A 62,904-nucleotide genomic window follows, 5' to 3' on the forward strand; every position below is an offset into this window, starting at 1 on the left:
CTTAGTCGCTCCTGGATGAATAGAGAACATGCTAGCATGAGTCTCTCTCAGAATCTCCTGCCTCAACTCCTCATCCTTGGGCACACAGATCCGCCCATGCACCAGAATAGTACCATTAACCGAAACCTGATACTCTGAGTCAACATCCTTTGAGGCCTTCACCAGCCCCAAATCCGACTCCTGAGCCAACCGCACTCTGCTCAACAAATCTGCTCTATCAGCTGCAACCAAACCCAACGGCTCCTGAGAAACCGCACACAAGCTCAACGCACTGATCTCTCCTACCAGAGAATCTATATCCTGCTCCTGAGCCGAACCCGCCCGCTTCCGACTCAAAGCATCTGCAACCAAGTTAGCCTTACCAGGATGATAGGCTCTCTCCAAATCATAATCCACCACCAGCTCCATCCACCGCCTCTGCCTCAAGCTCAGCTCGGGCTGAGTGAATATGCACTTCAGGCTCTTATGATCTGTAAACACCTGTACCTTTGCACCATAAAGATAAGATCTCCAAATCTTCAGGAAAAAAACCACAGCACCCATCTCCAAGTCATGAGTAGGATAGTTGTCCTCATACTTCCACAACTGCCGCGAAGCATAGGCAATCACTTTCCCATGCTGCATCAGCACACATCCCAAACCCACTGTGGATGCATCTGTATAAACCACATAGGGTTCTCCCTGCTCAGGCAAAGCCAACACCGGAGCAGTAGTCAATATCTCCACGTACTCCTGTGACCAGACAAAAGGGACATCCTTCCCCATCAACTTAGTCATAGGACGTGCTTTGCTCGCAAACCCCTGCACAAATCTCCTGTAATACCCTGCCAACCCGAGAAAACTCCTGATCTCTGTGGCATTCTGCGGTCTAGGCTTGATAGCCTGAATCTTCTCCGGATCTACATAAACCCCATCTGTAGACACAATGTGACCCAGAAAACCCATCTCACGCTGCCAGAAACTACACTTGCTCAGCTTAGCAAACAACTTCTGCTCCCGCAGCTTCTCCAGGACTGCCCTCAATTGTACTGCATGCTCTTCAGGACTCTTAGAATAAACCAGGATGTCGTCGATGAAAATGATGACATACACGTCCAGAAACCCTTGAAACACGCTGTTCATCAATCTCATAAACGTAGCTGGTGCGTTAGTCAACCCAAACGGCATCACCACAAACTCGTAATGACCATACCTCGTCTTGAAAGCAGTGTTCCTCACATCTGCCTCATCTATCGGGATCTGAAGATAACCCGACGCCAGATCTATCTAGAAGAACCAAGTAGCACCTATCAACTGATCCAACAACTCATCGATCCTTGGCAGAGGGTACTTTTTCTTCACAGTGACCCGGTTGAGACCCCTGTAATCGATACATAAGCGGAAACTCCCATCCTTCTTCTTAACGAATAACACCGGCGCTCCCCACGGTGATACACTAGGACGGAGGAAACCCTTGCTCAACAAATCCTCTAGCTGCTTCTTCAGCTATGCCATCTCTGCTAGAGCCATCCTGTAAGGAGCCTTGGATAACAGTGTCGTCCCTGGTTCAAGTTCAATCGTAAAAGGATCAGACCGAGAAGGTGGTAATCCCTTCAATGACTGGAACACATCCTCAAACTCCTCCACAACCGGAATATCGCTAACCGTAGACTTCTCCACTGACTCTGGCATAGATATAGTAACCAAATAAGCTCATGGCCCTTCTCGATCATCTTCCCAGCCTGAATGGCCGAGATCACGAGACTACCCGAAGTTGGTCTAATCCCCTGATAAACCAACTTCCCTCCTGAGAGCTCAAACTCCACTCTACCCCGATGACAATCTAGATGAACCATATGCCGATGCAACCAGTCCATCCCCAAGATGACGTCATACAGCTCCACTGGGCTGATAAGCAAATCCGCAGGCCAAGACTCTCCCGCGATCTGAATATCGATACCCCTCACTCTATCAATGAACCTCAGAAACTTGCCTCCAGCAACTCTGACAACTCCTGTACGCTCTCCGAAATCTCCCACAATACCCGCACTCTCTGCACACTCCGGGGTAATGAAGCTATGAGTAGCTCCAGAATCAAACATAACATGGGACTTAAACCCTCCCACCAACAAGGTCCCTACACAAATCTCATGTGTTGAGAACCTAACACTTTATCACAGGACAACATAAAATCTGAACTTACTAAGAATTCACAAAGACAAAGTACCAGAAATTATACCTGTGATCGCCCTGGCACTGGTTCCACCAGTCTCGACGGTCGTGTAAACCCGTGGCGCCTTCTCAATCTGTGCCACCTGCTGCACTCCCGGCTGCACCTGTTGCAACGCTTCCACTGCTACCGGTTGCAACTTGGGACAATAGGGCCTGATGTGCCTTGGCTCCCTGCAATGATAGCACACACGATCTGCTGCCCAAGGAGCACTCCTATTGGGACAGCTAGCAACCTTGTGATCCTTGCCTCCACACCCGAAGCAACTTGGACCAACCGGCCTCTACGTAGCCTCCCATCTCCTCTTGGTTCCCTGCGCAGGCTTGCCGCCCTTGCTAGAACCCCCTGATGCTGAGCCCTACTAGGCTGGACTGTTGGGCAAGCCGCTACCGACTGTGTCCGGATATCCTCCTCAATCCCTGCTGCAGTCTCAACCAGCTCTGCATGCGTAGCATAACTCTGCACTCTACTATGAACCCTCAAATCGTCACGTTGAGCCCTCAAAAATCTACTGATCTGAGCCTCCTCAGACTCCATATCCCGACCCCCATACCTCAGAAGTCGACTGAACTCCAAGTCAAGCTCATGCACTGACCGAGTCCCCTAAGGAACTGCACCTCCAACCTATCCAGTGCCTCTCTAGGGAAATACTTGCGGTTGAACTCCAAGACGAAGTCAGCCCAAGTCATCACCCTCTGCACTCTCCTGGCTGCCACAGAACTCCACCACAACTGAGCATCACCAGTCAAATGGTGGACCCCAATGTCCACCCAAAACTCCTCTGGACATCTTAGAGTGTGGAAGTTACGTTCTACACTCGTCCTCCACGCCTCCACAGCGGTAGGATCAGTACCTCCCGAAAACCGCTTAGTACGAATACGACCCATCTTTGACAGCATGCTGATATAACGAGAATGGAAACCCACATCCGCAGCCACTAGCTGTCGCTCCTCCGCCACCACTGGTGGCATTACCTGAACCTGAGCCGGTGCCATTGGCGGCAACCGCTCAATCAACTATGCCAGCAAACCCACAAGGTCGACACCCGGGACTCCACCCACTAGAACTCCCGCACCTAGAGCCCTAACATCACCGACCACTGGAGCATCAACACCTCCCCCTCCGGCCACACTCACAGAATCCCCCTGGACACCCAGCGACTCGCCGACACCCTCTGCTGTCACACTATGGTCCTCGGTCTCACTAACCACTGGGGCTCTCCCCCTACCACGACCACGTCCGCGTCCGCGTCCACGACCACGACCAGCAACAGCATCCTCTCTAACCATCTGCACTACCATGAACAGAAGGCTAAGCACACAATTAACGGAACACAAAAACATGAACTCACCGTGGAATCACACTGTAGGCTCGAAGAGGATATTCTAGGACTCCATGCCACACACAATTGACTAACTCACATAATCAATCAAGACATGCAATCCCAACATCAACAACAGAAGCCTTGTAAACCCAAACCTAGAACCGTAAGGGCTCTGATACCAAACTGAAACGACCTGACCCGTTTTTTTTTTTTAATAAATAATAATTAGATAAACTACAACTAGTGGTCCCATACCCACTAGCCACCTAGCCACAAGCACAACCAACAGCGGATATAACAGATACCAATAACCAAATAATACTCCAATAAATAAATCATAACCATTCCAATAACCAACATTTAACCAAATCATAAACTAATGTTCCAAACAGCATAAACCAGGGAACCAGCAATCCTAAACAACATTCTAGGAATCAACTCTAGCAACCTAACAGAAATTAGACAACCAAGCGAACCACTAGAACATCCTCCTCTTCATTGCCTTGATTCCACAATTACACTTTGCCTTTACCTGCATCACAAACACAAATTGCAATGCATGAGTATTTTATAAACACTCAGTAAGGCAATCCTCCCATCTACTGGGCTATACACACAAGCAATAGAGATACTCTAACCATCAAACAATAATCAACAAACAAACCAGGCTTGGCATCGAACGACACAAAGATTGCATCGACCGACACCATCACGGACAAAACATCGACCGACACAGGGTATGCATCGATCGACACATGCTCGACCTCACGCGGAAACCTAATCGCATCGACCGACGCCTCCACATGGCATCGACCGACGCCTCCACATGGCATCGACCGATGCTCCTAGGACAACCGCGCCGTCCTCGCACTAGCATCGACCGACGCCCATAGAGCATCGATCGATGCTCATGCCGAGCATCGTTTTTCCCCGAACCTTCTCGCCGGATCTCCGTTCCTGCAACCACAAGAATCGATCCCAAGCCACAGGAAAGCTTCCCAACGCCTCAAACGGCATACTAACAAGCCTAACAACACAGAAACAAGCAGATCAGAGTAATCTCCAGCTAAGATAAGCCATGGTCATGCACTTACCTTTGCCAAGAAGAATCTGAACCTCAAACAAGCAAAACAACGCTCCTAGGAAGCTCCTACAATGATCCCAACTACAGATCTATACCGGAACAGCCTCAAATCTCCAGAAATCACCAAGAACACTTAGGGAACTTTTCTCTCTTTTGTTTTCTCTCAAAAACGGCCAAAGTCGTCTAATGAGACAAAAGTAACGACTTAAGGGTTTTCTTTTCCCTTTTTCCTCAAAACGCAGCGTTTTAACTTAAGTCAAAACGCAAGAAATTAAGTCAGCATCAACCGATGCTCCTCCAGCATCGATCGATGCTCATCCTAAACCAGAATTCCGGTTCGCGGATGTTACAGTCTCAATGACAAAAACCGATCAAGCAACCTTTGCAAATGACCCATCTTTCCAAAAATCCTTTGGGTGTCATCTCCCTTAAAGGCGTAACAAGCGTTTGTTGTTGAAACAGAAACGTAGAGAAGAAATCTTATAAGATGAAAATTTGTAAACATGGCATCATATATATAGTCTTCTCGATTATCCAAACATGAATAACATTAAAACAAACACAAGTAATCTAACAAGCAATCCAGTTTCCTATTATAATCTAAGTCATTCAAATCCCCAAATCAAGAGAACAAGCCACATAGATACACACATACCCAAGAAAAAATCAAAACCCAAAGATAAAAAATTGTCAATTTATTTCTAAAACCCAAAAATCTAAAAGAGAAACAGACAGAGAGAGGGAGAGAGAGAAGAAACAAACCTGAACTTGATTATATCCTTTGTAGCTGCCTGGTTAATCATCTACTAGGGGTAACCCATGAACTCGAAGATGAGAGGAGAGAACCAGCTGTCTGGTTCACGCCGACGAAGATCCAACCCTCAAATCACGATGAAGGTGTGTTTTGAGAAACAATCAAAGCATTTATCGGTTTATTCATTTTGATTGGTTTACAGATTTTTGGTTATTTTAACCGGTTTAACCATTTGACTCAATAAAAATAGAATTGATGGATTAAATGGTTAACTATTACCCATTACAACTCAACTTGTTTGATCCACTAAACCAATTAACTCATTAACCCATTTTATTCATGAACTCACTAGGATAAATTTTTTTAACTTATTAGAGTTTATGTGTTGGATTGAGTTGAGTTGATCCATAAAACTTGACCCATTTTGACACCTCTACATGCCATTAATGTACAAGTTTCTTAGCTTTTGGCTTCGAGAATGATTTCATTAATGTACAAGTTTTTTGTGATCTCTATCACTCTATTTGCTTAGCTATTATGTTATTTCTGGTTATCATGTCCTAATTGTGTGATTTGGGAGTTGAGAGCAAATTATTTTATACATTTGTTTTCTTTTATTTTGTTTTAGGAATCTTCTAGATAGATGATACCGGAAATAACTGCCGTCTTAATCCCTAACTTAAGTAAACCTTGTAAGAAAAATTGGATATAAAACTGAAACTAATCTGGTCACATATAGGGTTGTTGTTGACTTGTTGTGACTCACATGAGTTTTTTGAGGGCTGTGGCAAAAGAATTGTAATAAAAGTAAGTGTTACAATCTCTATTATTTAAGAATCGTTCTCTGTTGTTTAAAGAATGCTACAATATCTCTGCATTCAACCGGAGCGAAGAATGATCAAAAGCTTCAACTCAGTGTCCGCATATAAATTGTTATTTGAATCTGAATTTGCATTAGAATAACTAGACTTTTTCCCCTGTTGGTAAATCGTATTATTAGCGTTTAGATTGTATTTAATTCTGAAACAGATACCGATACGTTTCTTTTATTTAATTAAACAAAATGAAATCCGAAGAGTTACAATACAGTATGTATGTAAGATATAAATGCTGAACGTGTCTGCCATGATAATCAAAGTGTCATATCTTTTAGGGTTTATTGAGAGACACAAAACAGAAGAGTTTTGCATTTCCCATGTGATTTGGATCCCTCTCAATTCTGGTAAGGGGAATACATTATATGAAAATTAACAAAAAGGGGTGAAGGAGTAGTTTGCTAATGGGGAGGTGATTACAAGGTTAAAAAAAAAATCAGAAAGACCTTCTTTCTCAACTAGTGTCTTCCATTAGGTTTAGAATAGAACTTCAGACTGGAAAACACTTTCCCTTTAGTCGATTTCATCTGTTTAGTACCTCTTTGTGTGACTTTTAGCTCAAATCGCAGAAAGTTTTTAGGGTTTGTTCTAAGTGATTTTACTTTTCTAATCATAAATCTTTAAGGTTTCGGATCTCTTGTCTGTCGGATCTTCGGATCTCATACTTCTTCTTGGAATCATGTCTTCAACGATGGATAAAGCTCTTATGGCGATGTTGCTTGAAGAAGAAGAAGAAGAAGAGGGTACCCCTTTTCAGATGCATGATCTTCCTGATTATACGTCTATGGAAAGAAATGCTATCAGTCTTGTCAGACGCACACTCAATCCAGCTTGCCAGCCTATGAAGAACTTAATCAGAGACATGCCCCGTAAATGGCAGAAATCAGGAAGGATGAGAGGCGTAGCTTTGTCTAGCGAGAAGTTTCAGTTTATCTTTGACTCAGAACACGATCTTCTCGAAGTTTTAGCTAAGGGAACTCATACTTACAGTGATTGGTCCATTGTTGTTGATCGGTGGTATGAGGATCCACCTGCGAACTATCTTTAGTTCTTCCCGGTTTGGGTACAAATTTGGAACCTTCCAATAAATTTCTACACTATTAAAGCTATTACAACGTTGGGAGAGTTGATAGGAGAGGTTAAGGAAGTAGCTTTTGATCCATCAAAGTACAAGTCCAAGAATTCGTCAGAGTCAAAGTAATGTTTGATGTAGCCAGACCCCTCCGTCGATCTAAGGTTGTCAATCTCCCAAAAGGGGGTTCTACTACTGTGCGTTTCCAGTATGAGAAAGTGCAGAAAAGGTGTTATGAATGTCAGCGTTTGACCCATGAAAATACAGCTTGCCCTTTTCTGGCCAAGAGGAAGGAGAGTGAATTAGAAGCAAAACGATCTGGGAATCCTATCCCAAAATCGTTTAAAGTACCATTCCTCAAGGACGATGACCCCCATTTCGGTCTGTTGAGAGAGGATCAAGTGGGAGTGGATCCAGTTACTGGAAGACAAAAGATCGCCCATGATGTTCTTGATGGAATGCGTCAGTACTTGCAAGTGGACAACAATGAGGATTGGTATGTCAAAACTGAAAGAATAAAGAGAACGGTCAGTGAAGTCGAGAAAGATCCAATCGCCAGTAAGTCGATACTCAGGTTAGAACAAGTCCCAATTGTACATGGAAATGTCAACAAGGATAAGGGGCTGGTCTTTGATTTTTCTAACAAATCAGATTTTGTCGATACTGGTGAGAAAGTTCCCAAGTTAATGGCTGCTGCAATCAAGGCTAGTCAACCAAGGGATAGTCTAATGCTTGATGAGCTCTCTTATCCTTTTAAAGAGGCTGGTTCTTTCCTTGCTTTGTCTCAGCCCTTCCAAGATAGTGCAACGGTTTATAGGGCTGGTTTCTGTGAAGCTGGTCCTTCCGGCACTCTTCCAAAAAAGGCAAAATAGAGGACAAGACCCACAAAAAAATCTCAGAAAGCTGAAGCCAAAAGAACCTTCTTTGGGTTATGGGGAGAAAGTTATGCAGTTGGGAATTGAAGTTGGAGTGAAAGAGAAAAGAAAAGCAGTCTATCAGGGTAACAATGCTGCAAAATCCACAAAGCTGAACCCTAAAGAGGTGGTCCCAAAGGAGGGAACGCCCAATGGTTAATGAGCATACTCAGTTGGAATTTCCAAGGCTTGGGATGGTCTCAAGACTTGGCAATTCAGCATCTCAAGGAATTGCATAAAAAGCATTTTCCTGAGATAGTGTTCTTGATGGAAAAAATGCAAAGTCGTGATAGTTTAGTGGATGTGCAGTTTTTATTAGGTTACTATAGATTGTTCACGGTGGAACCGGTTGGTAAGTGCGGAGCATTAGCTATCCTTTGGAAGAACAATGTACAGTTGGATTTTCTGTTCTTCGATAAGAATCTGATTGATGTTCAAGTTCAGTTTGGAGCATCAAACTTCTTCCTGTCTTGTGTCTACGGTGATCCGGATTACAGTAAAAGGGGTAGTGTTTGGGAAAGAATCAGTCGGATTGGAGTCAGTCGCAGTGATCGTTGGTGCATGTTAGGAGATTTTAATGCTATCATTCATAATGGTGAAAATTAAAGGTTTGAGGTCCCATGAGATCTGATAACCACTTTAAACCTTTCTCTGATATGCTGGATAGTTGTGCTATGGTGGAACTTACTAGCTCCGGTAATGGTTTCACATGGGCTAGTAGAAGAGGGGATCACTGGATTCAGAATAAACTTGATAGAGTTTTTAGAAATAAAGCCTGGTTAGATCAGTTTACGGCGTCAAACCAAACATTTTTTGATATAAGAGGTTCTGACCATAGACCAGTCCTTCTAAGTTTTGTCTCTTCTCAAGTTGCTTACAAAGGACATTTCCATTTCGATAGGAGATTCTTTCAGAAACCTGAGGTGAACAAAGCTAGTGCAAAAGCTTGGAATCCTAGAAATAGGAATATTGGTTTCAGAGTCTCGCAAAGAATAAGAGATTGCAGAAGAGCTCCCAGTGCCTGAAAAAAAAAGAATAGCACGAACTCTTTTGATAAGATTCATCATTTGGAGTAAGTTCTAGAGAAAGTACAATCGGACAGATGGCCAAAATTGCACCAGGTACACATTCTGAAGGGTGAATTAGCAAGAGCCTATAGGGCTGAGGAGGACTTTTGGCGTCAAAGAACTAGGCAGAAGTGGCTTAGATCAGGAAATCGCAATTCCAGATTTTTCCATGATTCTGTGAAAGGGAACAGATCAAGGGTCAGGATTGAAATGCTGCTGGATAGTAACAGTTTTGCTCAACGCTCTGAAGGTGCTAAAGGGGAGGTTGCTTCTGCTTATTTTATTAATTTTTTCAAGTCATCGAACCCTTCCTCCTTTCATAAGTGTTTCTATGATTTTCAACCCAAGGTTACCCAAAGTATGAACGAGGATTTGATAGAAAAAGTCACTGCAGAAGAAATCAAAAGTGTGGTTTTTTCCATTAAAGCTTCTAGTGCTACTAGGCCCGATGGTACGTCTGCAAGTTTCTTCCATCAGTATTGGGACACGGTAGGAGCTCAAGTGATCAAAGAGGTGCAACTGTTCTTCGAAACTGGTTTGATCCCTATTGACTGGAACTACACTCACCTCTTTCTCCTTCCAAAAACTCTTTATCCGGTTGTGATGTCAGATTTAAGACCAATAAGTCTTTGCACTGTTCTTTATAAGGTCATTTCAAATGTCTTAGTGAAAATACTGAAGCCCTTACTCCAGCAAACTGTTTCGATAAATCAATCGACTTTCGTCCCTGAAAGATTGATATCGGATAATATAACGGTAGCACACAAAGCAGTACATAGTCTCAGTGGCAAGCAAGCTCTGTCTGACAACTTAATGGCAGTGAAAACCGACATGTCGAAGGCCTATGATAGAGCTGAGTGGAGCTACCTTAGATCTCTGCTAACTGCTTTAGGTTTTCACCAAGTCTGGATTGATTGGGTAATGAAATGTGTATGCTGGGTCACATACTCTGTACTAATTAATGATCAACCCTTCGGACTCATCACTCCACAAAGAGGTTTAAGACAAGGTGACCCTCTATCCCCCTTTCTCTTTGACCTTTGCATTGAAGGCTTGACTCACCTACTCAACAAAGCTCAACTCGAAGGACGATTAGAAGGGATTAAGTTCGATGATCAAGGTCCAGAGATTTATCACTTACTCTTTGTGGATGACAATTTGTTTATTTGCAAAGCGACTATGGATCAAAGTCATGTTCTTCATAGTATCTTGGAAAGGTATGGAAAAATAACTGGTCAAGCCATCAATTTATCCAAATCTTCCATCACCTTTCGGGTCCATGTGAGCATGAATTTTAAAAGAGGCATCTAAAATAAGTTGGGGATCCATAAAGAAGGTGGTGCAATTACATACTTAGGAATGCCTTAGTGTTTCTCTGGTTCAAAAGTGAAGCTCCTCGGTTACATCAAAGATAGAGTAAAGTTCAAAATATATGGATGACATGTTAAAAGTCTGTCCCAAGGAGGTAAATAGGTCTTATTAAAATCGATCGCTCTAGCGATGCCCGTTTTCGTCATGACCTGTTTCAAACTCCCCAAAACAACTTGTTCAAACCTGGAGAGTGTGATGGCAGATTTCTGGTGGAATAATGTTGAGCATGCAAATAAAATCCATTGGCAAAGTTGGGAGAAGCTGTGTTTACAAAAATATCTTGGATGAATGGGCTTTAGAGACATTAAAACTTTCAACCAAGCTCTACTAGCTAAAAAAGCCTAGAGAATTCTTCAATTCCCTGACTGTCTTTTTCCTTAGGTGATGAAAAGTAATTACTTCCCTAACTCAGACTTTCTAAAAGCTAACCTGGGAAGAAGACCATATTTTGCTTGGAGAAGCATTTTACATGGGAGGGATCTTCTAATCAAGGGTCGAACCAAAAACATAGGTAATGGTAAAACTATAAGGGTCTGGATGGATAATTGGATTGAGGATGGTGATTTGTGTCCACCTTGGAGGAAAAATAGTTTTTTCAACCCTAATCTGAGAGTTTCTGAGCTGATTGATAGAAGTAGACGATCCTGGGATCCCCAAAAGTTGGAAGAGCATTTTTTTTGCCGGTTGATATTCAGCGAATCATCAAAATCAAACCGGTGCTAGATCAGGAGGACTTCTTTTCTTGGTGATTCAATAAGAGTGGTGACTTTACAGTCAAATCTGCTTACTGGTTAGCCTCTCAATCAAGTAACTCAGCTATCAAAATCCAAGCCAACCAACTTCCCTCCATAAATGTCCTGAAATCCCAAGTATGGAAGGTACCCACTGATCCTAAATTACATGTCTTTTTATGGAAGATTTTTATTGGAGCTTTACTTGTGGCTTTGCCTCTAAATGCTCGGGGCTTACATACTGATGAGAGATGTCAAATATGTGGCTTTGAAGGGGAATCAATAAATCTTGTTCTTTTCGTATGCCCGTATCGAGACAAACCTGGGCGGTTTGCAGGAGTTCTCTCGCTAGGGTTTGGTTTCCATAACGGTTATGTATTCTCCAACATACATTACCTTCTTATAAACCAGAAAAATAAGTTTTGGCCGGAGGAGATAAGGAAAAATTTTCCTTGGGTTTTGCGGAGATTATGAAGGAATAGGAATCAGATGGCTTTTGAAGGGATATGTTTCTCACCTGTTGATTCGGCACAAAAAGCGAAAGATGATTGGATTGAGTGGACCGAGGCTCAAAAAATTGATGAAGAGGTAGATCCTCCATTGGGTAACAAGCAGGTGAATGGAGGTATCAACCTCAGTGGAGGTTTCAGTCAGAATGGAAAGTTATGGGTGCCTGATGTGATCATGGATGGAGCTAGGGAGGAGGAGCTTTTAGCTGAGCTTGAACCCGAGGAACTTGTAGCTGAGATTGAACCCGAGGAGCTTGTAGCGGAGGAATCATTGCTTGTACCTGAAGGACCAATGACTAGAGCAAAAGCTAAGAGGCTAAGAAATGCACTAAATGGGCTTATTCAAGAGCTTATGGCCAAAGAGAGCATGGGAAGAACTATTGGGGATGATACCTATCAAATCCAGCCCACTTTGAGCCTAATTCAAGTCCAAGAAAGCCCAAAATAATCATTTTGTTTTGTGGTCAAAGAGGAGTGACGAAAATTGAGTTCAACTCACCTTGGGAAGGACACCTTGGGAAGACAAAGTTCAAGAGTTGAATCTTCATTAAACTATCTATCTTTATTGTGTTTTAGTTTCAAGAATAATACTTGGCTTTGTGACCAAGTTTTCTATCTCTATATAAACTCATGTAATCTCATTTGAGAATCATCAACCAATTTTCCTTTTCATTTTAGAGTCTATCTCTTTGTTCTTTGTCTAGAACATTTCTTTGTTTCTTGGTGTGTAATATCCAAGCAACAGCCTCCTTTTGCTGGACTAGTGTGTCATATCTAGCAGTGATTGGAGTTGGGAATATCAGCAGCCTTCCGCAACTGCTGTGCGACCCCTCAATCTATCAAATCTCCCTTGTTGCACCTTGCACCTTGGCGAGTTTCTATCCTTTTTAGTCCGGCTGAGTGATCCTCGAATTTTGGGCGTATCAAGTGGTATTAGAGCCACTCAACCGGTATTTGTCTGTTCATCTTCTCATCTTCCATTTCTAAATACTTCTTCTTCTTTCTATCTTAAATCTGGGCCACCTCCTTACCTAGGCCATTTCCATTTCCAAAAAAAAAAAAAAAAAATCCAAAAAAAAAAGCAAAAAAAAAAAAGAAAAAATCTAAAAAAAAAAAGATTTGCATTTGGCTAGGTGGTGGAAGAGCAATCCTGCTGGCTGAGGATAAATCCAGCCTTGGAGTGGTTAAAACATATTTCACAAAAATCCTCTTGTCTTTCTATCTTCCTTCTTCCCTTGTTGCTTGGGAATTCCATTGGGTTGCTTGGATATGTTCTCTTAGAACTTAGGGAGAAAGCTCTTGAGTGACTTACCAAAAAAAGTGAGAGAAACACTTTTGTGTGAGGATTTTTTATCTGCTAACTTTTGGTGTTTAAGTTTTCAGGAAACCATGGAAAGTGATGGAGAACGAGATCGGCCAGGGAATTCTGTCGCCGGGCTATCTAACTTGCAAATGAGAGCATTGAATGACACTATTAATAACCTTATGAATACATGTCTAGAAGAACTACACCAGAGGCTCGACGAGATTCAGAACAGCCAACAAACCCGTTCTAGACCAGCAGCCAGGAGAGAACGTTCAAGGAGGACTTACCAGCCCGAAGAGGAAATTGAAGAAGAGGAGTTCCATAAAGAAGATGATTGATCAATCAACCGACCTAGACGAAGTCATAGAAACTGTGATCAAGGTGATGTTAATCCTTTTGGTACAAGAAATGATAATTTAGGTAGTTTAAAACTTAAAATTCCAATCTTTAAAGGTAAAAATGATCCGGATGTTTATCTAGAATGGGAAAGGAAAATAGAGTTAGTGTTCCAATGTCAAAATTTCTCTGAACTCAAGAAGGTTAGGTTAGCAGCAACTGAGTTTATAGGCTATATTAACTGGTATGATCAAGTTTTGACTCACAGGAGAAGGACAGGTGGAAGACCAATAGCTTAATGGGATGAGCTCACTACCTTGATGAGGAAACGGTTTATGCCGGCTCATTACCACAGAGATATCCACCAAAAACTCAGACGCTTGCTTCAAGGAACCAAATCTGTGGAGGACTATTTCCAGGAAATGGAAAGCTTAATGATCAAGGCGGACGTACATGAAACCTTAGAAGCTACCATGGCCAGATTCCTTGCAGGCCTCAATCGGGACATTCAGGACAGAATGGAGCTTCAAGAATATGAAAGCTTGGAGGGAATGTTGCACAAGGCGATTCTAATCGAACAACAAACCAAGAGGAAGGGTTTCGCTAAACCTTCTTTTGCTCCAAAACCAAGTTATCAAGATAAAGGTAAGTCTTCAACTTCATCAAATTCAGTTTTTAAGACTAATGCTCCTACTCGTCTTGATAAAGGAAAGGTAGTCGAGACCAACAATCGGGAAAGGGATATTCGGTGTTTCAAATGTCAAGGACTTGGTCATTATGCCAACAAATGTCCGAATCAAAAGGTAATGATCCTCCTAGACAACGGTGAAGTGGAGTCCGAGGACGATAAAGAAAAAGAGGAAGATCTCGGACCAATCTTTGACGAAGAGGAAGAGCAGTTTGAATATCCAACTCAAGGGACACTTCTGGTCACTAGGAGATCATTAAGCGTTCAACCTAAGTCCAATGACCGAGAACAAAGGGAGAATCTCTTTCACTCTAGATGTTTAGTTAAAGATAAAGTTTGTTCTTTGATCATTGACGGTGGAAGCTGTACGAACGTTGCTAGTGAAACTCTTGTTAGGAAGCTTGGACTTGAGACAAGACCTCATCCGCGACCTTTTAAACTGGAATGGTTGAATGAAACGGGCGAACAGTACGTCAGGGAGCAAGTCACGGTTCCTCTAACCATCGGCCGATATGAAGATGAGATCATGTGCAATATCCTTCCCATGGATGCAAGCCATATTCTTCTAGGACGACCTTGGCAGTTTGACATGAGGGCTATACATGATGGCTACACCAACCGGCATTCCTTTGAGCATAAAAGAAAGAAGATCACTCTGGTTCCTTTAACTCCGTTGGAGGTCCATCAAGACCAGGTCCAGTTGAAAAAAAGCCGAGACAAAGAAATTAAACCAGCAAAACCTGAGGTATCTCCTAAGAACTTTAACTTCTTTGTCAAAGAGAGTCAAGTAAGGAAATCTTTGTACTCTCAACAGCCATTGCTTTTGCTTGTGTATAAAGAAACACTAATAGCATTTTATGACCTTGCACCGGAGCTCCCGAGTGATTTGATAGATGTTTTGCAGGAATTCTCAGATATCTTTCCAGAAGAAAACCCTAACGGTTTGCCGCCAATAAGAGGTATAGAACACCAAATTGATTTCTTCCCAGGTGCGTCACTTCCAAACCGGTCGGCTTATCGAACCAATCCGTTGGAAAAAAGGAAATTCAAAGGCAGATTGGAGAACTTCTTGAAAAAGGTTACATCAGGGAGAGCCTAAGCCCATGTGTTGTACCTGTTCTCCTTGTGCCTAAGGAGGATGGCTCTTGGCGCATGTGTGTAGATTGTCGTACCATCAACAATATTACGGTAAAGTATAGGCATCCAATCCCTAAGCTTGATGACATGCTAGATGAATTGCATGGTTCTTCTGTTTTCTCAGAAATAGATTTGAAAAGTGGATATCACCAAATTCGCATGAAAGAAGGTGATGAATGGAAGACTGCATTCAAAACTAAGCTAGGATTGTATGAGTGGCTTGTCATGCCTTTTGGCCTTACTAATGCACCTAGTACATTCATGCGTTTGATGAATCATATCTTGCGATCTTTTATTGGTCATTTTGTTGTTGTCTACTTTGATGACATTCTTATCTATAGCAAGAACCGTGAGGAACATAAGCTGCATTTGAAATCTGTCCTAGACGTCCTTAGGAAAGAAAGGTTATTTGCAAATCTTAAGAAGTGCTCTTTTGGAACAGATCACGTGGTTTTCGTAGGTTTTATTGTAGGTGCTGATGGAGTCAGGGTGGATGAAGAAAAGATCAAGGCCATCCGTGATTGGCCTAGCCCCAAAACTGTTGGAGAGGTAAGGAGCTTTCATGGGCTAGCTGGGTTTTACTGGAGGTTTGTTCAGAACTTCAGCACAATAGCAGCTCCACTCACAGAGGTAATCAAGAAGAATGTTGGTTTCAAGTTGGAACAAGCTCAGGAGGAGGCGTTTCAGATACTTAAAGGGAAGTTAATTCAAGCGCCTTTACTTACACTTCCTGATTTATCCAAAACTTTTGAGATAGAATGTGATGCCTCAGGAGTGGGTATTGGTTCTGTGTTGATGCAGGAAAAGAAACCCATTGCCTACTTCAGTGAGAAATTGGGAGGAGCTACACTCGATTACCCCACTTATGACCAAGAGCTATACGCTTTGGTTAGGGCACTCCAAACATGGCAACATTATCTTTGGCCAAAGGAGTTTGTAATTCATACAGATCACCAATCCTTGAAGCACCTCAAAGGCCAGCAAAAGTTGAACAAAAGGCACGCTCGTTGGGTTGAATTCATTGAGACATTTCCCTACGTCATAAAATACAAACAAGGTAAGGAAAATGTGGTGGTTGATGCCTTGTCTAGAAGGTATGTTCTTCTTTCAGCTCTTGAGACTAAGTTGCTTGGTATTGAGTTCATGAAGCAATTGTATACAACTGACTAGGATTTTAAAGAGATTTATAGAAAATGCTCTAAAGTCGCTTATGGAAAATATTATCAAATGTCTGGTTTCCTATTCTTTGATAACCGTCTTTGTGTGCCCCAATGTTTTTTGAGGGAGTTATTTGTCAGGGAATCAAATGGAGGTGGATTGATGGGACATTTTGGAGTAAAGAAGACCCACAAAGTGGTTCAGGAGAATTTCTACTGGCTGAGCTTAATGAGAGATGTAGAAAGAATATGTGGGAGGTGTGTCACTTGTAAGCAAGCTAAGTCTAAACTTCAACCCCACGGTTTGTATACTCCTTTACCCATTCCTACTGAACCTTGGACTGATCTGTCAATGGACTTTGTGTTAGGATTACCTAGAACCAAGAAAGGTAGAGATTCTGTCTTTGTGGTTGTTGATAGGTTTTCTAAGATGGCACACTTCATCCCGTGTCACAAAAATGATGATGCTACAAACGTTGCTGAATGTTTCTTTAGAGAAATTGTGTGATTGCATGACATGCCTAGAACTATTGTTTCTGATAGAGATACTAAGTTCTTAAGCTATTTCTGGAAAACTTTGTGGTCTAAGTTAGGAACTAAGCTGTTGTTTTCAACTACTTGTCATTCTCAAACTGACGGACAAACCGAGGTAGTGAATAGAACTTTGTTTACTCTTTTGCGTGTTATCATTAAAAAGAACATCAAATCTTGGGAAGAATGTTTGCCTCATGTTGAGTTTGCATATAATCATTCAGTTCATTCTGCTACTAAGTATTCTCCTTTCAAATTGTCTATGGTTTCAATCCTCTAACGCCTTTGGATCTAATCCCTTTGCCTTTGAGTGAAAGAGTTAGTATGGATGGGAAAAAGAAATCTGAACTTGTTAAGCAGATTCATGAGAAATTCCGACTCAATATTGAAGCAAAGACAAAGCAATATGAGAAGCAAGCAAACAAAGGAAGACGTCAATTGGTGTTTAAAGAGGGAGATCGAGTGTGGATACACTTGAGAAAGGAACGTTTCCCAACAGAAAGAGAGTCTAAGTTAATGCCACGGGTCGATGGTCCATTCAAAGTCTTGACAAAAATCAGTGACAATGCTTACAAACTCGACTTGCAAGGTAAGTACAAAGTGAGTTCAATTTTTAATGTTGCTGATTTGGCTCCATTTGTGGCAGATGATCCAGATTTGCGGTCAAATCCTTTTCAAGAGGAGGGGGATGATGTGATCATGGATGGAGCTAGGGAGGAGGAGCTTTTAGCTGATCTTGAACTCGAGGAACTTGTAGCTGAGCTTGAACCCAAGGAGCTTGTAGCGGAGGAATCATTGCTTGTACCTGAAAGACCAATGACTAGAGCAAAAGCTAAGAGGCTAAGAAATGCACTAAATGGGCTTATTCAAGAGCTTATGGCCAAAGAGAGCATGGGAAGAACTATTGGGGATGATACCTATCAAGTCCAGCCCACTTTGAGCCTAATTCAAGTCCAAGAAAGCCCAAAATAATCATTTTGTTTTGTGGTCAAAGAGGAGTGACGAAAATTGAGTTCAACTCACCTTGGGAAGGACACCTTGGGAAGACAAAGTTCAAGAGTTGAATCTTCATTAAACTATCTATCTTTATTGTGTTTTAGTTTCAAGAATAATACTTGGCTTTGTGACCAAGTTTTCTATCTCTATATAAACTCATGTAATCTCATTTGAGAATCATCAACCAATTTTCCTTTTCATTTTAGAGTCTATCTCTTTATTCTTTGTCTAGAACATTTCTTTGTTTCTTGGTGTGTAATATCCAAGCAACAGCCTCCTTTTGCTGGACTAGTGTGTCATATATAGCAGTGATTGGAGTTGGGAATATCAGCAGTCTTCCGCAACTTCTGTGCGACCCCTCAATCCATCAAATCTCCCTTGTTGCACCTTGCACCTTGGCGAGTTTCTATCCTTTTTAGTCCGGCTGAGTGATCCTCGAATTTTGGGCATATCAGTGCCTCTGCCTAAGGACTGGTTAAAGTGTAATATAGGAACTTCGTGGTCCTAAAGAAATGAACTGGCTGGTGGTGCTTGGGTATTGCGAGATCACAATGGTGTTGTCTTACTCCATAGTAGAAGGGCTTTCTCCAAAGTAATCGACCAAAAAGAAGCTCAGTTTATATCTCTTATGTGGGCTGTAGAGAGCTTGAAAAATCACAAAGTTGAGAAAGTGATTTATGCTCTTCAGGAAAAGTTTCTGGTTGATGCTATTAATAGACCGCAAGCCTGGCCATCTCTCAGATATCAAGCGATGGAGGCCAAGTTTTTGTTGAAAGCGTTCTCAAGTCTTGGAGAATTATTTTGGAAAGTTCAATTTCAAACAGAGGAGCCTTTTTAATAGCCCAGAGTGTTACAAGTGAGTGCAGGTTGCAGTCGTATGTTGCCTCAAACCATCCTACCTAGCTTCGTCAAGTGTTTATGGAGGAAAGACAAATACTCTCTGTTTGATTTTGAGCTTTTTTGTAATTTTTTTTGTATGGGTCCACCTGAATGGGGACTTAGGAGTAGAGGTAAGTAGGTCTATCTCATCAAAGTCACGGTGGGAGGTTTGAAATCTTTGTAATTACTATCGATATCCAATATATAATTCCAGCTGATCAAAAAAAAAAAGGGGAGGTGATTACAAGGGGTAAAGTAATTTGTTTTTATGAAACGTTGAGGTAAACAAATGGTTTGTCTTATATTTTTATCTATCTCCGATGTAAACACATACATATATTGCTGAAATATCATGACCTTAAAATTACGCATAATGATTAAAGATATGGAAAAATGTGTTAGAAATTCCAAGGAACAAGGTTTAAGGTCTCAAGATATGTTTCTCGTAAAAGTTAGGAACGAGGTTTAAGGTGTTAAGAAGTTGAATAAATAGAATCATTTGTTGTTGCTCCAGAGATTTGAGTGTATAAGCCTTTTATTATTATTATTATTATGAACTGTTTGATGATAACATTTTCTATTGGGAGGTTGCACCTCTCGAACCTGTGAACACCCATATAAAGGAGAGGTGTTTACAATAACTATTTTTTGTTTAACAAACATGTGCTTTAGCCTCTTGGTTTGGCAGCAACACAATAAATTGTTGATTATCTCTGATTTCTTTACTGTTTTTGATTATAATAATTATTCAACCAATTTTACAACGACTTTCACAACAGAATTTGATCTTGTAGCTTTACGAATGAAATGTACCCAATGTGTCACAAAAAAAATCATTCTACACACATTTCACCTATGCAAACGTTTTATTTCTTTATCTGCTACAACTATTACATGTGAAGAAATTTATCAAATTTATCTTCTTTGGCGATAGTAAAATTGAAGAGATGACGAAACAGTATTATTAGTTTATGTAAATAAACACAATAAAATGCAACCGAAATTTCTTTATGTGGTCTAGCGAGCCACGGGGTTCACTTCAGTATCAAAGATCATGGTCACATCTCTAGAACTCTCAGAACCCATGTTATGACTTTTCCCTCCCATTGAGTATTCTAATTTTATACAGTCGGTTAATTCGGTAACAACTTGAGACATGGTCGGTCTTGCCATTGAAGATGCATTCACACAAGTCATTGCTAGCTCCACAAATTTCCAAACTGAATCAGAGTGGTAATCCTTCTTGAGACTTGGATCAACAATTTTTCTAATATCTCCTATGATAATCATTAAATTCACCCATTCCGCTATGTGTGGCTTTTCGCGACTCTGCTCAATCACGGGTCGATTTGTTATGATCTCCAATAAAACGACCCCGAAACTGTACACATCACTCATCTCTGTCAGCCTATTTGTTCTATAATATCTGCAAGACATTTTTTAAAAAGATTGTAAAGAGTTTAAATCATTTGAAGTAAGAATATAAAAAGATGGTTTAGTTAATACTCTGGATCAAGGTAACCAATAGTTCCTGCTACAACCGTGGAGACATGACTTTCTCCTTCGTTTAGAAGTGATCTTGAAAGTCCAAAGTCAGCAAGTTTGGCTCGGAAGTGTTCATCCAACAATATATTTGCGGTTTTGACATCTCTATGAATAATTGGTGGTTTGCATCCTTTATGCAAGTACTCCAAACCTAGTGTAAAACAAATCATTTGTACCAAATTTTTTCATTTGAAAACTAGAGTTTTTAAGAGGAAATCAATAGGTTCATTAAGCTTTATTAACCTTGTGCGGCCTCCAGTGCTATTTGTAACCTAGTTTCCCACCTTAAAATAGCATCACCACGCTTCCCTGTGTGTTTTAAGAAGGACGTTAGCTTGTGAATTTGTTACAAGTTTTGTTGGATCGACAATGGATTACGATTTGGTGTTTGAGTTTAATACATATTTAAATTTTACCCGAAAAAAACTCTTTTAAGTCTCCATTAGCCATGTATTCATAGACGAGCGCCAGTTCCTTTCCTTTTTCGCAGTATCCAACTAGATTTACCAAATTCTTGTGATGAACTCTTAAAAGAAGTTCAACCTTAACAAACCACAAAAACACACATAGAATTAAGATATATGGTCCATATTTATCAAAAAAAATTATAAAAGACACTTGCATAAAGGAATATCGTTGTGTTAATACCTCTGCCTTGAATTGTTTATGACCATGGTTTGAAGCATGTGAGAGTACTTTAACAGCAACCGGCTCTGTACCATTTACATATCCATGATAAACCATAGCACACCCTCCTTTCCCAAGAACACTTTCAAAGTTATTTGTCATTTCAATAACTTCTGCATAAGTAAATCTTTTCTTTCTCGTTATCCTTGGTGGCTCGGATGATCTTGAAGTTCTATTATTTGCTGCAAAACCAAACTTTAATATGATTTTCTAGTCTTTAATTACTATAGTGGTATACGTAGTACTTCTTATCAAAGCTTTTGATTCTGCTACAATTACCTTTACTCCGTGATGAATTTTTATTTTTAAGAACAAAAAACAAAATCAATGCAGCTACAAGAACAGCTATTAAAGCAACCGACGAAACAACTGGTACAATTATACTCCTTTTGGGATGTCCACCTTCTCCAGGTTTATTTACACATGGTCCTTCTGTGCAAATAAGCCTATGGTTGCCTTCAACACTATGAATTAAAAATGCTATTCAATATATTTTTTTGTCAAAGCTATGATAATTATCAAATGGAAATATATAATTAGATACTTACTTTAACTTTAATCCTTTCTTTTGTAGAAGCTTTTGAGGAAGTAGACCACTAAAATTGTTTCCTCTTAAGTTTCTTTTAAGGTATAAAAAGAAATATATAACACAAGGTTAATTAGAATCTATGAGAATAGTTGGAAGACATTTTTATGTTTCATACTTTCTTATAAGAAACTAACGTACATGATCAAGAGCGATTTTATGTCAGCTAGAAACTCAGGCACACCCCCAACCAAGTCGTTATTTGACAAATCCCTGGCATTTGAATTTTTATTTAAATATAAAAAACTCCAGCACATAAGACAAGTTAAAAATTTATACTTTTGTTAATGTATGTGTGATACTTACAACTCTTGTAGATGGGTCAAATTCTGGATGGAAGATGCGATCATCCCAGTTAATCCACTTGAAGACAAGTTTCTAGTGATTTATTCATGAATATATATAATGATTTCAAATTTGTTAACCTTAGAATAGAGAATTTTTATTTTAATGGTACTGTATATGATTGAAAAATCTTACAGGAAAGTGACTGTTGGTGGATTAGAGCTATCAGTGTTGTTGCATTTTAAACCAGCCCACAAAAACTGTTCCGGGACACATGGATCTCCTTGCCAATTAATTCTACTCAACCCATAAGCAATTTGGATCTTCTTGATAGCACTCACTGGAATTGCATAGTTAATAATATATAAGAATCAAACACATGCAAAGCTATAATTCATATGTATTAAAAGGTCAATTTCTGCACCTTCATCTTGGTTTGTTTCTGACTGAGGAAACTCAACAACTGTAAAAAGTTCAATAGCGTTGATGAGAGGAGGAAGAGTTGACTTTGTTGTTTTCACTAGCTGCAACAGGCAACTCCCTCCTTTGCATGTCAGTGTCGATTCGGGTTGTGTGCTCATAGTTCCTATACTTAAACTGGTAGGACTATATGGTCCATAAAAAACTTTTCCATTCAGCAAAACATTGAATTCCCTGGTCTCATTGGCTAACAAAGTTTCAAGCTCTGCGAAGTGAAGGTAAATGTGAAACCGTGTTGTAGAATCCTTTAAGCTCCATGGGAATTCCCATGTCCCATTATCATTCTCACGGGTTGCAGCCGATGCCATTGCACCTTGTGGTAGATCAAAACCATTTGTAGTGTTTACATTGAGAGTGGTAGTTACAAGTGTCCACTCCTTATTAGTGAATGGGAACCATCTACGGTCATAGACATCATCAGGGTACCTACCAAAGTCTTGTATTAGATTTAGATATAGACATAGAAAAGGAACTCTATAGTTTTGATCTTTCATCATATTCTATCTGTTATTGTTCTATAATCTTTTTACCATATATAAAAATGTACAAAAATCCAAGACGTTACGTACCTGAATCGTTAAGATTCTTTTCACAAGTCAAAGTTTACTTACCGTAAAACGGGAACTGAATCGTCAAGATAACCTCTGAAAAAGAGTTGCAAGGAGCTCCCATTGGCACTAATGTAAGTATCACTTCTCAGTGGTCGTAGCTCCAAGGTTGATATCATCGGCGTAGTTGTTCCAGTCTTGACAAGACAAATATGCAAAGAGCTTGACCTAGACATGTGAATCATCTCCTCAAACAGACCACCTCCGCTTCCATTAAAATTCACTGTTGTCCACTTATTAGGGCCAATAAATAGATCAAAATTTGGGATAGTATGAAGACCATCATAATTTCCATATAAGAAAGATGCTCTAATCAAGTAATTTGTTCCTTGCGTGACCTTCAGGCTATAACAGTTTCTTTCTCCATCTGGAAAATATCGCAGAGTTATAAAAGCCTTTTCGAAGTTTCGCTCAGAATCCTTACTGACTCGACCGTTCTTTCCACTCTCGATGAAACTAGAATCTGAAGTGAATGTCAATCCAGTAGATGGATTGGTATATGGAGACCCATCAGGTAACAGACCACAATCCAGAGTGATAAATCCTAATAAGACGAGGGAATTAAGAAAAAATGAAAACAAAAAAAAATCAATATGAGTTTTCCTTAATTTTGAGAGTTTAAAAGTTAATACCATTTTGATCCTGAGCCCCAACATGTGTAAAAGCAAATGTGATGATGAACACACATAAAACTCCATGAAAATACTTCTCCATCTTTTCCTAGTTTTGGAAGATTACGACCTTGACATCTTTTTAAGTAATGAAATATTAATCGTTGTGACGTTTTCAAGTGGACATTAATAGAGTAAAGAAACTAATCCCAGAAATTGTCAACCACCTAAGTCACAAAAATATAGAAAATAGAAAATATGTTTAAAAAATCCTTGGATAGCTAACTATTGGTAATAATATTCGCATCGGTTTAACCTGAAAATCATAAACCTATGAGTTAATCTATGGTTTAACCCGAAAATAGTACAAAGTTTGCCGTTCTCTGTGAAATTTTCACTAAAAATAGATGCCTCTACCAGGTTGGACATTAAGTTAATTAGTCAACTCCATCTCTTCATTTCTAGCTGACCCTCGTAATTTTCTTATTTTGAAGAACATAACACGGATAAGGTAAGTTGATAAAGAATGCAGGGTTATTAAATTAGTTTTAAAGCATACGAAGAACATGTCAACGAAAGATAATTTCCTTTTTTTGAGACGTGGATCCAACTTGCATAACACAAACCTCCAATCATTCTGATTTTTTATTCTTCTTAAAACGATTAAGGTTTAAAAAACCTACGCAATAATTGAAAAAAAAAACGAAAGCTTTTCGGTAAACTTTCCTCTAATACTAAAATGTGTAAAACATTTCTAAAAGCTACTCCGTTATCCCTAGAACTCTTACAGTATGGCAAACAAAATATTAACCAAAGACTCATGGTTCCATCAGGGGAGCAATTGCTACCTCGTTTTCTATAAAATCACCCCCAATGTTTTACCCTTTTTTCTTTTATCGGCAGAATAATTGCTACATGTCGAGGTTTCGTCTGTGAGGGACAAAGTAAGATATATTAGAAATGGTTAGTGACATTCAAACTAGCGCCGTGTTATCCTTTAAGGATAATGAGAGCTATGGAGGCCGCACTCAGTGCCGTACCAATGTCTCCAGACGCCTATGGCTAAATTTTAATATTTTATAATGTGATTTTTTGATTTCTTTTTTTGTTTTTTTTTAAAACTTAAATACAGTATGTCATCTAAAATTTGGGTTAAAATAAAATTTGATAGAGTTTTTGAATCAAATTTGAAGGAGTATAAAAGATGACAACCAAAAGATAAATGATAATTAAAGATCAAATTTCTAGTTAAAAACACTTAACATTAACTTTTAACCTCTCTTTAATCTACATAAACTTTTCTCTTCTCTTATTCTACTTTTAAGTTCTTTTCCCCTAAAAATCCATTTGCAACCTTCCAAGAATTCTTTTCTCGAAGGGTTACTTTACCAACCGAAGAGTACATCGCTCTTCTACAAGCTACGATCTGATTCAGATCTCGGATGTGATCCCCCTCGTAAACCCGACAATGGAAGCTTCACAACATGCCAGCTGCTCCTCATCTCATACATCTGAGCAAAACTGCATCGCTTCACCAATTGGCTCTAGATCTAGACTAGCACCGGCACCACCATTGTTTCCTTCCCACTCGGTTTCGTTGATGGCAGAAGCTTCTCTTAGACCATCAAGTGTGCCTTTTCTAGTGGGAATGCCGACAGAACACAGTGAGCTCAAAAATCTGATGGATGGTTTCCCCAGGTGCTTGACCGCCACACGCACTCCGATCCTGCAGAACGGCAACGACTTCTTCTCCCATCACCCAACAGCATCAACCCTAGGTTTTTTTAGGATGGGCTCACTTATCTTTGTAGCCCATTAACCCCATTGTGGCCCATATCCAGGTCTGATTTCTCAATTGCTCTGCTTAGCCTTACTCAACATCATGTTTGCTTGATAATGGAGAGACTGATCTCCAATTCGGTCATAGGAACACTGTTCTTAGAGAAGATTAGCTTATTCAATCTTGAAACCGTATGGATATTGCACTTTACTTGTCACTGGATGCAAACTTAATATTGAAGTTTTGTGGAGTTGTATCTTTCTCGAACATTATGTGTTGTAATGTGTTTCAAGCCACTGTCCTACTCCCTGACCTTGAACCGAGTATGAACCCTCCCTGATCCGCTATTGATAGTTTTATATCAAGCTCAGCCTCTTTAGCACCCATTACCTCTGCTTGGTCTAGTCGAGGATTCCTCGGTAGCAGAACATTGGCGTCTTTAGAATGGCTTGTTAAACATGTGTGTCGAGGCAGTATATTAGCGTTGGTCAGATGTTTCCAATGTGTAGCTATAAGTATGAACCTGACCCGACTGTGTCCTTGAACCCGATGTTTATACCCATTGCTCCCATTTCCCACCTAGCGCCTCTAGTTTGTAAGTTTGGGTCTGTTGATAACTCTTTAGGCCAAACCGACTACACGCTTTGTATGGAATTCTTTAACCTCCATGGGTTTGTGCTTCATGTGAGGGAGGATCCACCTGTTTTGTTACGGTTTGATACCCTTTCTATGCGAACCCCGATTATAGCTACAGCTAGATTCATGACGCCTGTTGCTAAAAGATTGAAAGACTTTGCTCCCATGCTTTTGAACCCTCTCTTGTTGGCAAGAAACCCTCCAACTGTTCCCTCGTGAACACTCTTTTACAAGCTCAAATGCGTTATCCGCTAGAGCCGCTTATGACCACCCGTTGGTCGAGGATCTCGTGACGGTTGGCTTCAAGGACAAATCCGCATTGGTTCCAATAGACTTCTCAAATATTGTAAAAAATTTTCAAGTTGAAAATCCCTTTTTAAGCTCATGGAGCTCTTATTCTTTTGTTGCGTTAGTTATGTTAACTCTTGTTGTAAGAACTAACCTCTTAATGAGGAGTCACACTCTTGGTGAAAAACCCCTTTAACCTTTGTTTAACCTCTCTTTAATCTACATAAACTTTTCTCTGCTCTCTTATTCTACTTATAAAACGACCGATCCGTTTTTTTCCTTTTTGATGTAATATTATTTAACTAGTGGTCTCATAGCCACTAGCCACCTAACCACAATCAAACCAAACAGGAGAAAAACAGAAGCCAGACAACAACAACGAGCCAATAACCAATAAACCAAATAACAAGCAACCTAGCGACATTCGAATGACTCAAATCTATCAACCTAACAGAAGCCAGACAACAACAACCAGCCACTAGAACATCCTCCTCTTCATCACCTTGATTCTACGATCACACTTTGCCTTTACCTGCACCACAAACACAAATGGAGATGCATGAGTATTGTCATAAACACTCAGTGAGGCAATCCTCTCATCTAATGGGTTATACAGACAAGCAATTGAGATACTTTAACCATCAAACAATAATCAGCAACAAACCAAGAAAACTGCATCGACCGACACCAACCACTGCATCGACCGACACTGACTGGGGTTGCATCGATCGACACCAACACTACATCGACCGACAACAACACTACATCGACCGACACCAACACTGCATCGACCGATGCATGCTCAATATTTCACAAAATCTCTAACTGCATCGACTAACACCTTCACATGGCATGGACCGATGCTCCTAGGTCTTATCGCGTCATCCTCGCACTGCATCGATCGACGCACATGCCAAGCATCGTGTTTCCCAAAGCTCCTCACCAGCTATGTTCGTAAACGCATCAATCTTGATCCAATGCCACAAAGAAGCCTCACAAAGCCCCATGTGACTCAAAAACGTTCTAACAAGCCAAGGAATTAACCACATAACACATAAACACGAAAATCAGAGAAATCTCAAGCTTAGATAAGCCATGGTTCTGCACTCACCTTTGCCAAAGAAGAGTTTGACCCTACACCAAAAAATCTACGCTCCTAGCAAGCTCCTACAACGATCCCAGCTACAGATCTCCACGAAAACAGCCACAAATCTCCAAAACTCACAAGAACCGATCTCTGTTTCTTTTCTCTCTGGGAAAACGACAAAAAGAGGCTAAAGAAGTCGAAGTATCCTTTTTATACTCGAGCCTGAGGGTTTTTCTAACCCAAAATCGCAAAAAAACGAGTGTTTATCTTAACTCGTCTCGCGACGTTAAGCACCCCTCTTCCTTCTTCTACTTGCGAAATACTCGGATGCACGTTTGGTGAATCTACAGGGAGCTCATCTACAGGCGCCTGTCATAAAACCAAATATTGTTAATACTTGTTATACTCTAGTATTACCAAGTATTACTATAGTATCTTACCCTTGATTTCTCTTGCTCCTGCACATATACTTCCCACGGTTTGATCCGTTTTTCAAGCCGATTAATCCTTGCCAAAATGTTATTGAACTGGATTTTCATATCCTGCTTATGTAGAAGATCAACCAATTCAATATTATCTACTCTTGGTTGTTCAATGGCGTCTATTTCCTCGACCACCACATTCACATTATTTTGTCCAAACCGAGAAGCCGCATCTATTGTGTACATCTCCTTAAAAGATACAGACAATCCTCAATGAAGACGCCTCATCCAACTAACAACAACGACATCATGGGTATCACCTTTCTCAGCTTCTTCCATGATTCTTTTAAAAAGTGGAATTTCTTCATCAATAGATGCAATCACACTAGAAATTTCTTGTAAACAATCTACTTTAGATACATGACAACCCAAATTATTCAAAGGATAAGTAACTTCAGTTGTTAGGATAACTAACTGTTGTTAGGATAACTAACCGTTGTTGTACCAAGTTTATCATTGATTTTCTTAAGTTGAAACCATTTCTGCTCGGTTTTCTTAAACCTTCTCCTTCACATCCTAGGACAGTTTTCATCCACTTCAGGAATTTCTTTAATGAATTCGTTCCCCAATTTATGAAATGCCTCAAATACTAAAAACTATACAACACACATATAACTAAAGTCAGCTTCAATTATAAGAAATATCAAAAATGAATAAGACTTAAAATTTTAAGACTCACTCACCTCAAAAGAAATACAGAAACCTGGAACAGGCCATCACACACTCTTTCTCCATGACCCCTCCAAAATGGCTCATTGTATGGAAATCGATTTTAGCATGTGATCAAATGATCCCAAGGAAAAGTTTTACAAATATCTAGATCATTCACTGCTCTTAGACAAAAATCATCGACACCCATAACATTTCCCCCAGAGTCTTTTGTCTGGTCTACAATGATGCTTCCTAGAATGAAGAGGACTGCCATCTTCAACCAATCACGAGAACGACCTAGTTCCATTTCCTCTAGCTTTTCTCTCACATATTGAAATCTAACCATTTTTATTTTTAAAAATGCTTCGTTTTATAGTACTCACTGCTCGATGTCTTATAATTAAGTGGATAGCTCCGACAGACTAATCCAGACATCAACGGGTGCTCCCTTAGACTATAATGGATTGGTACACTATTTACAACGAACCATGCTTCCTTCTTTTTTCTATGCGCGTCGTTCAAAGAATGAGCATCCACATTCCCATAACCTTGTGGTTTGGGTCTCTTGGTATGTGGAAAATGTGCTTGAACTGTGGATCCTTCTCAAACCAAATCCCTCGCATAACTGTGTAGTAGATGCTTCAAGCCTTCTATCATTGTCAAAGTTTCATAACTATGACACCTTGTCGATACCTTGATTTTTTTGTTGTACTCACTAGGAAGGAAGTATATTCCTAAAGGTTGCATCGCTTCCGTTTCTTCCTCCAATTCTTGCAACAATAATACTTTTACCTAGTTATACTAGTTTTCCACACAATGAAATACAGAAGTTTGGAGACGAGTTGGACAAGCCAAGTGGGTTAGATACAACAGAGATGGTATCAAACGTTAAAAGCACTTCATGTACTAGTTCCAAAAATAGTACAGGAAGTAGTACAAGAAGCTGAGTTGAAGAGTTTGAGTACAGAAGCTTGGGACCGACTTGGACAAGCCAAGTGACGGCTGCTGAGCTAGATGAACATCTTGAATGGAAGATTCAAGATAGGATCATGGAGAGAAACTTTCCTATTTTTAGTATGATAAGAAATTCTTATTTCTTGTACAATAGGAAAATTGTCAACCCTAGGGGTAGTGCAATTGTTAATTTCCCAATTCCTATTTATTGTATATTAGGAACTTTTCTATTTGTTGTATAATAAGAATGTTGCCAACCCTAGAGGTTGTGCAATTGTTATAAATACCAAATACCAAGAGGGCGATTTCATGAAGACTTGCGTGTTTCAAGGTATTTTCAAGAGATGCACACAAGATGTGTGGTGATTTACTGATGATTTACCAATCAACAAGATAGAGAGATCTACTGATGATTTATTCATCTAAAAAAGAATAATAGGCATAGTTATGTTTGTTTCATATCCAGTTGTAATTGCTATCTTGTTCTTGTGAATTTGTTCTAGACTAGGTCACGAGGATGAAGGAAGAAAAAAACCTCGTTAACAAAGCTTGTGTGTTATTTAGTTTATGATTGTACATAGTCGAAGAAACTAATCTTATATAGAAATATGCGTTTTCAGAAAAGGGTCATTCACGTTACTTAAAACAGTCGCCTATAAGAAAGTATTACCACCAACAACAGAGAAAGAGTGAATAGGTTGATGAAAGGTTTTGTTAGAAAGTATAGCTAGACTGATAAAAGGAGAAAAGTAAAAAGAACATAGCCTTATTCTAACAAAAAAAATCTTCTTCCTCGTTCTTGCATTATTCATCAAATACAACGTGTTTTTTAATCAAATTATTTGTTACGTTTTATCTTTCTTGTGTTAAAATATCTGTACATAGACAACATTCCAAATTGATAACATCATTATTTTAATCATATTAGCTATAGTTTCCATATGAATTTAGGAAGAGTTTGATAAGATTTCAGGTAGAAATTAAAAGATCTATTATCAAGTATTTCATTTTTGAAGAAGGTTTTACAAGTTGTAAGAAATATGTTTTACACGATATATGAAGAGAAAAAAAAAAGGTGGAGTCACACACTCGTTCCGTCTCCCTACATTTCTCGCCTAGGTCGTATGCACCAACATCTCTCGTCTTTATCTGATACTGATACATGAACGTCAATGTCTATGCTTAAGACTATTTCTTTAGTCTTCGATCTCTCATTGATAAATTCTTCATTAATCTACGTTTCATGTCTTCGATCAATATAGCAAAATAGAATGGAGAAAAAGAATACTGCACTAATCGGATAACCCTAAGATTAAATGAAGAAACCTTGATAGCTAGCATATTTTTATTTTCTTGGTTCAAACCCCTGATAGCTAGCATAATCTCTTTTTTATCGTTCAAGCTCGACGATAACAGCTAAGAGGTCTAACTTCAACAATCTGAAACATGGCTCTTTTAAAACGTTTTGAGTTTGTCATTGTCTTGGACCGAGAAATCTAGCATCAGGAAAAATGTTTTTTTGTGAGGTTAGTTTATTTCCTCTCCAGAGAGGACCCTTTGATCGTTCATCATGGAACAAATCGAGAAACAAACACTTTTGAAGGGTTTCAGCAGAATCGCATCTCAAAATATTATTTAGCAGATTGTGGAACATCAACGTGTGGCGGACCCACGTTATGGTTGGCAAAGTGGTTTGAGTTTACCCCAAAAATGTCCGGTAGGGTTCAACTCGACCTAACAACCATCTGCACCAACTAATATTTATTACTAGGTCCGCGCAAGTGTTTTTTAAAATAAAGAAACAAAAAATCACGTTGCTTGGATCGCTATCTCCTCTGTAATTGTCTAATCTGTTTAATCACATCGTAATCGTACACGTCTTCGTTCACTATATCAAGCCATACACACAAATTAGGATTTTTTTCCGACCCGTATCACGTTGCTTTGATTGCTATCTCATCTGTGATTGTCTTATCTGTTCCATCAAATCGTAATCGTACACGTCTTCGTTCACTATATCAAGCCTTACACAAAAATTAGGATTTTTTTCCGACCCGTAACTGCTTTTAGTCCATTACTTATCATAGCCCTCAAGGAAATCAATATTGCAATTTTCCTTTTTCTTTCAATTAATTGGGCAATTGACAAAAATAACACAATTTTAAGTTTTTCTTCCACATTTAGCACATGTTTTCAAATGTTCCAAAACTAGCACAAATTTATATATCCTCAATTTTGAAAAAAACCTAAATTATTAATAAAATTAAAGTTTATTTAGTTTCTTTTGAGCCTCCACAAACCCAGATCTCAATCTGAACACTATCTCAATCTGAAACTCATGATCCACTCTCTCTCTCTTGATCATTCTCTCTCTCTCTCTCTCCCTCTCTCTTTCTCTCTCTCTCTCTCTCTATCATTGTCCCTCTCTCTCTCGATCATTGTTCCTCTCTCTCTCTCTATCATTGTCCCATGTTCCCTTGAATTTCTTCCTCCTCCTTTGAATCTTGTTCCTTTTTGTCCGTTACTTCACCATCTTTACTTGATTCACCTACTGTTTTATTCTATTAACACGTTGAACACACTTAGGTTTTTTCTGATTTCTATTATCTAGGTTCTCTAATTTCAGGAATGATTATATGAAATCCAGGAAAGGTTGTATGAAATTCAGGAAGGATTCTATGAAATTCAGGAAGGATTGTATGAAATGTGAAAAGAATTCTATGAAATTCAGGAAGGATTTTCTTGAACTTCATGATGACTTTTATAAAAAAAGTTTAGATTTCCAAACATGAGAATGATGTTTAACATTCATGATGGCTTTCATAAAAAAATAAAAAGGTGAACTTCTTGAACTTCATGATGGCTTTCATAAAAAAAAATAAAAAAGTGAACTCTTTAACATTTTCCAAGATTCAAATCTGATGCCTCTCTTTACGAGCGGTCTAAGAGAGTGTACCATTAAGCCAAGCTATTCATTCGTAGAAAATATAATAACAAACACTAATTTAGGTTAAACACTAAGCTCGATGCAAAAAAATTATTTATGAAGGATTAAATAATGTTTAGAAAGGATACTTTAAAATTTATGATGACTTTCATAAAAAATAACACAATAGCTATAACACCAACCGTATACATATCATTTTACCCAAAACCATCAGAGAGGACATATTTTATGTACTGTAATGAGCTTAATTTAAGACACACTAGTCCAACTATGTCCCCCAATGAATCGCTGGAAAGGTATAATTTCAAATTAAATTTTGTTATTTAAATTACATAATAAATTTAATGTATACAAATGCCACTTGTGGAAAAATTGAGAATGTGTGCCTAGATTTGGAAGAAAAACTTAGATTAGTGCTAATGAAGGGAATTTCTCTAATTTATTTAGGTTCAAACTATCCAATCAAGTGTAGAACAAGCAGTCCCTGCTCAAAACTATTTAGAGCCCTAGGGTAAAAAAAAAATTTGAACCTTTTAAGGTACATATACACTGAATTTTTGAAATTGTTGATGGTCCCATGGACCACTAAAAGAGTTCAAACAAGTTTTTAAATGTTAAAAATGCTATTCAATAAGACCCTATTATACATTTAAATGTTAAGAATTTGGACTATTTCAAAAAAAAAAAATTGGACCCTTAAACACTATAAATTTTTGAAATTGTTGATGGTCCCATGGACCACTGCCCCTTTGCCCTCCCCACTTGAGCCGGGGCTGAGAACAAGTAGTATTTAAGCGAGTCTTGTTTCATCACCATTTCATCAATACAAGTTTATAAATTTTAAGTGTTTTCTCTAAGTACGTAGAATTTGGAATAAAACAAAGAATCAGTCAAAAGATGGAAGGCAAAACTGTGATTTTAAGTGTGCTCATAATGAGTCTTGTCATGGCCCAGATTCAAGTCGAAGCAAAGAGTTGTTGCCCGAGCACGCCGTCTAGAAACTGCTATAGTGTATGCCGTTTTGGTGCAGTAACTCCTAGGCAAACTTGTGCACAAACCTGTTCATGCAAAATTGTTCAAGGGACGTGCCCTTCGGGATATACACATGACAGCCTTGAAAACTCTGGTAATTCAATTTTTTTTTCATGTTCGTTAAATTATATCATTTACAAGTTGGATCATGATCTTGATGCGAGTTTCATGGATTTTTATTTTTTATTCAAGGTGATAATGTCAATGAATACTGTAAGATTGGGTGTGCATCTTCTGTTTGCGGTATCTTAACTACTCTTCAAAACTCTGGTAAAGTAAAGCTAATTATGATTAGTTTATTTGAACAAGCCAATGATATTCCGTTAATTCTAGTAATATTGTTTTCGTGAATTAGATGCAAGTGAAAGTGCGAATGGAGCGGTCGCACAATGCACCAAAGCATGTTCTAATTTCTGCACTAAGAGCTCATCTAATGCAGTTGAAACTGCCTAATTAACAAGCATAAACGCAATCTATGTGTGATTGTTTTTCTTTTTTTCAATAAAATGTCGCGTCTGTGACAAAATAAATGCAACTCTTGTACTAGCTCTAGCTGCTAGCCTGCTACTGTTTCAAGGTTTTCTATGCGACGTAAAAGGTTATTAATCCCTAGATTGTTTATCCTTTCAAGTTGCTACTACCTAAATAAAGAATAATATTGATTGTGTCCTTGTCTACTATAATATAATCAAAACCAAAATCTTGCTTTAACGTATAGTTTTCTCAGCTCATATCGTGACAACAAACAAATGCCACTTAGCATCACTACTTTATACCTACAAAATTCAAATAATTGCTAAAAGAAATTCTACACTTATAATCTTGTATGAACCGTTCAGAAGGCCGTCAATAGATTTAAGTAATGGAAAACTTGTAGTCCCGGATTTTCTTGTGACTGTTCGGGTAAGCCTAATATAGACTTCAACCGCAAGATTATAGTGCATTGTTAGATAGTGTGTCGAATCCACAAAAAAATTCGTTATACTAAGTACTTCTAACAGTAGCTAAAGATGGATTTTTTTTTTCTTTTCAGACTGTAACAAAAAAAAAATTAAAAAAAAAACATTAAGTCTTAGGGTATTCCCAAGGATTGGGAAATAAAAGAAATCAAATAATCAAAGTATATAAATTTAGAACCGTCCCTATGCTATACATGAAACACACAATTAGACTAGCTCTCTTTCAAGCTATTATTTTCTAAACTAAATATAGTGAATTACTAAACTTTCATTTCCAAACACAACAGCAAGCAAACATTAACTTCAAGTCCAATGGGTCCCTACATTAGTTACTCATTTACTTTTTATTTACTCGTTTAAGTTTAAGAATTAGATGTTGGGTTTGACCGAACCGCCGGTTCAACCACCCAGTTATCGGATTTTAGCTGGGTTTTCCTAGTTCTATCTGAGTATTTTAGTATCCGAGTTTTACGTATGATTCAGACCTTGACACCTTCCGGCTTGCGGTTCAACCAGTTTGACCGGCCGGTCCGGTCTGAATATCAGAACATTTGTATTTTACTTACAAATATCTCTATATAACCTTCATACTTTTTTATCCCTACTTATTTTTGTCCTATTTTTAAATAATTACATTTTTTTGAAAACTAATTTTAGTGCGAATTCAAATGACTCATTTTTTAATAACTATTTTTATCCTATATTTTCAAGAATGTTTTATAACATACATCATTTTAGTTTGGAAAAAAATCTTCTATAACCTTTATTAAACTTTTTTTTTTGAAGTTCGTCGGAAAAATCATCACTATATCATAATTTTTTTCTAGTTACCAATTATATGAAATATTAATATACAATAGTTTCATCCACAATATTATGAATTCTAAAAAAATATCATTTCTAAGCAAAAATATGATAAAGACAATAGTTTTATTATTAATTTTCTCATCTTATTACTCTCGTTTAATTCTCTTTCAATTACACAATGGCATCAAATTCTATGGAAACATAAATAGATCAAAAGACAAAGACTCGCCCAACATGAACACAGACGGTTCTCACCAAAACCATCGATTCTTATGATCTCTTTGAGGAGACACATCTATGGTAATTATTGGTTTGTTCTTTTTGTTCAAATGAAACTGCTTTGAAGGATTCATTTTTTTGTTAGTTACACCGAGGGCTATATTGAGATACATGGGTTTTTGGGTGTATGTTTTTTTGGCCTTCTTCTGTTGGATATATTATCAAGTATGTTTTTGGTGGTATTGGAGACATGTATTAGTGACACAAGAGGTGAGAAGACTAAAGAGACTTCCAAAGAAACATGGAGAATTTTTAATGGAAGCATCGAGTACATTGGTTTCGACGATGCGACAAGATTCAGAATCTTCTTCAACAGCATTGAATTTTCATCTTATAGTTAAAGTTATGCTAAAGAAATTATGGAGTTTCAGCAGCAAGCTGGTATCCAATATCATATTTGTGAAAGGGGGACATAGCAGATTTCATTTGTTAGCCTATAAGTCTAAAAATAGCATGGTTACACTCCACTCTTTCTTCGAAATTGTATCAGTTTCCTGCATTGCGTAAATGGTTGTATTGACAAGTTTCTGTATGTTGTAAACATTTATTAATCAATATATTTGATTTGCCGAAGAAAAATCATTATTTGTATTGGACTATTGGTTCAATGTTATTGTTGGGTCCATCTTCATGTTCTCTAGTTTGATTTTAAAAAATATATCTTCAGATGATTACCATTAGTGGTTAACATAAATCAAAAAACACACACAAACCTTTCTTTTACCTAAATCAATTATTAACACTGAATTTTTGTTTTATTTCAAATCTAGCAACCAATTACTTTGAAAGAGATGAAGAAAATAAAGGTGAATCTGTTGAGTGAGTTTTATAAACTGTCTGAAATATGTCATGGGATTGCTACTAAACCAAAATGTGATATATGAGACAACAAGATAGAATCATCACAGATGTCTCATTGATGGTGTGAAGACAATCAGCAGAACTAACAAATATGTTGATGCATTACTTGACACAGTTGTGGTAAGAACATATGTGAAAAGTTCTGAAGTAGTACAGAAAGCCGAATTGTGTGACTACTATGAGTTGAAATAATGAAGTTTGGATACTATCACACTTCTCCAATGTTTGAAATATGTTTTAATTCTCACACCCACCGGCCACCACAAAAGAAGAGTCATAATACTTTTTAAATAAAATTGTTGTCGGTAAAATAAAATAATATATACCTAATTCATGCATATAATTAAAAAGCACAAAATTTTCCTTATCATTGGAGCATATGATATTTTAAACTATCTACAATATCTTAATAATAATACTTTAAACTTTTTTAAAAATGAAAATTTATTATATCTGATATAACTGAATTAGACCCATACATAATTTTAAATTTGGATGTTAGAAAACTAAGTTTTTTCTCATTCTGATTTGAGTTCAAATTATCTTATTGATAATAAATGTATTTAACTTTATGTACTATATGATGATTTGATCTATAAAAAAATCAAACAAAAATGATGGAGAAATCATAATTTTTTACCATTAATGAGTTCCCTAATTTACTCTTTAGATCAATGTCATTCCTTGTCATATCTTACAAATTAAAACTTTTTTTTTAACCTAGGGATTAATCCGGGCTACGCCCGGGTATATATTTAACATTTGACATTCATTTATAGTAAACTTTGACCAATGAAATGCATAGATAATAGATTTTGTAGGTATTTCTATGATCATAACTTTGAATTGGTCCATTTAACTGCTTATAATATGACCTGTTATGTATTGTAAAAATGTTTTCTTCTTTATGGTTTTTTTCTCCTTCTCTTGTGTGTTTGAATTTGTGTTTACTTCAATTGTTACCAGCATTTGCATGAGCATACCAAGTCCTTAAGTACTTAATTCAACGAAGAAGATATATATATACTGTTAAACACACTCTACACAACATTTCTTTAGACCATGCCATGCTATATCTAAAACTAATCTTTTCTATACACATAATGCCTATTAAAGTTTTAAGTTTCTGACGGAGTGACCCTCTTTATGGTAAGTTTTGCCAAATATACAGTGATTGAAGCTTGATGTATGAAACTTCACAAAAAAATAACTGGTATGTATGTTCAATAGAATAAGAAAACAATTCATGGTTTTGGATGCCAATTATCTATATGCCACTAACATTTGATCTCAGTTTGTATAATGGATTAACCATTTTGAGAAGGTAAGTGACACCAGTACGTAGTTGAGAACTTGAGATTGCATCTCCCATGAGTAATCCTTGTTGTAACTACGCTCATGGCTAAAAAAAAAACAAATTGTTTTAAGTAGAAACTCTAGCCTTAAAAAGATTGTTGATTCAAATTTTGGTAAGACTTCAAAATATGAGACTTCTTTTCATATCTCACTGGCTACAACATCTGATTTTCTAAGCACATAAAAAGGATATGACCAGTTTTACTAAGTTCTCTTATCCGTTAAGGAAAAACCATCTTTAGCATATTTGTTTTGGCTCTTCTTTCTTGTCTTTTGTATGCCATTAAATCTTCATGGATTTGTTTGGAATCATTGAGATAGCTGAAGAATTAAAACAGTGAAAAAATGTTACATAATCAATTAAATCACCTAATCATCATTGCTTAAGTAGGTTTTTTATTTTAGCATTGCTTAAGTAGGAGAAGAAAAAATCAAAATAATGATATATCCTCCTTACCTTTGAGGTTTTGGTTGCGTTATCGAGATGGCTTCATGTGGGCCCTGTGGCACAAATTGTAGTTTAGGTAATATCCATGCTTCTTATTCATTCCTAAACTAACATGAATAACAAAGCAGCATAGAGAAGGCGTCTTAAAAATCCCATTGCCTAACAGTTCAAGGGGATGGGTTCTCTGAAGATTAAATGTTGACACCAAATCATTAAATGAAAACAGAGGAGAGGATACACCAAAACTTCAATTGTCACATAAGATATAACGATTGGCAGATTGGGTACTTACTTGCACCATTTGTAGCACAGCCTCAGTCGTTTTTATCTCTAACGACACACATGTGGCCTCAACGTACGCATGATGTGCTGATGACACCAATAACGACAAAAGGTAAAAAGAGTGTATGATTGAAACGATAAGACAGGAATCAAACGGTTAGTTTAAAGATTTGTATAATTAAACAAATGAAAGAGATTTTGCAGGAAACAAAGAGATTGATCTAAGATATACCTTCGTTTTAATGGTCGAAAGAAGGGTCCTCCACTCAAGCGATTGTGAAATTGAAACAACAACGTTCTCCTTTGCAAAGAAGGAGAGTTGCAACAAAAAATTTCAGATCAAAGTAAAACGGTGATAATATTAGAACAACTATAAAGAAGGAGTTTTCGAAAACAACTATAAGAACAAAGGAAGGGACGCGTCAGAAAGTAAAGGAGAAGGAGTAAATGAAAAGGAGTCGAAAATTTGAAGAGATAAAATAGGTTTGAGGTATGAAAGTGAATGTTTGACCTAACTACTAAGCTTTATAGCTGATTGATGGTCTCTCCGTATTCTTGCAGTTAGGAAGACGTGGAAGAGGAAAAGTTTAATAGGAAGAAAGGTTAAACTTGTAGATGATGTGTCATATGATTTTTTTACATGAGTGATAATGTGGCAGCCTAAGGTAGAAGCTTTAGAATGGTGATGTGACTTGTCTTAAGAGCCTCAAATTGTCCCTTTTATTAGTAGTAATGTAATTCAAAAAATAATAATATAGATAAATTAGTTTCACAACTTTCAATTTTATAATTAAGTAAGAAATATATTTTACACGATATATGAAGAAAAAAAAAAGGTGGAGTCACACACTCGTTCCGTCTACCTACATTTCTCGCCTAGCCTCCTAGGTCGTATGCACCAACACATCTCGTCTTTATCTTATACATGAACGTCAAGGTCTATGCTTACGACTATTTCTTTAGTCTTCGATCTCTCATTGATAAATTCTAGATGGCACATTTAGAGCCTAGTAATGTTATTTTTTTAAAGATGTAATTAAGTTTATGGTTTTTCTTTTTGTAATATAAAATTAATTTTTGTTTTCAAAAAATTAATTCTGAAAGGCAAAAAATGTACATACAAATTTAAAATAAATGCACAAAATGTATTAGTTTTCTATTGTTTTTATTTTATTGTGGATAACCTAATTTTCCTTTACGCTTGGCTCCAATTGCTTTCCCCTCAAATCTCTCTCCCCTCTCTTCTTCTCCCTTTGCGACAACGAACCCGAACTCCTAACCACATAAAAGGTATTGTCCATCACCTTGAACCAAGTTCTGCTATTGTACAGTATATTAGTTCCTTCATGAAGTTAACTTAATAGACAATAAAACAATAGTTATCTTCTGTTTTTTGGTACTTCCTTATATCATACTTTTTTGTTATTTACATTGTTAAAACTCCTTTTCCGCGTCCAAGAAAAAAAATAGATAGATGACTATAATAATTACAATTGCATTGGTAATTAGGAAACAAAAAGTATTTATTATTTTGTTTCTTATTGCAGAGAGATCATGGATACTAATCTTATTGTCCTTATAGCCTGTGGTGCTTTCATCTGGGTGATGTTTGTAGTGAAGAGTTGTTGGAAGATGTGTTGTTTCGATGGGGCAAAGAAGACAGTCACTGGTGGCGCTGAAGATGATGAAGGTGGAGCCGTGGAGCTGGTGGTGGCGACAGCAATGGTGGAGGATGATGTGTCGGAGCATGTTGTGGTCGTTGGGGCACAGTGATAATGGTGGCGGCTGAGGATTCGACGTATATTTTTTTTCCACATCGTAAATGAACAAAGATTATGCTGCTATAGTTTAGGTAGATTACTGAATTTTATTTTTCAAATTTCCAATTTGATTTGAATTATAATTTTCTCATTTGATTTATAAGTTGGACTGAATATTATCTTTAATATATATATATATATATATATATATATATATATCAATTTGAGTTTATCTCTCCACCGAGTTTATCTTATGTGGGTATGCGAAAACCAAAAGTTTGCATGGAAAAGTTTTTTTTTTTTTGGTCAACGGAAAAGTTATATAACAAAACATTTAATATCATACTGTATTATCTTAAAAATTAGAAAAATCTAATAATAAATGTTAAATAACTTAACTTCATAAAAGTTTAATATTTGCGTAGATTCTCTCTGACAAAATCGTTTCAAATTTGGTGTTGTGGAAAGAAAAACCATCAAACTCAAACTTTTACAAGTTAATTTAAATCAATTAATCAGTTGCGGCATCATCCCATATATAATTCATGTCATTTTCATATTTATAGTCATGATGTTTTAACAAATAACATACACAGATTCTATTATAAATTAAAACTTAGTCATTGGATTTTTTGCTTAAAACAATCAAAAATAAATTTACGGTTTTTTTTTTAATGTTTGTGATATAACATATCAAAACTTCAAATGCAGGCGAAAGCTTCCAAAACAGAAATGTAATATTTTTAACGAGCTTTCAAAAAATGGATGAGCACCACACAAGCAAGATTTTGAAAACTTATGAGATATTATGATTCCAACTTCGATTCGGAAGAAGAAGCGTACCTCCGACAAAACTTCTATTCTACCAAGCTCTCCACTCCCTCGATGACTCTTTAGGTTTTTTCTAAAATCCACCATAGCTCATGATATACTTGTCTTTCACGGGGTTTGACTAGAAGCGGGAATAAACCGCAAGTGCACAAGCAATTGTAAGAATTACAAACAAGTAAGTACGAGAAGAATACAGAATGAGATAGAATGATCACGAGATATAGAGAGAGAGGTGTGCTAGGTTAGAATAGAGAAGAAGGAGAAATTCTCATTCCTTGAATAAATAGTGATCATAGTTACAAACTAATAGGATACAATAGAGTCTATATAAGGAAACTACTAAAAATACATTTATAATGTAAGACGAACGTGTTCTTATAATATAAGAAGAACGTGTTCTTATAATGTAATAAGAATGTGTTCTTATAAGGTAAGAAGAACGCGTTCTTATATCATAAGGAGAATGCGTTCTTAGTTCTTCGTGTGTTTATGTTCACACTCCCCCTCAAGTTTAACCATTTGGAATAAAGGTTAAGCTTGAAACGTAATTATGAATACACACCTCATTAAAAACTTTAGTATGGAAAACCTACATAGGACAAAAATATATTAATGGAAAAAGAATATAGAGCCAATAGCTTAGCGTCTTCAACGGCAGTAATTGGTGTTCAAAAAGAAAAAAATATTCAAAAAAAAACAGCAATCTTTATATATTAAACCAAAAAATCTTGTTTTTTTTTATTTCTAAAAAAAAAGAAAACAGTTGGAATAGGTTTTTGGGAATTTTCCTTGTTGGGCATCCACGTTTTCCTAAAAATTTGTTTATTCATTGCTTACTGTTATCTTATCTTAATTCTACTTGTTTATTTTTTAGTTTCCTTCCTTTGTTGTTTTATGTTCTTGCATTATTTCTGAAAGAGACTAATGGAAAAGTTGGAAACCAAATCTTATTTTATTATCTTAGCTCAACTTTACTCTCACATCTCTAGTGTGTAACACTCATAATCCAGAAAAAGAACATGAAACAAAGAGTTATCAAGATCTGATGGACCAGATTGGCTTCTAATATTTTACCCTTTCTTCTAACTTACCCTTTCACATTGCAGATAATTCCCGAGTCAGATTGAGAGGGCAATATTGAATTAAGCACAAAGAATATTGAATCAAGCTCAATAGATTAACGAATAACTCTCGTTTATTGCTCTTAGAAACTTCTCAAAACTAAAAACAATCTCAATCTCTCTAATCTCACAAGAAGTGTTACATCTCAACAACTCCTTATATATAGAGACCCTTTAATAATTTTTAATTAAAATAACAATTAGATAACTCCTAACTTGTTATAATCCTAATCCTTTTTGGAAACCATGACTTGGTGAGATTAGGATAACTTCTATCACAAGTTATTCAAGTTTATCCTCAACAATCACCCCCTTAAGCTTGAAGTTCTTGTTTGACACATCATGAACACCTATGAAGTCCCTCATTTCCCCAAACTTGATTCGTCCAAGCGGTTTGGTCAAGATGTCGGCCTTCTGCTCAGTACCGGGAACGTGCTCAACATCCACCTGCTCATTCTCCACACACTCACGAATGAAGTGATACTTCCTGTGGATGTGTTTGCTAAGACCGTGGAAGACTGGGTTTCTGGTGAGTGCTATTGCAGACTTATTGTCTATGCGAACCGTTACTTTCTTAAGAGCTTCTCCTGTAACTTCAGAAAGTAAGTCCTGCAACCAAATCGCCTGCTTTGCCGCTTCAATACCAGCCATAAACTCTGCCTCACAAGAAGACAACGCCACTGTCTCCTGCTTCTGTGAACACCAGGTGATCGGACAGCCATTAAGGTAAAAAATGTGACCACTCGTGCTCTTACCATCATCTTCGTCCACATTGTGACTGCTGTCACTATATCCTACCAAGCCCGAACTGTTACCTCGTTTGAATGTGAGACCATAACCCGTAATGCCTTGTAAATACCTCAAAACATGTTTTAAAGTTTCTCCATGACACTTCTTCGGACTATGCATGTAGCGACCAAGGATTCCAACAGCAAATGCGAGATCAGGCCGAGTGTGAATTAAGTATCTTAGACAACCAATGCCTCTCCTATACTCGTGTTCACAAAATGACTCATCCGTTAATGCTTTAGAGAGTTTTGTACCCGTATCCATCAGAACCTGCACAACATTGCACTCGCTCATACCTGCTTCCTCGAGAATCTTTTCTGCATATCTCCCCTGCTTCAACGTAATCCCACTCTGTTCTTGTAAAACCTCAATGCCAAGATAGTACGTCAGCCTCCCAAGGTCGCTCATCTTAAACTTTGAAGACATACCTTGTTTAAACTCGTAGATCAGCTTCAAGTTACTACCAGTGATAAGAAGGTCATCTGCAACAATCAACAATTAATCCTTTTCTTGTCTTCGATACAGAGCAGGCTCTTTAGCACATCGAACAAACCTTAACTCCAACAGAATTTGATTGAGCTTGTGGTTCCAGGCTCGCGGAGCTTAACGAAGTCCGTAGAGTGCTTTGTTCAGCTTATATACCAGTCTTTCACTTCCACTCCTCATAAAACCTTCCGGTTGAGCAACAAATACTTCTTCTCTAAGATCTCCGTGCAGGAACACAGTCTTGACATCCAAATGGTGCACTTCCCAACCTCTAGATGCAGCCAAAGCAAGGATGAATCGAACTATTTCGAGTCGTGCCACCGGAGCAAACACCTCATCAAAGTCTACCCCGTGTTTCTGCACATAACCCTTTACAACTAACCTTGCTTTGTACTTGTTGATGCTTCCATCACAATTCCGCTTGATTTTAAACACCCGCTTCAAACCTATTGGTCTAACGCCTGATGGTAACTCTACTAAGTTCCACACTTGATTCTTCTCGATGGAATTTAGCTCCTCGTTGCAAGCATCTCTCCATACTTCTAGCTCCATTGCGTCATCATAGTTTCTAGGTTCATCGTTTAACGACAACAAAAGTCGTTCTCCCTCTTCCTCTGCTAGAAGCACATAATCACTTAGATAACTTGGCTTCACACTCGGTCGAGTTGACCTTCTTAACACAGGTTGAACTGATTCCGATACTTGTTCTTGAATTTCTTCTAGCACCTCAAATCTATCCTCAACATTTGGAACTTGTTCGCAGTCTGCAATGTCATCTCGCAGACTGTTGTTACCAAAATTTCCAAAACTTACAGTGAACGAACCTGGAGCCTCTGTATCTCCCTGTGATTCACTCCAATTCCACCTCTTGGTTTCGTCAAACGTTACATCATGGCTCACTGTTATTCTTCTTGTTGAGGGATTCAACAGCCGATATGCTTTACTTCCAGGCTCGGTTCCAAGGTGTACCAGTGAAAGAGACCTGTCATCCAGCTTCTTGAGATGTTGTGACTCCACCTTGGCATAACCAACACAGCTAAAGACCCGCAAGTGCTCCAGATTTGGCTTCTTACCTTTAAGCATCTCGTAAGGGGTTTTGTCACACAGTGATCTTGTGGCAACTCTGTTGATCAAATAGGTGGAATGTCTCACTGCCTCTCCCCAAAGATAGTTAGGAACATTCATGTGTTTCAGAATGCTTCTAGTCATCTCAAGCAAGGTTATGTTTCTTCTCTCCACCACACCATTTTGTTGAGGAGAGTAGGGAGCAGTCAAATGTCTTTGAATTCCAGATTCTTCACAAAAGCTTGTGAATTCATCAGACACAAATTCACCTCCTCTATCTGTTCTAAACACCTTGATAGTTGTCCCAAGTTCTTGCTCAACACGAGCTTTGAACCTTTTAAATGCGCTGAAAGCATCACTCTTTTCCTTCAGAAACAGAGACCACATGTACCGTGAATGATCGTCGATGAGCACAAATATATACTTATTTTGTGCTTCTGTTGCAGGTGTAATGGGACCACAGAGGTCTCCATGGATCAAGTCAAGCGGTTTCTCAGCTCGAAACCCTATTGCTTTTGGAAAAGTCTTTCTCACTTACTTTCCGAGCAAGCAAGAGTCACACATCTCCTTGTCAAACCTCATGTTTGGTATACCGATGATCAACTCCTTTCTCACCATTGAATCCGTTGCCTTAACATTGATGTGGCCCAGTCTCTCGTGCCACCTTGTAGATGTTTTACACGATATTTGCAGCAAGTGATGTTCAGTCTCCATATGGACTTTGTAAAGTCTGTTTTGTGACCTGTTTGCTCTCACTAGAAGTTTTCCATCACGGTCATGAAGAGTTAAGTAGTTCTCCTTCATTCTTACTTCACACCTTGTTTCTGTGGCTTGTCCGAGGCTGAGTATGTTGCTCTTGAGATCCGGTATCCAGTAAACTTGAGCCAAGATTTTACGATCACCTGTCTTGGTAAAGGATTGAACCTCTCCCTTTGATGTCGACTCGCGAGTCGTCACCAAACCTTACCTTTTCCGTGACAGTCTCGTCGAGTTTGGTAAAGAAACTACGATTGTCGGTCATAGGATTATTGGCTCCGTTGTCGAGGTACCACACATTGTCTCCAACTGTTTTCATTTCATAATTTTGTGGCTTGACCTTCTTCTCATTAAGAAACACCACCTCATGCATCAGTAAGGTTTCAGCTTCTTGAGTCTCTGAATCAGTTGAGTCTTGAATCTCTTGTAGCTTAAGCAATCTGTCCGGACAATTTGAGGCATAGTGGCCATGTTTATCACAGCGATAACAAACAACCACCGACTTATCTCTGCTCTGATAGTTGCCACGACCTCGCCCTCTTCCTCGTCCTGTGAAACGTCCACCCCTTGCACCTCTTCCTCGACCTTGATCATAGTCTTCTTGGTAGTTATTTGCATACATAAACTTCGTCTGATCTTCCTCATCACGAATTCGCATATGCCTTAAGTCTACCGACTATATCAACAAAACTAGTCTTGTTAAGATCAAGAACCTGCTCCAAGTCTGCAATGATGTGAATATATTTTTTCCTTGGCAAGCTGTTCAGAAACTTCTTGACCATCTTAGGCTCCTCAATACTCATGCCTAATGCTCCAGACTTTGATGCAAGCTCTGATAATTTTCCCACAAAATCATCAATTGTGTCGTAGTTTTCATCCTTATTCTTTCGAACTCTGACATAAGAGTCTGCAGTCTTGCCTCCTTGACTCTTTCTGCTCCAACAAAACGAGACTTGATTGCCTCCCAGACTTCCTTAGCAGTAACTAGGTTACCAACTTGCAGGGTTAGTGTTTCCGGGATAGATTGGAACAGAAGGGCTTTCGCTAGATCAATCTTGTCAGCATCCACAACCTCCTCTGTTTCAATTGTCTCCCACACTTTATTTACCTTCAGCACTATTGTCATCTTCATTGCCCACACCGTATAGTTGGTGGTGGTGAGCATCGGACATTGAAGTGTCGAAGTACCGGTCTCTTTCGATGTGGATGTCATAGCAACGATATCTCCCATGTCTCTCGATCGGAACAGATTTAGCTAGTTGCAAACAGATGGTTTTACTCTAGTAAAGAAAAACTTTATGCTTTAAAATTCAATGATGCTATGATACCAAATATTGAATTAAGCACAAAGAATATTGAATCAAGCTCAATAAATTAACGAATAACTCTCGTTTATTGCTCTTAGAAACTTCTCAAAACTATAAACAATCTCAATCTCTCTGATCTCACAAGAAGTGTTACATCTCAACAACTCCTTATATATAGAGACTCTTTAATAATCTTTAATTAAAATAACAATTAGATAACTCCTAACTTGTTATAATCCTAATCCTTTTTGGAAACCATGACTTGGTGAGATTAGGATAACTTCTACCACAAGTTATTCAAGCTTATTCTGAACAGGCAACACTATTTTTATCATGCGTAACGCATTGCCATATGGAAAATTTTCTTTAAATCCATCCGAAGTCAATTTTTACAGTAATCATTGAGGCCGTTGAACATTCTTTGATCGCTTTAGAGTTGTAGCGACATCAACAAAAGCACACCAGTCGTACAAAGTCTTATAAAAAACAAAAAGAAGCTCTTGGGAGATAAACAATTAGTGTTTGAAAGAAAAAAAAAAAACTAAAATACTACAGATTATTTAATCTATAAATATCTTTAAATGGAATCGTTACGGTCTTTTCGTACTCCCTCATGGGAAAATGAAGCAGCGTGCTTAATAAAGACCTAAATAATGTTATTTCGACTACCACATGGGAAAATGAAGCAGCGTACTTGTAAATGCAGCAATCGAATCGTCTATTGTTTTTTTATCACACACTCACGAAAACTCATTTACTTTATAAGAGTTTCATTACATGTTCCAAAACAACAAAAAAAACAATATACTTGACAACATGGCTTCTGGACATCGTCAAGAAAGCAAGTTAGATGCCAAATTCAAAGCTATGTTTGAAACCAAAGACGAGAAGTTCCAGAAGCTCCTAGAATGCTTAGAGCCACTACGTGAGAACCAGGTACAAGTCGACAGCTTTACTCTATCAGATTTGCTCAGCACTGTCTATTTAGCAGCTGACCGAATGGTTAAACATGTCCAAGTCCTAACCACAATTCCTTACAAAGACGTACGTGATAGCGTGTTAGCCAAGGCAAACTCATTAGGGATTTGTCCTCCAAGTCACGAGATGAATCTCCTTCACATCTACGGAGTTTGCGAATGGATGAAAACCAAAGCCGGTAGTGAAGCCGTTATGGAGGTGCAACGTAGCGAGAAGCTAAAGAGGCGAGCGGCAGCAAAAGGGAGGACGGTTGCTGAATCGGCTATGATAAGAGCCTTCAACGCTCAGTTTGCCGAGTATAGGTCTGAGCTAAAAAGGGTTCGTGCACTCCAGGAGAAAGAGAGTGATACTGGTGTTCGTCTCCGAGACAAGTACTGGCCAGTTTCTGCATTCGATGTAGCCATCAATATTTTACATGAAGAGGCAATTCTTGATTTTTGTAGGAAAGACGAAGTGAAAAGTGGGTTATACAAGTTTGTGGAAGGATTGATTGAACGTAAGATGGTGAGTTTTGCTTTACGTGAAGCCTCTAATCTTCGTGTTGTTCTTAAAGAAATGGCAAGTTTTGAAGTTCCGGTTTCATCTAAGGATGGGAATTATGGTATCGGTGAGAAGAGGAATTGTATTAGATCTAAGGATGAAAATTGTGGTGCTGGTGAGAAGGGGAAAGATATTGGATAGGTGCTTGGTCATGGTGGAGAAACATCGGCTTAGAGGATGAAGCGTCTTACTAATTAATGAGAAATTGTGATAGATCGAGGGGCAAAAATATATTTTTAATTTTGTTTTCTTTCTAAAATTCTTTATTGTAATGTCTATTTTCTTCTTGTACTCCTTTTAAAGTTTAACCTATTGTTTTGATGACAAAAATTAAATGTTTTTGAAAACCCAAACCGGAAGGTCCGGAACCAGAAACCAAACTGGACAATTTTCTTTAATCTCGATTCAACTTGATCCGATTACTTTTGATGTTACGATATTTCATTTTTTTCGTGACTTTTGAAAAAAAAACTAATGATTTCTTTTTAAAAAAATTGTTTAATATATCTAACCAACTCTTTTACAAATGTTTGAAATACAATAAATTGTTTTTTCAAAAGAATGTAATCAAGAATGAAAATTAAACTCTGAAATTTTAGATAGTCTCAATTTTACGTGCTCTCCGTTTCGATGGTTGGCTTGTCCACTAATAAAAGAAGAAAATAAATTAGTTATTAATGCGTAGTAAAAATGCTCTCATTAAAATTCCCGAATTAAGAAAATAGAAAGTTTAGAGAGTGTGATATTATTAACTTGATATTTTTTAGGACAAAAACAAAAAGAAAAAATATTATAAATCATCAGAGTTCCCGAATTTCCTGTTTTATGTACTAAATAGTAAATATTAACTTTCTTTTTCTCACACAAAAAGAATATTTTCTTAATTTTGGTAAAGGGGGGGTAATCATAGTTCCCGATATTTACGAAAGATTTACTTTTAAAACCATATCTAAAAAGGAAATAAATAGGAAAATATATCAATTTTTCATAAACTATTATTAATAACGTCTTCAATGTTTCGTCTTCCTTAGCTTTGCTTAAGTATCTTTTCACACACTCTCTCCTCTCCACAAATACACAATAAGGTACGATGATGAATCTCTTAACTATGTTCTCTGTTTAATATCTCTATCACGAACTCAAAAACTCGATATGTTTTTGTACTTATTGTAAGATTTTCCTCATCTCCTGCATGCTGCTTTCTAGAGTTTAAATCGGATAGAGAACAATGATCAGTGGCAGAGAAGAAGTGGACATCGATCTCAACGTGATTAAAACAGTTAATGTAATCTGTAATGATCCAGACGCCACTGATTCCTCTAGCGATGACGATGAAGTCAAAACCGGAAACAATAGTACTCGCCGTCGTCAGATCAAGCCAAAACCACCGAAACGTTTCACCTCAAAGATCTGTGTCCAGACGCTGATCAAAAGGTACGAGAACGTTTCGAATTCTACAGGGATCAAAGCAGCCGGGAATAGGAAAACGTCGTCGGGATTCAGAGGCGTTAGGCGGCGGCCGTGGGGGAAATTCGCGGCGGAGATACGAAACCCGTTTGAGAAGAAGAGGATGTGGCTTGGAACGTTTCCTACCGAAGAAGCAGCAGCAGAAGCGTACCATAGAATTAAAAGAGAGTTTGATGAACAATTAGCTTTAGGTAAAGCGGAGGTAGACCTAGCAGATTTAACCAAGCCGTGTGGTGTATGTAAACGGGAAGACAAGGAAGTTAAATCAACCAAGTCGTCGGTTGCAACTCGGTCGGCTAATAACAAAAAGGTAAATAAGATAAATGTTGTTGAGAAGACCTTTTGTTCTAGTTACGTTGATGAAGACGAGGGAATGATTAGTAAAATGTTGGAAGATCCGTTAATGACATCGTCGATTTCGGATATTTTTCCTGATTCGGTCGTTGGATCGAATGATATTTGGATAGATAACAATCCAACGGAGTTTGATTCGATTTTCAATGAGCTAAAGTTTGACATCCTAGAGGATGATACAACAACAGGCAACGAGAAAACCTTTGGATTTAAGATTGGGGATAACACTATTGCAAATATTTTCGACGAGGCTGATTTGCGTGATTTTGATCAGTTGGCGAATGATTTTCAGTTAGAAGATCTTCAGTTAGAAGATTTTCCGATGGATGATTTTGGGTTATTCGGAGTGCCTGATGATTATAGTTGGTTTAATGGTACCGCTGATTGGATTGATAAGAGTTTATGAATATATTTTTTTGGGATTCTTATCATTTTATGACACGGCACGGCACTTGTACTGTAGTACTAGTACAAACAAACCATTGAGTTACAACGTATTATATTATATATAACATAATTCGCCTAAATTTGTGTTTACCACTGACAAAGGACTGTTTTTACGTAGGTTTATAATAAACTTTTTCAATGGGAATAGACAAAGATAGTTCCTACAAGGTTTTTTACTGATACGTCTTTTTTACTGAAGTATGTTCCACACGAGCTTTTGTACTTTAATTTTGGACTAGCTTCGGTTTCTTTGCAGTAGTCAATTTTTTATTTGACATTTGACAACAACTTGCACAAAACAGAATCTGAGAGGCGAGAGCATTTGATATCTTAAGACTCGATCGCTAAGATCTCCGGACAAATCGACCTTTCATTCTCGGTTTAAGATTATCTGCTAATGCACATGCTTATATAAGTCTAAACCAAATAGTATAGTAGGAGGCTGTAGGCCCAAAATAAATGTGTACATATATAAACAGAGCTAGGGTTTCCAAATTGTTTAGGAGACGGACACACACCATAGGAAATAATCATGGGGAAGTGCCGTCCAAGGTCGTGTCTTCAATTGAACAAAGTTCCCTTGGCCCACCGTCAATTCACCACTGTGTGTAGATGGTGTTTAGAGCATCGTTCACCTCGTCTTAAATGTGACTGATATTCCAAGAATCAGTCTGCGTACACAGATCCGTAATGAGAATCATAAGAAACGTCAGAAGTTGCTTCGTGAGAATCAGAGACGTCGTAAGTTGAAGGGATCTGCAGAGAAATTTGATATTCAGGTTATATCTGTTGATGTCCAAATCGGTCACAATTAGAATATTTAGTTCGGTAAAAAAGAGGTCAAAGTTTTCTTTAGAGATCGGTAAGAGATACAAAAGGCGGGTTACAAGGCTAACTTAGACGAGTTAAAGTAACTTGATTAAGAACCGAAGACGAACTGCAAGCTCGTCGTTTCAGAACTATTTGGCGATTTATCTTGTACTTTTTTGTCATTTTTTCCCTTTTTTCTGAACCCTTTTTACGGACGTTGTACGTCCGTATTTATGGGGAACTGTGTCGATTTGTTCCCTAAGAAGATCAAAATACCCTTCCTTCCTAAGAAGTTTATTTGGGCTTTTAATGGGCCGAGCCTTTTGTTAAGGGTGTGGATCCACCCCTAACAGTATTCCCCCCCGCTTTCAGTTCGTCGTCTTTAGGCGGAGAACTCTGTTCGAAGGTCGGTAAATCTGGACGAGATCTGCGGAAGTGAAAGATCGCGCGTGAGATTCTTCGGTTTTCGATGCTAGAGGTCGAATCGTTGCATGCTGTTCTCCTCGCGCGTGAAATCCGGAAGTCGTACCGTCACCAAACGCGTGTTATAATGATTACCCCTCGGGGGTCTCCCTTCCTCCCCTATAAATACTCCTCTTCTTCCTTCATTTTCCGCATCTTCTCTACGAGTCATCCCCTGCTCCCGAGTCATCAGGTATATTCCCTCCTTCCCTTTCTTAAGGTCGTTCTTCACTTCTTACTTCGTCTTTGATGTCTTCCCCCGGATCCGCTTCCTCTGATTCCTCTGCCGCAAGTCATCTTCGGCGAGCGACCTCTTCAAACTCCGATGAAGTCAACAGATCGAGTCGTGGTGGGCAAAAATCGTTGACGAGTTCTTGCTCTGATTCGTCTTCCGACTCTACCTCGCTCGCTGAGCTCCAACGCCGAGCTTTCTCTCATGCGGTGACTACGAGTTCATCTCGTCTTCCTTGTGCGATCCTCTCTCAGATTGATGAGAATTTGGACGATTCGGGTGTTCTCGAAGATCATGTCGTCGTTCGTGGTTCGTTGCTGGTCATCACTCGTGGTTCTAGGAGGCACATTCTCTCGCATGTTCCCCGGACCTCTATCAAGCTCAAATCGGCAGAGAGGGCGGTTAGGCTCGGCGGATTACATCCTCTTCCACCCATTATTATTTCGGATGAAAATCAGCGTCTCTGGGATGTTCCGGATGGTCATATCTGTCTCTCGGAGAAGCTTTTCACCGAGTGTGCGATCACCTTTCCCCTCCCTGCCTTCCTGATGTCTTACTTGGCGAATCGCAAGATGGCGATATCCTAGTTTGCAATGGCGACCTTCCGGATTGCAGTCGGTATCTCTATCTTGGCCAAGGCGGTGGGGATCGACCTTTCGGTGGAACACTTCGAGGAGCTTACTCGGTTTATTCCCACAAATAGGAACAAATAGCTGGGCGTTTATTACGTTGGTTCGAGGACGCCGATACTCGTTGAGGGGACGAAGGGAAAAACTTACAACTGGGCCGGCTCATATTTCTTCATGAAGATGGTTCCGGGGGTCGTCAAAGACCCTTCAATTCCCTTATATTTTGGGTGGAATCTTTCATCCGGTATCCGATCTGCTCTGTAGATTCCTTGTCTTTAATTTTTTTTTGGTCTGGTACGTATGTCTTTTTCTTTTTGCAGTTTCTGTGCCGAGGTGTTTACTCCCGTACCCCCCTGACTTTGGTGCCGAGATAGACAAGATTAAGTCGGTTGGACCTTACGTATGGCCGGGATCGACTCAAGCGACCGGAAAGACATTAGCGAGGGGTGCAAACTCGTCGAAAACAAAGATTTCAAAACCCAAGGCAAAAACTTTAGTGCCGACAAGTGAGTATTTGGTCACGCTATAAGTAGCCGACCTCTTTTTACTTTTTTTTTTAATTTGACGATCTGCGTGACCAGCAGGAATGGGGCGTCTAAACTTGGAAGTTCCCGACGTTTCTGCTCGTTTGCGATGACCTGCTGGGGCATCATCCACTCCGCCTTCCGGTCCTCCTCCGCGCGAGCGTTCTGACGACCCGCTGCCCGAGCCTTTAGCGCGTCTTGCCGAGGCACGTGCAGGGAAGAAGGCTGTAGTTCCGTCCCCGTCTTCGAAGCGTCAGGTCGAGCCAGCTGAGGTTGCGAGAACTGAAACTTCTGGTCGTCCGGACGCGGTGGAGCGGGTTAGGGTGAGTACTCAGAAGAGGAAGGATGCTACAGGCTCGTCGGCTCCTGAGTCGGCGACGAGGCAGAATCAGGGGAACTATGAGTGGGATTTCTGCTACTCCACCTCGACCCGTGCTTTCCCGACCGACTCCGCCTCCTGTGCCGAGCTATTTCGCAAGATTCACTTTGTTACAGAGAATCTCATGCCGGTCGACCGACTGAAGCAGAGGGATTCGGTCATTGACGTTGCGAAGGCGTCCTTCGAGGTTTGTCTACATGTTCCTTGGTTATTGTACGACCTAGGCCGTTCTATCGTTTGTGACCCCCCCCCTCTTTTTGTTTTGCAGCTTATTGCGACGGTGAATCGGGCAGTTTCTCGTTATGAGCGAGACATCCGCGAGTTGGAGGTTGCTGCTAAGCGTCCCAATCCTTCTGCTGACAAAGTCGACTAGCTCATAGATCAACTGGCGACGGCTTTAAGCTTGAATCAGAAGCTGAAGGAACAGGCCGTGAAGTTTGAGCGTGGTTATAGCGGGCTGGTAGCCGAGAGGGATGAGTTTTGCACCAAACTGGAGGCCGCTGAGTCGTCGCGTGCGAGCTGAAGATGGCCCTGGAGTCGGAGACGAAAAGGTTGCGGGATCGGCGAGAGGAGTATGGTGAATATATGAAAATTTCTGCTTATCGCCATCTTGCCGGTCGTTCCTGGCAAAACATAAGAGTTACGCTGATGCGTACGAGGCTTCTCGTTCGAAGTTTTCGGAGTACAACCAGGCCGTCGGGAATAAGCATATGCTGGAGGCACCCGTCGCGGATGGTCAAATCGCTCTTCTGGCTGATGGGGTTATGGAGAGGGTTGATAGTGTGGTCGCTCAGCTTACGGGAGAAGACGAGCAGATCTTCATTCCGGATATCAGCGACGACGACTTTAACATGTCGTCGTGTTTTTCTACACCCTTTTCAGAAGTGGCATGGGTTAGGTCGCCGGGTTACGAAGAGGTTCGGCACGAGTGCGAGGATAGGGCGGGCGATCGAGGCGGGGGCGAGTACCTTGGCGACGGGGACTCCAGCGGATGAACGAGTTGTTGGCGACCAGGAGGAGAACGTGATGGTCGTCGCCAATCCAGAGGGTGCAGGTGAGGAGTAAAACGGGCGAGTTACCGCCAAGGAACAAGGGGACTCTCTGGTCGCCGGATTGGTTTGAGAAGATCATAGCCTTGCAGGGGATCGGCTCCCAATATCACTAGACTATTGTAAACTGCCTTGTTCTAGGGGTCGGCGCCCTTTTGAACTTCTCTTTTGTCCGCTTTATAATTTAATAGTCGTTCATTTGACTTTTCTTTCCCCCCCTCCCTTTTTTTTTGGGTGCGCTCTAATCTGCTCTATTGGGTCGTCTCCTTTGTAGTCGAGCTGTGACTTGGTTTACAAGTGAAATTTGAGGTGCGACTCGTGGTGGTTGACTTACCCCTACTTTGTGAGTTGCAACTTTGCTTAAAATGAATTTTAGGTGCGAGTCGTGAGAGTCGGCTTATCCTTTTTTTGCGAGTTTGCGACTCGGCTTAAAATGAATTTTAGGTGCGACTTGTGATGGTTGGCTTATCCCTATTTCGCGAGTTTGCGACTCGACTTAAAAACAAATTTCTACGTGCGACTCGTGATGGTCGGCTTATCCTTATTTTGCGAGTTTGCGAGTTTGTGACTCGGGTTAAAAACGAATTTCTAGGTGCGACTCGTGAGGGTCGGCTTACTCCTGTATTGCGAGGTGCGCTCGGTTATTAGATAACAGCCTTAGAAGGGAGGTTCAAACTGTCGTTGCGAGGTGGCGGCTTGCCGGGTGGGCCTGATTTCATTAGGTTGGTGAAGTCTGAGACAGGTCTCTGCTCGAGTTTCTTCTATGCTTGGCGTATCGATGCTTTCTACTGGTATGATTCGTCGAAGGTCAGGATCCGATGTTGACGCGAGTGCTGTAAGGGCGTCGGCCGGAGCATTTTCCCCTCTTGGAATCTTATGAGTTCGAACTCTTCGAAACGCTTGGACAGGATTCTGACAACATTGAGGTAGGCGGCCATTGGTTCGGTTTTGATGTCGTATTCTCCACTGAATTGGTTGGCGACGAGTTGAGAATCGCAGAAAGCTCTGATCCGTTTGATTTGCATCCCGCTGGCAAGCTTGAGTCCGGTAATGAGTGTTTCGTACTCGACGACATTATTGGTTGCCTGGAACCGAAGGCGGAAGGACTGCTCCAAAATTTCTCCGGTCGGAGATGTTAACCGAATCCCAACGCCGGAACCTAGATGAGAAGACGCACCGTCGACATGCAGGATCCACTGTCCATCTGTTGGGTCGGAGGGTGTTGGCTCAGCCCCGTCCAAAGGTAGTTCAATTAAGAAGTCAGCTAACACTTGTGATTTAGCGGTCGGGCGGGTACGGAATTCGATCTCGTACTCGCTGAGTTCGATTGCCCACATTGTTAATCGTCCAGATTGGATTGGACTGTGCAATATAGATCGCAACGGTTGATTGGACAGGACGGCGATGGTGTGCGACTGGAAATTCGATCGGAGCTTTCGTGCCGAAGTGACGACTGCCAGGGCGACCTTTTCAACTGTCGGGTAACCGGTTTCAGCATCGTCAAGGGACTTGCTTACATAAAAGATAGGTCGTTGCTTTCCTCGGTCATCTTTGACGAGCACTCCGCTGACCGCTGACGCGGAAACCGCAATATACAGGAATAAAACTTCGCCGAGTTCTAGCTTTGCAAGTACTGGTGGTGTTGACAAGTAACTCTTCAGTTTTCCAAATGCGTCGTGGCAGGCCTCATTCCATTCGAACTTTCCTTTGTTCTTGAGGAGTTGGTAAAATGACAGGCACTTATCCGTCGATCTGGATATAAAGCGATTCAGGGCGACGATTCGCCCGCTTAATCGCTGCACCGCTCTAGCATTCTTTGGCGAGGGGAGGTCGATGATCGCCTTCATTTGCTTCAGATTTGCTTCAATTCCCCGCCGAGTTACCAGGTAACCCAAAAACTCCCCTGACTTGACTGCAAAGGTACACTTGGCTGGATTCAATTTCATCCCGTACTTATTCAAAGTGTCGAAGCACTGTCAGAGATGAGTAATATGGTCGTCGGCGCGCTGCGACTTGACGAGCATGTCGTCTATGTATACATCCATGGTCCTGTCGAGCTGCTCGGCGAACATCTTATTAACTAGTTGTTGGTAAGTTGCTCCCGCATTTTTTAGGCCGAAGGGCATGACCTTGTAACAGTAGGTGCGCCTATCTGTGATGATAGACGTCTTTTCTTGGTCATCCTTATGCATTAAAATTTGGTTATACCCCGAGAAGGCGTCCATAAAGGTCAGAAGCTTGTTGCCCGCGGTTGCTTCGACGAGCTGGTCGATCCGTGGTAGTGGGAAGCTATCCTTTGGACAAGCCTTGTTAAGGTCTCTAAAGTCCACGCAGACTCACCATTTTCCGTTTTTCTTTTTTACGAATACCGGGTTAGCTAACCACTAGGGGTACTTGACTTCTACAACGGATCCGGCGCCGAGCAGTTTTTCGACTCCGTCATTCACTGCTTGCGACCTTTCCGGGCCTAGCTTACGTCGTTTATGTTTGACTGGCTTATGCATTGGGTCGGCGTTGAGCTCGTGTGTTGTATTGGTTGGATCGATTCCTTTCATGTCGGTCACAGTCCATGCGAACGTCGAGATATTTGTCTTGAGAAAAAGGATCAGCTCGTTGCGCATAGCTGCAGTTATTTCTGTTTCGGATATTCACGCATCGTTTCCCATCAATCTCATCGAGGCTTACTTCTTATGTTGCGGCGACGTCCTGTTGGATCGGGGTCGGTTTTCCGTCGGTCGGTGACGGGTTGTCGTTGCTGCGTAAATCTTGTTTTCGATCAGGAAGCAGGTCCTCGCGCTCTGTTGGTTGCCGCGCAATGTAAACACACTTTTTGGGGTTTGGAATTTGACGCATTGGTGGTACGTGGACGGGACTGCCCTCATCTTGTGGAGCCATGGTGTTCCAAGAGTAACATTATAAATAGTAGGCTTGTCGATGACGGCGGATTGAGAATACCTCGCCCTTCCTCCAACAAAGATTAGCAAATCGATTGTGCCGACTGACATGAGATGATCTCCGTCAAAACCGGTTAGAGAATGGCATTCTCGCCTAATGTCGCACTCGCCGACCTCCATTTGTGCCAGGACGTTCCTGAAGATCATATTACCGAGCTTCCGGTGTCGATCAGGATTCTAGTAACTTCGCTTTCTCCGATCAAAAGTTCAACGACCAACGGGTCGTTATGGCGGAAATCTAAGCCTTCCAGATCGCAATCGTTGAAAGTTATTGTCCAAAGTTATCGTCATGCTTTCTTTGTTTCGGCTTTCCTGGTATAATCCCTTATCGACCTGATCGAGTCGTTGCACCCTGCTAGCCAACCATGATCATGTTTATCCGTCTGATTATTGGGGGCGATGGTCGGGCTGATGATCCGCACGCGGTCATTTTTCGGTATTGGTGTCATGTGGAGCCTCTATCTTGTCCTCATTTTGGTTGGCGAGCACCTTGGAGTCGTTCACGAACTTCCGGGCGATATTCTCGGCTTGTTTGGTGTCGCCTTTTTTGTATTGTTCCATTAGGATCGTTTGGAGGTAGCGGCATTCTTCGGTCGTGTGGGTGGTACTTTGATGGTAATCGCTGTACCGAGTCGTGCTACCTTCCTTCCTGATATACTTATTTTTGCCAATCGCAAAGGTTCGACGAGTTCGGTCCTGGTTCCGGGGGAAGTGTTGTCGTGGCTCGGCGTATTCGACGTTTGGACCTACGACCGCTGGTGGCTTGGTTGCGACACTGGCTTCAACGGCATGCTTCTTTGCGTTGACCACTTTTTCTTCTTCAAGTTCTATATGCTTAGCAGCTCGTAGCAGAGCGTCGGCTATGGTTTCCACATGAGTCAAGAACAATTCGTCCTTAAATCGAGATTCGTACCACAGTGCGTTTTTGAGTGCGACGATAGCTGCAGCGTTGGGAATTAAGGCGTTGACGACGACGACCTCTTTAAAGCGTCCAATAAAAGATCGGAGCGACTCGCCACGCTTCTGAGTTAACGCGTATAGATCGGCGTATGAGATCTTGTTTTCCATCAGAACAGAGAATTGCTTCAAGAACTCGGTTATCAGATCTTTGACAATGTCGATCGATCCGGACGGAAGCCGCAAAAACCAGCTCAGGGCAGTTCATGTCAAGTGCTCGGCGAAGACTTGACATGCCCCGGCATCGTACTCTGTTGGGCTAAACTGCATGGGGCCGAGAGCTACTCCGAAGGTGAGCAAAAAATCTCGTGGGTCGGCTGTCCCGTCGTAGTACCCTAGCCTTGGCATGACTGTTCGTTTCACTGGCGTGGCTGCGAGTCTTCTAGATAATGGAGTATGTTGTATCGCTTCGAGCATGAGATCTACCTCTGGTGCTTTACTCGTTGCTTTATCGAGTATTGTCTCCATTTCTTGCATTTTTTCCCTAATTCTCTTCAACTCGGCATCTTTTGTCGCGTCGTTCTGCTCGTTGACGCTTGGGATGAGGTTATGCCTGAAGTCGTTGTTCCTCTCATGCGGCCCTGGAGCTGTACCTGCTGAGAGAAAATTCACCATGCTTTGCTGGACGATGTGGAGATGATTGATTTCCTCTTGAGAGCCGAGTTGCGCGGCGGTTAGCGCGTCCAACCGAGTATTGGTTTGTTGCTCTTGCTGGTCGAGGCGTGTTAAGATCCCGCGGAATAGCTCGTCTATACTGGAGACAGGCTGGCTATTGAGCACGGTGAGTTGCGTGGGGTTCTGCGTCAGTTCTGTGGTGGTCGGGCTCGCGAGGTTTGTCGTGATGAAGAACGTTTCCGGACTCTCTGCTGCTACGCCCTTCCTTGGGGCGTCCGGGGTTGGAAGGACTGCTTGTTCCGCTTGATCCGTTGCTGGGATTGTTGATCCCCCCAACGAGCCGACTTCCTTTCTACTTACGTTGGTGTTTCCAGTCATCTCGTCTAGCTGTTGTAGATCCGCTCTTCGAATTTCTAAATAAAAATTTCGACTTACCGCCCCATTCCTGGCGCGCTAAATTGTTGATGTTCAAATCGGTCACAATTAGAATATTTAGTTCGGTAAAAAGGAGGTCAAAGTTTTCTTTAGAGATCGGTAAGAGATACAAAAGGCGGGTTACAAGGCTAACTTAGACGAGTTAAAGTAACTTGATTAGGAACCGAAGACGAACTGCAAGCTCGTCGTTCAGAACTATTTGGCGAGTTATCTTGTACTTTTCTTGTCCTTTTTTCCCTTTTTTCTGAACCCTTTTTACGGACGCTGTACGTCCGTATTTATGGGGAACTGTGTCGGTTCATTCCCTAAGAAGACCAAAATACCCTTCCTTCCTAGGAAATTTATTTGGGCCTTTAATGGGCCGAGCCTTTTGTTAAGGGTGTGGATCCACCCCTAACAATATCCGCGGATTTACTTTATTTATTATTTATATATATATATATATATATATATATATATATATATATATATATATGTAGCACCTTTGCATACATAATTGAGAAAAAATTCAATTATCTACCTAGGCTTTTTAGTTGAGTTGATTATTTTTGTTTGGTTTATTACAACTATTTGTAACAGGAAAAGTTGTCCAAGCCGTCTGATGATTTAATTACTAGCTCCAACCCTGAGTGGGTGTCCCTTTAATTATTTTGATAATCTCTCTAATTAGCAGTAGATGTATGTAGGATCTGGTGTGATGTATGTAGAGTGTGACATGAAGAATAGTCTAGGCTTGAAAGCGTCCCTGCGAGCTTGTTCTGACTCTAAATTTGATGTACTGGTTATTATATTATCTACTTTGTTTTCAATTATACCTCTTGCAATTGGGGAAATTTCTGTTTTATCGAATTAATTGCTTTTTTAAGATTGGATTATTCTTATACAAGTACACCTTATAGTAACAGGAAAAGTTGTCCAAGCCTGATGATGTTACTGCTACCTCCACATCTCACCTCGGTAGGTGTCTCTTATGTATCAATTACTCAGAAACCTATGGTTTGATTGTTGTTTAATGAATGTTTCTCACCTCAGCTCCGAGCGATTCCTCCACTACAAGCCCAAAGCTTTAAAAAAAGAAGAAGCAATCAAAGCCAAATCCATCCACCTCCTAAGTCTGCATTTTTTTTCTGCTTTACTTTTGCGAGTATTTTATAACTTATATTACCTTTGCGAGTCTTTATGACTTAAAAAAGGCCTTGTGTTATCATCCCTAATAAAGACTTTTTATTCGAACGTTTAGAATTTATTATGTTTTTCAGATAATGATTTCAATATCACAAAAAAATAACAGTTAAGAAGCTTGAGTACAAAGTAACATAAAATCCTATTGACTAAATTATTAACATGATCGTTGATGAAGAACTGGAACAAGCTCAAGTGTAAAAATGATCGATCCGGTCTCTTCCAAGTCAATGTCTTTCACATTCTTCCCTACAGATCATGTTCCAGTTCCACGGTGGTGATCCCCATCGTCATCCCTGGAACTTTAGTCCCCTGTTATCTATGGACCTATAGTGGAGCTGCTCTGTGATTCTCTGTTTCTTGTCCTCAAGTGTTGTCCTAATTCTCGTCTTGCACTTTCTTCATCACTCTTGGGTTTCTGATCAGCTCTGTACATCGCCGAATTCAAAGTGACGACGTTTGTGTTTGCTCCTGCAAGAAATATGTTCTGATACAAACACAGCTAGAAGCTTTTAAGTTTCAAGTTTTCACAACAGTTTTAACGGTGTTGAGCGAGGTCTAGAAGAAGATTTACCGAGAGATAAATTCGGATTCCTTTGAGATGATCTGTTGTGAGCTTGAAAGAGTCTCCATCCTTCTCTTGCTTCTTCATCAGATCGACCATCACATCATCAACTACATCAGGGTTCTCGGATACTTTTCTACCAGGCGTAAGATGATCATCGAGCATGTAACACCCAATTTTCATGGCATGTCACAGGTTAACTTATACCACAAGTAAACCATACTTAACCGAAAATAACTGAAAACCCCATTAATTCAACTTAAACGTCTTTCAAACCATCCTTCAAACGTTAAACCGAAACCAACAACCGGTTCGATAAATCAAACAATAGAAAATAAAAGAATAATCTCCAGCTCCTAACACCGACGCCAACTCTATCAACTACTCCTCATGGTTACCTACAAGAGGAAGAGAGGGGTGAGTAATCTAAGATTACTCAGCGAGGGCAAGCCTTAGGGCTCACGAAGTCTTCATACACAAACATGCTTAGACTGTCTTCATACACAAATATGCTTAAACATTCCTCATGCTTTCGCACTTCTTCCACGCACAACCACGCGTTGGCTCGTCAGCCAATCTTGATCTACCCGCATTCCGCGACCATAGACCACCACACAAATACAAGGAACAATCCTTGTAGGACTCTCTGCGGTTCTCCCGCTTCTCCGTGCCTCTTGACACATTTTCTCCTCACACTCTAACAATTTATTTTATCACACAAACATGCATTTCACACACCACGCAATCCGTTTTAAATATCTTTCTTTTAATTTTCAAATCCTATTACTAATTCTTTTTCCTTACCTTTTATTTAGTAAATATATATTATTATTATACACTCAACAATCAACTAAGATTATTTATATATAATCCATTATACTTGGCTTAACCTTAAACTAAGTAACTATATAAAAAAGACACTATTATTATACACTCAACAATCAACTAAGATTATTTATATATAATCCATTATACTTGGCTTAACCTTAAACTAAGTAACTAACTAGTTCTCACCTTAGCAAATTGGGTTGATTCTCGGGTAAAGACCAGCAACAACAGAAGTCCAATCCAACAACGATCCCAATCTGCAGTATTTTCAGATTACCCGGTCAATGATTACATTCCAATATTAATCACTGATTTAACCTAATAACCGAAACTGACTTAATTGTGCTGGTACTTCACAAATAAATTAGTTAGACGTAGTTTAATAATTAAATCAAACTAACGATCTAATAATTTACATCACCACAATTTAATCCACATACGACCACATGCTCCCCGTTTATTACCGATTCCTAAACCAGCCACAATACACGATGCACCAATATTAAATTGTCCAACGTCATCGATAACGTACGTAATTAACCATGCATGACACCACAAACAACTCATGCACGTACGTTCTATAATTTTCTGGTTTAGTTGGTTAAGTATTGGTTTAGCTATAAACTAACAACATGACAACGACGACGAGACGTAAAGCTTCGTCGTTACCTCTTTCTGCAACCTTTCTCGACGGCTTGACTTGACGAACTGAACGGCGAAGTGGAGGACTCGGCAACACAGATCTGCGGTGGTTCAAGCTTGGTGATTAGATTGGTTCCAACAATCTATGA

At 39.5% G+C, this 62,904-nt stretch overlaps 3 protein-coding genes, 1 long non-coding RNA gene and 3 pseudogenes across 4 annotated transcripts; 5 read left to right on the plus strand and 2 right to left on the minus strand.

Moving 5' to 3' along the window:
* Positions 1-6,925: 6,925 nt before the first annotated feature.
* Positions 6,926-8,392, plus strand: LOC147947723 (uncharacterized; annotated as a pseudogene).
* Positions 8,393-14,055: 5,663 nt separating this feature from the next.
* LOC147947724 (uncharacterized) lies at positions 14,056-15,339 on the plus strand. The gene has a single exon (XM_087507419.1). The coding sequence runs from the start codon at positions 14,071-14,073 to the stop codon at positions 15,337-15,339; it is 1,269 nt and encodes a 422-aa protein (XP_087363545.1). The 5' UTR covers positions 14,056-14,070.
* Positions 15,340-19,787: 4,448 nt separating this feature from the next.
* LOC104777823 (receptor-like protein kinase At3g21340) lies at positions 19,788-24,006 on the minus strand. Its single transcript, XM_010502148.2, has 13 exons — positions 23,764-24,006; positions 23,135-23,675; positions 22,468-22,949; positions 22,239-22,383; positions 22,065-22,136; positions 21,900-21,971; positions 21,721-21,792; positions 21,452-21,636; positions 21,134-21,354; positions 20,902-21,028; positions 20,729-20,794; positions 20,447-20,636; positions 19,788-20,366 (listed from the first exon to the last, which is right to left on the minus strand). The coding sequence occupies exons 1-13, from the start codon at positions 23,843-23,845 to the stop codon at positions 19,958-19,960; spliced, it is 2,664 nt and encodes an 887-aa protein (XP_010500450.2). The 5' UTR covers positions 23,846-24,006; the 3' UTR covers positions 19,788-19,957.
* Positions 24,007-33,358: 9,352 nt separating this feature from the next.
* Positions 33,359-34,268, plus strand: LOC104777826 (thionin-like). Its single transcript, XM_010502152.3, has 3 exons — positions 33,359-33,693; positions 33,792-33,869; positions 33,955-34,268. The coding sequence occupies exons 1-3, from the start codon at positions 33,465-33,467 to the stop codon at positions 34,050-34,052; spliced, it is 405 nt and encodes a 134-aa protein (XP_010500454.2). The 5' UTR covers positions 33,359-33,464; the 3' UTR covers positions 34,053-34,268.
* A 3,674-nt stretch (positions 34,269-37,942) lies between these two features.
* Positions 37,943-39,032, minus strand: LOC104777828 (uncharacterized). Its single transcript, XR_015587289.1, has 4 exons — positions 38,824-39,032; positions 38,602-38,678; positions 38,319-38,362; positions 37,943-38,182 (listed from the first exon to the last, which is right to left on the minus strand). It is a non-coding gene; the product is annotated as an uncharacterized LOC104777828 (long non-coding RNA).
* An 8,490-nt stretch (positions 39,033-47,522) lies between these two features.
* Positions 47,523-48,422, plus strand: LOC104779232 (uncharacterized; annotated as a pseudogene).
* Positions 48,423-49,300: 878 nt separating this feature from the next.
* On the plus strand, positions 49,301-50,467 carry LOC104779233 (ethylene-responsive transcription factor ERF117 pseudogene; annotated as a pseudogene).
* The last annotated feature ends 12,437 nt before the right edge of the window (positions 50,468-62,904 follow it).

Source organism: Camelina sativa, chromosome 3 (assembly GCF_030686135.1).
Source record: "Camelina sativa cultivar CO46 ecotype springtype chromosome 3, ASM3068613v1".
Taxonomy (NCBI): domain Eukaryota; kingdom Viridiplantae; phylum Streptophyta; class Magnoliopsida; order Brassicales; family Brassicaceae; genus Camelina; species Camelina sativa.

Excerpts from the sequence above, each read along its gene's own strand:
- LOC147947724 (XM_087507419.1), top strand. The coding sequence starts at position 14,071 with ATGGAGCTTCAAGAATATGAAAGCTTGGAGGGAATGTTGCACAAGGCG.
- LOC104777823 (XM_010502148.2), bottom strand. The coding sequence starts at position 23,845 with ATGGAGAAGTATTTTCATGGAGTTTTATGTGTGTTCATCATCACATTT. Across the intron at positions 22,137-22,238 it reads CCACCAACAGTCACTTTCCT|AAACTTGTCTTCAAGTGGAT; the intron begins GTAAGATTTTTC and ends ATAAATCACTAG. Across the intron at positions 21,029-21,133 it reads ATAAACAATTCAAGGCAGAG|GTTGAACTTCTTTTAAGAGT; the intron begins GTATTAACACAA and ends TGGTTTGTTAAG.
- LOC104777826 (XM_010502152.3), top strand. The coding sequence starts at position 33,465 with ATGGAAGGCAAAACTGTGATTTTAAGTGTGCTCATAATGAGTCTTGTC. Across the intron at positions 33,694-33,791 it reads TGACAGCCTTGAAAACTCTG|GTGATAATGTCAATGAATAC; the intron begins GTAATTCAATTT and ends TTTTTATTCAAG. Across the intron at positions 33,870-33,954 it reads AACTACTCTTCAAAACTCTG|ATGCAAGTGAAAGTGCGAAT; the intron begins GTAAAGTAAAGC and ends TTCGTGAATTAG.